Below are 72,089 nucleotides of genomic sequence, written 5' to 3' on the forward strand. Positions count from 1 at the left end.
AATTACAAGTTCTGGAAAAAAAAAAAAAAGAAAAAAAGAAGAAGAAGAAGAAGAAGAAGAAGCTATTACTCTAAACTACTTATTCTTTATTACAAATTTCTCTTTTGGTGGACCCTTGGTAGTTTGGGAGAATGCTGCCTTTGAAGATCCTGAGTCTTTGCTTTTGAGGTTACCTTGGGCAGGCAATGGGAGAGTTGCTAGAACTATCTTCATTGTAGAGGGCACCTCTTTCTCTTTAGGTGGATCTTGAGGAACAATTGGGGGCTTGGTGGCATTAGGGGCCATTCCTTTATTAGCATCAGCTTCTTTTTCAGCAACCCCATGCTGTTGAGCCTCCTCAGACGGGTTGCTAGAGGAAGGAAGGGCCTTGGTCGGGCTGCCTTTCCCAAGTTTTGCCACCTCGAAGGAGGTGTCAGCCTTAGAACTGGCTGAGCTTGGTGCACGGATAGCAGGAGGTTAGTATACACTCTCTGCTTTCTTAAGTGCAGAAGAGGCCTCAACCTCAGCTTGGTTGAGGGCCTCATTCCACACCTGGAGGCAATAGTTTCTACATACCCCCGAGACCTTAGCCCTAAGGGCCTCATCGATCTCTGCCACCCCCACATTGTATCCTTCTTGCTCAGTTCATTCCCTTGCCTTCTCGGCCTCCTCAAGTTTCTTTTTTAGGGCGGCGATCTGTCCTTTGGAGGTGGCTAGCTGATCCTCGGCTTGATGAAGGAGCACCTGCTGACCTTTAACCTGCCTCTCAGCATTGTCCAAGGCGGCCTCTGCACTCTTTTTGTCCCTCTCTACCTCGGACAGTTTATTCTTCATATCATTTATTTTTTTCTCTTCCAAATTGAAGGCCTCCACGATCATGGTGGGCCTTCCTTCTTCTTCTTTCGTTTGCTAGTGGTAGAAGTTTATTATCTCCTCTGCTCGAAATGTGGCTTGAACGGCCTGTCGAGGAAAGAAACATAGATAAAATAAAAAAGAGAAGCAACAAAGGGAAGAAAAAGGAGGAAAGTCGTAGCATTTAAAAAAAAGAAAAGGCTAATTGAAAGACTTACCATTGCGAGGTCCCTCTTCAGATTAAGGAAGACCTCGTGCCTCCTCAGGGACCTTAAATCGGCCATGTCTTTAGGAAGCAGCAGTGCCTGCTCCACTGCATCGGCAACACGGCTGGCCTTTCCTCCTTGAAAGTCCCTAATAAAGGCATTTGCTGGCAGAGGAGCTCTATCTAGTATTGGAATGGGGGTCCAGGACAGAGGTGTGACCTGAGAATCACTCTTCTGGTTAGCGCCCGTTTCCCCTACTCTAACTTGTTTGACCCCTCTTTGGTACTCACCCTCTTGGGAGGAGTGGGTCTTTCCTTCTTCCACCACCTCCTTACCCTTTTGCTCCCTTTTTCTTTTAAGGTCGGCTAGTTCAAGTCGGAGGGGCTGGGTGGGTGGGTGGAGGGGTTGGGTGGGTGGAGGGGTGGGAAGCCTAGTCTAGGGTGCCTTCCCAAGTGCATTCCCCCCTGGTTGGGACTCCAGTAGTTCTTGCAAGGTGGACCTCGGCTTGCGTTGGAACCCTATATCGTCAGGTATGGAAGTAACTCCTCGGTGGAGACTGGATTGAGCTGGGAAAGAATGACTGAGGTCACCGGTTGAGACTTCAGGGGACAAAGGCTGATTAAAGACTTTGAAATTGCCTTCCGAGTCAGAATATTCAACAACCTCTTCCCCTTCCTTGATTGTGAGCTGGGACGAGGTTGCCTCATCTTCGGTAATGCGTTGGAAGGGCAGTGTTACCTTTGGTATGCCTTTCAGGATAGGATCAGTGGTGAGAGTGCCTTCTAGGATAGGACCGGTGGTGAGAAAGCCCAGAGCGGCAACACTGATCCGATTTAGGCGAGGGTCCTTTGCTTTGATGACGCACTTCGGCACCTGGTAGCTTTTGGAGATGGGGGTGTAGCCAAGGATTAGATGTGTTGCTCTGAGTTGATCATCACTATGGACGAACACCTCAGCCTTTAGTGTTTTATCTAGACTCGACTGGTTGACAAGGCTAAAGTTGGGTACAACAGCATTCTTATCTGCAAAACCATTGGGAAAAAAAAGGAAAACATCGTTAGCAAAAAACAGAGCGAGTTAAAGGAAAACTCATGTACAAATACAAACAAAAGAAAAGGAGAAGGAGATGACTTTGAAATAATTAACCTAGACCTAAAGCCCCACCTAGTGTCCTCTTTCTTGTTGGGTAAGGGAGGCCATTGTGCCACTCCCCTAAAACGATCAAGAAGTCCTTGTTTAGTCCTTTGTTGGAATCAGGGAGGCATTGGATGATCCTAACTTCAGGGTACCTAGACTTTAGGTAACACCCCTGCCCCTCTAGGTGGTGGAGGTTGTAAACCTAATTAACATCATGGTGGGTAAGCCCTAAACCCATTTTCTCATTAAAGGCGTCTATACTCCCCAAAATCCTAAACATGTTCGGAGCACATTAGGTGGGAGCTAACCTGTAAGCCTTAAGGTAATCCCTATTGACGGTGCCCATAGGGATTCTCATCCCTCCCTCTATAAAGACAATCATCGGGATTACCACCTCTCCCTTTTGCCTTCTCTTGTACCATTCCCCCTCCTTATAATACCTAATAGAGACTCCTGGTGGGATTCTATATAGAGCTTTAAAGCTTTCTATATTCTCTGCGAAGTCTACCAGGTGAGCAAATCTACCCATTCCTGAGAGAGGGTGGAAGGTACTAAGAGGGTACTAAGAAGACGAAGAGAAAATAGAAGGGTTGAGGAGGAGAAAGGGACACAGAGAAGAAAAGTAGATGGGAAAATAAACGAAAAGGTTTATAAAGACTTATGTGAAGAATAAAACTCTCCTTGGACTGGCTCTTGCTATTTGTGAAGGCACGAGTGAGATGAATAAGTGCACAAGTACAATGTATGAGTGCTAAAATGAAGTGAATGAAGTGTTTGGACAGTATTTATATCAAAAAGAGAGTTATAAGCGTGAAAATTTCTGCTCGGGTTCTAGCAAAATCCATAGCCGTTGGATCCACATCACGCTGTAGAACGTTGGGAGCATGGAGTCATAAAAATTTAATGGAGGCGCGTCTCATATGTCGAAGCGTCAGGAGCATGCCTTGGGCAGTTAAAAAGGCATTTGCACAATCAAGAGTGATGTGTGATAAGGGAAGAATGGTTGTGGTGATATCGAAATCCTCCTTTTTATCCGATGAGCAAAAGAAGGGAATTTCGAGGGGATATTGTAGGGATGTTAGGCCCAGTAGAATATATTGGGCCGAAGGCCCAGCTTGAGAACACCCAGTAGTTCGAGGACGAGTAAATGTATTATAGAGATTAGTACTAATAAATAAAGGAAGGGATCTATGCTTGCTGTTCCAGAGGGGTGATCCGAGGAAGAATGCTTCCTTGGCTGAGCAAAGCCAAGGTCGGAAGGTGCGATCTGACATCATGAGCAACGTTCCAAACAATTCCATGTTGAGGATAAGTATTAGGAAGGAACAGGACAGAAGGGGGCTGTGAAATATCTAAGAGAAAGTTGCTACCACCGCATTAAATTCTTTGCAGCTAACTCTCTAGCTGCATTTATGTGAAGAAGACCCCTAAACAGTGCTACCTTAGCTACCCCAACTCACAGAGGGCCTGAGAGGGTGTCCAATGGGATAAAAACTCAAGTGGTGGCTTGGACAATCAACAAATGGAGAGTCAAGATCATCTAAAAGGAGATATATAATGTAAGAGAACCTCTCTAGAGAGGGGATAGAGAAATTAAGAGAAAAACACTGTAGCAATCAAGAGTTGAACTTGCAATCAAACTTGAGAAAAATACATAAGAACTGATTTCCTTGGATTGTGCTGAGGACGATTTGCTTTAAATTAAACCATTCTCTTTTCATTTTCTTGGGATCTGAATCCATTTTACTTGTTGTCCAACTCATTAAAGCCCAGTTTTCTAACCTACTCTCTACAAATTCATTGCATTGGGCTTTTTGGGCCTAAGTTCATCCATCCTTTAGGCTAGGGACCCGAATTGTGTCCTTACAGTGAGAATGTGATTTTTTTTTTTTTTGGGCAAAGGGAATTCTGTGAGACTATTTATTACTGCAGTTGATGTAATTCATAGGTTATTACTATAGGATTTGAATTTCATGATATTTTAATTATTAATTATTGTTAGTTGAAGACACTAGTACTTGCTTCTAGCAAAAACAAAGACAACTATTATCTCTCTTGGACCACCCTGAATTTATTTAGTTTATCTTTTTGGAACTTTGGAACATGCTTTAAATAATTAACTCTTTTTCTTTTAGAAACAAAATAATTAACTCTTGGAGTCAAAAGAAAGAAAGAAAACAAATCACTTTCTTTCATTTGCTTGAGTGCATGTGCGATGAAGGACAAAATTTTTTTTGGTCTATTTCAAATTTTGTTGAATGAGCAACAAATTTCAAGATTACATTTTATTGTCTCTATGTAAGACTCCTTGAATTTAGGTTTCTTTCTTGCAATTTTTAATTTTTTTTTGTATTAACTGATTATGAAAATTTTAAATTTTCACCTATAGTTTGTCTTTTGTAATAAATAAAAGCATCCCGCACATTGTGCAGGTTATAAGCTAGTTTATATGACATAAATTAAATGAAGTTTATTTATTTATTTTTTTTAATACAAAATAGAATTTTTACCCTAACCTAATTTAAATGTATATATATGTGAAGTTCTCTTCTGCAAACTTGAACCCTAACTCTTACCCTATACACCTCACAAGCATTCATACTTGTACATTTTTGTTAAACTAATGCATTTGAAAATATCAATAAATCTGTTACAATTAAATGTTTCAATGGTTATCACTTATCTCCACATCAGGGGATATAGCACACCTAAAAATTGACACTTTCAAATTACAATCCACTTAAATTGCTAGAATCGAAATGAGAAATATTGAAAGTTCCAATATTTGGCAACTGATTGGCTAAATGAGGAGGACCATGACATGAAATTTAGAGAGCGCACTGCACCCACTTCTCCATATAATATTGCTCACTACATAATAATAGCAATATCTGTGAGCCACAGGATGAACCATGAAGTTTGGAAACTCCTATTTTTGCTTCACATGACATCAAAAAGAACCAATTAAGTGACGTCCATGCTTAGGTAAAGTCACATTTTTGGTTTATTTTTATTTTTATTTTAATGAGGTTAATTAGGTGGGAACTGGGAAGTTAATGACCGGTGAGATAGAAAAGTACTTAACTTGCTTCATGATTATCCTTTTGAGTATCAGAAAAGAATAAGCACTTACGTCCCATAACTTACGAGTCATGACGTAGCACCATCCAAAAATTATGCATTGGTCCCGGCCGGTTGTTTGCCATTGCTTTTTTCATAATTGCAAAAATTTGTTCACCCATCTTCATTATTGGTAAAACTCAAACTTTCATGTTCTTTATTAACAATTAAGGAAATCATTAAAGAAAGATCATCATTTAAATCCCTCATATTTTCCCAAATTGGTTAGTAACAGTAAACAATAAAACAACTCCTTCCTAACATTATTTTAGGACAATCAATGTACAGCTTGTTCCTGAAATTTTGGGGAGAGCCAAGTTGATATCACTTGCCATGCTGAATATAGTAGTGAATGACTTTGGAGTTGGATAGGATCCGAGTAAGCATGGGAATATAAAATTGTTAAAATATCAACGAAAGGATTAGTCATGAAATTTAAAAGGTATATTCTAAGTCAAGTTTTGTTTTTCTTGATAGAAAAGAGAAAATTATTCTCTCATATGACCTACTAACCGCTATTGTTAGTTCATTAGATAACAAATTTCCAAAGATTATCTTTCCTGGATGTTTCATCGATAACAACTCCTCAAACTTATATATATAATCAAGGAATTATACCAGTAGGTCCAATACACACTACCTTTAGGACTATACATTTCCAAATGAGTAGGTAATACTCATGAAGAAGTTAAGTCTGATAATGGCTTTTCTTATATCCTGTTGGTTCATTATTGAATCTGTAATCATCCCAGATGGATTTCGAAAATGGTTTTGCTTGAGCTTTTTTATCAATCCCTTTGTTCTTTTTATTTGCCAGATCTTCCTGTGGTTCAAATTGCTAAGGGAATGGCTTTTATTTATTCTTCCTCTTATAACTTCTTTTCTTGGTTTGTGTAATTTTATACTTTTTAGAAGTGGTCTCTCTGACTTTTTCTCATTCACTAGATTGAACACTGCAGAAGTAGTAGAAGAGGATGAGTATTTTGAAACTCTACAGGGTTTCAATCAAAATCAAAATTTTGATTCATATATGTGTTCCAGCCTTGCAACTATACCGTGCAAGCTGACAATATATAACATTGAGATGTACAAATTAGAAGAGAAGAATGACTATGAAGATTCAATTCTTCATGAGGATGAAAGATCAGAAGAAACAATGTTTGATCTCGATGAAGATACAAGTATCAATGAGTATTTGTCATCCATTTGTAGCTTCGATTCATCAGTGGAAGAAGTAAATTCTAGAGACTGTATGAGTTCCTCTTCTAGCTCTGATTTACCAGCCACATATTTAGACATGGATGAGCATTGGTCATCGAATTGTGACTCCAATTCCCCAGTCATAGCAAGAGAAGTAACTAATGGACGTGACAAGGAAGAATCTGATACATTTTACAAGAATTACGCTGAAAGAATGAGATGGTTTGACATACTGAATTACGATAGAACATGTGGAATAAGTAGGTATTCATTCATCATATTATATGTCATGTCACAGCAAAATTTTTCATGTTCATTCATCAAATTAACATGCAACATCTTCTATGCCATGTCATTTGCACATCATAACCTACCAATGGTATAGTCAAGTACAATTTGTACACTAGAACCCTAGAGCACATGAAACAATTTAAGCAGTTCATGTATAAACAGGGGGAGGGTTGTGGGATTAGGTGTTTATTCAATTGTTAATTTAGAAGTAAAAAAGATGTTCATGTTTACAAACTGCATCTTAACTAAATAAATATTTTAGTACTATATATATGTTGCTAGAAGTGACTATTTTCTTGACTTTGTATACATGTTTATGTTAGATACAGTCTTGAACAAGCAATTGGAATCACCTAACTCATTAGAAAGAATTGAACAAGTGGATTTCTCAGTCTCACATATCCCATGTAGCACAAAGGTCAGAAAAAAGCTGTTAAGAAGCCTAGAAAGTGACTTTGAACTGGTTTATGTGGCTCAGTCATGCTTGTCCTGGGAAGCTCTCCATCACCAATACAAAAAAGTGAAGTCTCTTGCAAGTTCTAGCTCTCAAAATTGCAACTTGCACTCCAATGTGGCAGGAGCATTCCAAAAGTTTTTAGTACTGCTAGAGAGATTCATGGAAGATGAAAGGTGTGGAGGGAAAAGAGTTTGGAATTATGTTCAAGGGAGATTTTCTCTCAAAAGTCTTCTCCAAGTTCCAGAGGTTTTAGGTATCTTTTGATTTTCTCTGTCTTTCCATCCTAAACTAGATGTGCATCATGATTAACGAGCAAATAGGCCTATTTTAAGTATGTAGACTATAATTTAAGAACTTCATGTGATCAAGTATTAAACTTACTGGTGTTTATCCACCATACGAACGACAAAAATCTATCATTTTGTTTTGAAAACTAAATAAATGAGTTCTTTAATCACTGATTTGTTCTTTTGCTATGAAACTTTAATCACAAAAGTTTTGTTCCTTTGCTAAGAAGGGTATCTACAATATATGTCCCAATAGACCAAGATCTTAAAAGGTTACTTTCTTTTTGAATAAACTTGATGTGAACATGGAACTCGAATATTGTTTGAGAGCAAATCAAGTCTATGTTATTGTTTAGAACCTCGTCATCTTGCCCAGTGTGCATTCAATTTTTTTTAAAATATATTTTTTGTTGAAAAACAGAACAATGCATTCAATAATTTTAATGGATTACATTTTAAAATTGCTCTTTCTAAATTGTTAATTATATATTTATCTGCACATTTAAAAAATAAAAAGAACTAATCATTAACTTTCACAAGACATCAATGGATATATTTGTTAGTCTCTCTCTCTCTCTCTCTCTCTCTCTCTCTCTCTCTTTCATTTTGTCTTATATGAATATCATTATGGTTCTTCAAGGCTTTTTAGATGTGGAAAAGGAAGAAGTGAAGGCAGAAACCTTGAATATAAAAGAAGTGTTGAAGGTCATAGAGCAATGCATACAGGCTTTTTGGGAGTTTTTGGAAACAGACAATAGGAAGTCTTGGTCGAAATTCAGCAGATTATTAGGGATTAATCCACCAGTGGAAGACCCAAGAAGTTTGCATCTATTAGCTGATCTCACTAAGAGACTTCAAAAGGTACATTTCAAGTAATGTCTATTCATATAGCTTTAATGCATTCATGTCAGAATAAGAGATTTTGTTCTCTAAAAAGTCTGGGAGGATTTAAATTCAGGTTCTCCACATAAGGGAGACTAGCAATGTTATTGGGCAACAAGACTCTTTACGATATTTCTTCTCTAAGTACTGATACAAATTTAGTGGAACTAACCAAAATTGTTAATTTTTTCAAAGAAGGAACTATGGCTAAAACATTTACAAGGAGAGAAGAGATGCTGCTTAAAGAAAGTAGTGAACCCTCCCAAAGAGTCACAAAAAATGGAGATTTTATGTACAATGATAGATATGAAGCTTGTGTCAAGGGTGCTCCAAATGCCTCTGGTTACCACTTCCCAACTCCAGTGGTGCAAACAGAAGATTGACAACATAGAGTTCAAAGAAGGGATAATTATAAGGGCTTGCACTGGTCCCTTGTTTCCACCTTGATTATTTGCTGTAAATGAAATCCAAATTAGTTTAAGGAGTTCTTTAATTTGCTGCAAACTATCGTTCAGTAATTTTTTTTTTAATCATATAAAAATCTCGAATATAACGTGAAATCAAAGACAAAGAAAGTATATAATGGGCAACCAAGAGCAGACTCATGGAATTTCACATTTATGGCTTTTGAAATTATTTTGAGATGTATTATGATGACATTTGTTCTCCTAATGTAATCTAATGTAAAGAAACAATCTTCTCAAAGTAATAATAATAATAATAATATTATAAAGAAACAAGATGATTCCCATGAAAAGTGTTAGGTAATGCCATTGAACTACAAGTTTCTTAACGATAAACTTCTTTCATTATGCCTTCTATAAATTGGTACACAAAATATATTGTTTGAGGAAGAAAAGATTGACTTTAATTACTACAACGCAAAGTTCCACTATTATAGGAGTTCAAGTAATAACCTAGTGGTAATGACATTATTTATTGTGCTCTATGTTTGGGGTTCAAACCCCCGCCTTCCTCCTCCACTATCTACCTATCTAGAAAATTGTATTTTAAGAAAAAAAATTTTCACTTTTGTAAAGTTATTAGTGATGTTAGCTCACAAAAGGATTCTGAGTATTTCAATTTCTGCTTGAATGAATTCTATTTGTTATCAATTAAGAATTCTGTGCTACTAGAACTTAGTGAAATGAACAACTTAAAACTTGTGCTGAATAAAAGAGAATTTCTCATGTTGAAGAAAGTTTCAGCTGAGAGGTCATTAAAGGCTGGGCTAAAGTTTATGAAATATGTGATCCTATGCTAGCTGAAGCAGCTGCAATTCTATGGGCATTACAAATTGCAAAGGCAGAAAATATGGAGAGAATTGAAGTGGATAGCGATGCTAAAAGTTGTTTTGATGCTATTGAAGGAGGCTGCTCCACTGTTGCATAGCCTATCCAATCTATAATTTGTGATGTTGTAGACTATAGCAATTTTTTTGTTAATTGTAACTTAAACTGGGTTAGGAGAAGCTTAATACTGCAGTCTGCAGTTCATTGTCTAGATAAATTTGCAGTTGTGCATAGGTCTACTGTTTGTTGTAATTCGCATATTCTTTCTACTGCAATTTTGGATGCTTGCAGGAAGGATTCTGCTTCTGCTTTGTTTTAATAATATGGTCGGTTATTAGCAAAAAAAAGTTCTAGCTGAGAGTAAACATGGTGTTGATTTTTTCTTTCACAAGTAACCTATAATTTTACAATTTTAGTTTTAGCCTTTGGTTTTATATATTGGATGTTTTAAACCTTTCATAAAGACATGCTGTTACTAATATCAAATCAATTCCATCATTTTAATTTTTCTACAAATATAAATTGTGTATTTAATAAAATTTTTCGTCCAAACATAAGGTTTGAGTTAAGAAAGTACTATTTTCACTATCATTTTTTTTTTTTCATTGTAAACAATATGACTAACATGATTTATAAGCCACTAAAACACCTCATAGAACCCCACGAGAGTATTCAGGTGACAGGCTCATTAGACATTAGTCTAGGTATGATGTAAAATTGGAGGTCCCAACCTTGATCCATTATATTATCGATTTATGGAGATTTTTGGGATGTGTCATGGGTATAAAGGAAAAAAAAGATTAAACTACTCATCGTATTTTTACTTTATATATATATATATATTTTATATTTGAATTTGATAATTACAATAAGAGAAGAGATATTATAATTACAACTTTTTGATGCATCTTAAATAATAACACAGAGAAGGAGAAAAGAATATCAAAAGGGTTTATCATACACAATAAAAAAAGTTTTGAAGGGAAAATGCTCTTGAGAAATACAAATCGGGCTATTTGGTAAGGTAACTCAAAACTAACAACTGTGGACCAAAAAAAAAAAAAAAACGTTTAGTAAGAAATTTTTTTTAAGAGTGTTTTAGTTGCGTTTTTCATTTTATAAAGTTTAAACACTAAATTTAGAAAACTAAATGTGGGAGGAATTTCATCTCAGCCCTCAAGGAGAGGTGCCTCTCACTCATGCCTTATAAGGCTTTGGCCTAAGGATGAGTGTACCACTACAACACCACTTACTATAGGTGTGTTGTAGTGGTACACTCATCCTTAGGCCAAAAGCAACACATGTGTAACAGTGGTACACTCATCCTTAGACTAAAGGCTTATAAGGTATGAGTGAGAGGCGTCTCTCTCTTATGTGAGATTGAGCAAACTCTTTTTCAAATAATGTTGCTTATTGGCACTTTTGTAAATAAGTAAAAAAACTGTAGATCCTATCGATTAGACTACATGTCATTACTTTTAAAAAAAAAACACACATATATTAAACACACAATTATGTTTTTTTTTTACTTTTGAAAAGACGTTATTAAAAATATAGTATAAAACACATTTTTTACATTATGAGTACTTTAAATATATGTTTTCACGACACTTTTTAAATTACAATTTTTATATCATTTTAAACAATAATACTTAAACACCTTTACCAAATAACCCCTGTCGAATCTTTGTGAAAAAGGATTTTTCTTTTTTTATCCTTCGGAGCCTACACGTTTTAAATTCATGGAAAATGACTTTGTGGAAAAGTATTTTTATTTTAAAAGTAATAACACTATTTCAATAACACCAATAGTAGTGGCAGGAAAATTTTTCCAAATGATTTTTTTTTTTTTGGGATAAAAGACTCAATAAATTTAGGGAAAAAATATTTTTTTATCAAATTTTTTCTTTTTCTGAATTGAAGTTCCTTTTTGTTTAATCTTTTTGTTTTTTAATTTTTTTATGGGCCTTTTGTTTAATCGATGTACAATAAAAATATTCGGATAATGGATTCAAATATAAGTACATGTATGATGTATTTCAATTTACAAGTTATAACAGATTATATTAAAATTTATATAAAAAAATATTATGTAAAGATTTAGCTCAATCATAGAAAGGCTGTCAAAATCAGTGACCTGGCCGGAGAGGTTTCCACGTTTTAAATCAAGTGAAAGAAGAATTCTACCAAGAAAAAAAGAAAGAAAGAAGAAACAAAGAAGTCATTATTACAATTCAATTAAACAATTTTGGTGGTTTCTCAAGGCCTCGAAGCTTCAAAATAGCTGGCCCCACAAATCCACGTTCTGGGCAGAGACAGTGTCCTATTCTAGAAACGATATGTGGCAGAATTGATAGCATCACGGGCTTTGTCCTCCATCATTCTCATCAGCCCACTAGCTTTCTCTTCTATTGCATGTAGATTTCGATCATTGTCCACTTGAGGGAAACTTGTACTACTCTCAGTTCCAAAATCCGCAACTGGGTTTTGTTCCCCTCTCATTTCCTCAACTGGGTCTGCATCGTTTTCCACTAAATCATCACTAGCTCGTTGCTGATCGCATGAACTTTAGCTAGTTTTCTCAGAGGCAAAACGTCAAACAGTTGAATGGCATCTGCTGGGTCACTTCCTTTCACCATTGAGATGAAGTCTGAGGGCCCTGTGCTTCTTCACAGTGTAAATCATCGCCGACCCAGGTTCTCTTTCTCTGTGTACCGTCCCAGAAAGCCGCTTGCTTATGCTGGTTTCTCTTTGAGCTGTGATAGACTGATATGTGGAAGCGGTAGAGGACAGCAATGGAGAGTTACGCTTCCGAAGGTGAAAGCCAAGGGCTCTACGGAAAGTGAGGATGATAGCAATGAAGTGGACGATGCTCTTCAGGCCACAATCGAAAAGAGCAAAAAGGTTCTTGCCATGCAAAGGGACCTACTTCAACAGGTATTGAGATTGATTGTTTATCTTGCTTTAAGTTTTTGATTCTGGGATTTTAGTCTCTTTTGGTATTGAGGTTGATTTTGTATTTACAAAATGGGTTATATAGTATGCTCAATAAAAGGGCTTTTAGCCTTTTAGGGTCTTACTGTGCCGCATGACATTTGGTTCAGATTTTGCATACACTGTTCTTGTTTTGGGAAAGTAAAAAAGCAATATTTGCTTTTAAAAGCTTTTCTGCTAATCTATGGGTCTATAAATAATTAAAATGAGTTCCAAAAAGATTATAAAAGTTAGTCACTAGTCAAGTAAGTTACCGGATCACTCTTCTGGCATCGGATCCAATTATCTGCACATGCATTATTGCAGACTTGAAGCATTCATTTCATGAAGTTGTTGTCTTGGGGGGTTGTGGTATTGCCTCAACTGTTCAGACAAAATCTGCCCCTCATTTTATTTTTTGAACTTCTGAGAATTATAGTTGTTTAACTCGTGTCTGTAGTTGCCTTTTCAAAGCCAATTCATTCGTCCTTTTGCTGCTAGAAGAAACCTTTGGCTTATGATTACGTGAGCTTGGAGAATTTGGGAGAACTTTAAACTTATCAAAAAAATAATTTGTGAGAACTTTAAATCACGAATACCAATGCATTTTGAAAATCATTTAGAGAAAGCATGTTGTTAGAAACATGTTCTTACATTGTATAATAAATTGTTGAAACTCTAAATACTCTTCTTAGTCTTCTAAGAGTTTTATTTTTATTTATTTTTTTTATTTTGGGATCAATACGAAATAAGTTCTTTGATGAAAAAGAAAGAGGCCAGGGCCCAAGTATACATGGATTATACTAAGGACACTCAAAGGAAAAGAGAGTAAAAAGAAATTCAGAAAAATACAAACTCTGCAGAAATGCTAGTATGTCTAAGTCTACACCAGCAGCAGAGGAATAAACATGCTGCCACTCAAAAAGAGATTGCACAGCTGGATTTGAGTTGAATAATCAATCATTCTTGTCCTTCAAAATTAGGCAGATTCCTTTCCCTTCAAACAGTCCACATCAAGCATGAGGGAGCAGTCCCCCCAAATACTAGAATACATCATCTTACCACACAGCCAATTCCAACTAGAAATGATATCTGGTACTCTCCTAGGCATCACAACTGATTCCCATCATAGTCCAAATTCCGTAACATTTTAATTTATAATTTATTCACACACACACACACACAAAGGCAATTGTTGGAATGTCTTACAATAACAAAATGTACGTGTATACATTCAAAGGTATGAAATACTTTAGAAAAACTTGCTCTTATTTACGTCTGAAGTTTCCTAATGCAAGGAGGCTAGTCAAAATGGTATTGGTTTCAACTTTTAAGTTGCATGTATGTAAAGTTATATGTATTGGCTGATATTCATCACATTTTGCATTATTTGAACCCATTACAACAACTGTAGGAGTTGTAACTTTTAGCTACATATGAGATTTGTACACGTGATCTTACCTGAATTTATATTATCTGTTTCAAATGGTGCTTCCTCTAGTCCCTGCTAATTATTACAATTTTTAGTATCTAAAAAATTGAATGCTCCAATGCAACTACTTTCAGATTGCTGAAAGAAGGAATCTGGTTTCATCTATAAAAGATAGTATTATAAATCAAGAGGATGATGAAGTTTCTTATGAAGGAAGGGGAAACTCTTCTCCAAATCCAGATCTTGCTTCAGCTAGTGATAAATCTGTTGATGACCATAATAGTGGCATTCCTTCCAACAACTATGCCCGTTTGACTGTAGACGAGGAGCTGGAAACGCTACCTTCAGATTTTAGTAGAGATTTAAATGAAGTAAAGAAGGAATCTGAAGAAGTGGCACCTCTAAGAAAAGCATCCTCTGATGTTGACTCCGCCAGTCATTTAAAAGAAACTAATCCAGAAAAAGTTTGGTTGGATGGGCTGCCTTCCTTTCTTTCTAGTCCCTCTGAAAGTTCCAGCATAACAGATAAAAAGCATGAAATTTTCAACAAAACAAGTTTAGCAGAGGTGGATGGTGAAGCAAATGATCCAGCAATTGAAGAAGTCAGCCCCCCTCCTTTAGCTGGGGCCAATGTTATGAATGTTATATTGGTAGCAGCAGAATGTGCTCCATGGTCTAAAACAGGTATTGTGTAAAGATCTTCCTAGCCAGATTGTTTATTGAGAAAAGTTTCTCTGGGTATTTCTGTTGAACATTACAAATAATCTTTTGAAATGGTTATCCAAAGAACAAATGATTGAAAAAAAGAAAAAAGAAAAATCTAATTGGATATTTTTCCAGAAACCCTTTTGCACAATTCTTAACTTATGTATTGTTCATATCTATATCTTAATAGGCAGACAAAGTGTCATTTTTGTATTCATGAAGTTTTCTTGTAATTGTATATTATAATTGTATTTCTTGTTTCAAAAAATTGAAATAGATGTGGATTAGATATTAGAAATATACAAGCATAGTTAACAACCATAGATCAGCCTGTCGATGGAATTAATTAATGAGTAGCTTGATTAATCTGTCATTGAGCGTCTCTTACTGGGAAATTTATTTCCGTCATTAAGTGTCTCTTACTGGGAAATTTATCATGCTGATTACTCAGGGCTAACTTGGTAGTCTTTGAATTCATTTTAGTAGTTAATGCAGCCTAAATTTTGAATGTGTTAACATATATTACCACTGATTTTTGCTAATATGTTATTGTCATGCATTGTTATGCATGACATGTAATGTGTTATTTGATTATTTGTAATATAATTTATTGATCATTTCCTGGTTTAAGTGATCAAACAATCAGTCTATCTATTTTTACCTGGTCACCCAGCCTCGCTTCAGGTCGATCTGGGGCCAAATAACATTAATGTAATAGGTTTGGTTACTCAACAGGTGTCACATGCTGGAATTCAGCCATTTTATAAGTTGAAAACTTGAAATTGACTTGAATAGATTGTTTCTTACTGATGCAAGTCTCCTAGTTCTCTTGTCAACTTGTTAGATTATCAGCTTTGTAATGAGCCTCATTTAATTGCACATTTGTTTTTTGTTTTTTTTTCTTGGTGGGGGAGGGGGATGCGGCGTTTCCATAATGAAAACTTCTCTCTCACTGTATGTCTTTTTGTAAACCTTTAGTATGTGCCCCAAAGGCTGATTTATGAGTTCTCATAGGTGGGCTTGGAGATGTTGCTGGTGCTTTGCCAAAGGCTTTGGCTCGGCGTGGACATCGTGTTATGGTAAATTGGTTATTCCTTTTAAATAGTTAACTGAAAATGGGAGTACTGCATTGCAGTCAACTGAAGACTCTGAGTTGCAACTTGAAATAAATATCCGACTTTCTTTTTCCCTAATTTCCTCAATATTAAACAAGGCCATTAAAAACCCATGAGTTTATTGGTTTGATTGCAAATACATGAGTTGTACTATATATTTTTTTCTTTTGTTGTTTCTTTTTGCCTTAGGTAGTAGCACCTCTGTATGGCAATTATGTTGAACCCCAAAATACAGGAGTTCGGAAGAGGTATAAGGTGGATGGCCAGGTATGCACCAGCTGAAATGTTGAGCTGTAATTTATTTCCTATTAGAGTGACAAAATTATTTTTGTTATGGTGCAACAAATTTTTGAGCTTGCAGGATATGGAAGTATGTTACTTCCAGGCCTATATTGATGGTGTGGACTTTGTTTTCATTGAAAGTCCTCAGTTTCGCCATTTGCAACATAATATCTACGGAGGAAATCGTCCGGTATGATATTGTTCTTATAGTTTTGCTTCAATTATTCTTAGGGGGGATGGTGAATTGGTGATCATAGTTCAGTGATGGGCTAATTAGACTTCGAATAATCTATATCAGATGGTTTATACTTCCTCACTTCCATACTGTTATAGATTTGTCGTCCAACTCTACAACCAAACTTGTGTTTATGATCTCATAAAAAAGGTTCTTGTATTTCTTTCTTTAACACAACAGTGTGCGCCCTGGATTACTTGATACATGGTTCTAATGGGTGGGGTCATGTATCCACAATTTAATCCCCAGGGGTGGGTCCAAAAGGGCCCTGTCTGGTGACCATGCCAGGCCTAGTGCAATAGTTACCTTATTTGAAATTTACATTACATAATATGTATGCTATTTTAATGTGTCAATTGCAATCCGGTGCATACATAATTTACTCTCTCTCTCTCTCTCTCTCTGTGTGTGTATATATATATATATATTATATCATTTATAAAATTCTGAGTTCTATATGTGTTTGGTTTTCCCACTTTGCAGGATATTTTAAAACGCATGATACTATTTTGCAAGGCAGCTGTTGAGGTATAGTTTCGGTCCTTTCAGACAAACCCTCAAATGAATGATTTATGGAATTTTTTTAATTCCGCATTAAGTTGCGTGAATTCTAGCTTGTTGAACTCATTGCATAGCATATCTTAATTATGGACTTCCCCCCTCCCCCACTTGTAAGTTGTAATTACCAAAAAAAAAAAAAAAAAGGCTGCTCATTATGCACATAATAGAGATACCTATAAGCACCAAACGTTATTTCAGAAAATTAAATTATTCTATGTTCACACTACCATCCACATCACATTGGAAGCAAAAAGAACAAAATTTTCAACTTATCATAACTATAATATTTGTCTTGCGATGGGTCTATTATCTGCTTGGTTTTGCCATGTCAAACTGATTTGATATGGCAGTTAGACTCAATATCTGCATGTGTTGGGGATAATTGCTAGAAACTATGGTGCTACCCTGTTGCAGTCATTCACACTGTGGGTACTCTGTTGTAAGCCACATATATGCTCTTCATGACAGATTTCCTGCAATTTTCTATTTTACATCATAATTATGTAGAATGTTGTTTATAATGTTGGGTCAAAGATAAAAATATGGATAATTGACATAAACACAACCAAAAGTGAATGTAATGCATTGCTACAAAAGTGGCTTTAGTTATATGTCAATAGCCAGCCTGTTAGAGTTGCATTCTGGTAGAAAGCATCAGTTTGTATAAAGTAGAAATTTTGGTGATTATCAGGTCCCTTGGCTTGTTCCATGTGGTGGTGTCTGCTATGGAGATGGAAATTTGGTTTTCATTGCTAATGATTGGCATACAGCATTGTTGCCAGTGTATCTGAAGGCAGACTATCGGGACAATGGTTTAATGCGCTATACAAGGTCCGTCCTTGTAATTCATAACATAGCTCACCAGGTTTGTTCTCTGTTCGATTCAATATAATTTGTTTGGTGTAATTACCCGATACAATTTTTGTACTTTGAAGAAAGCTGAAAACTTTTTTTTTTTTTTTAATTTTTAATTTTTAATTTTTTATATATTTTTTTTATAGTATTTAGATTGAACGGTTTGACTTTATTGTCTCCCATACAACACATTTTAATTGTTAGTTGATGACTTGGAATGTCAAAAAGTTGCTTTCAGTGGTTTTCACAAATCCAAAATTTTTTTTTGAGATAATCACTGAGGCCACATTGCCTGAAATGGCACTTATTTATGCCAAAGTATTTGTAAGTTGTGGAAAAATGGCCAGCCCTTGAAAAATCTGCTTGACTAAATTCAATTTAACATTGAGTAGTGAAACTAACAAATTAACAAAAGAACCAAAAAAAGAAAAGAAAAGAAAAGGTTTTAGACAGCTAGTTGCTATTGGGTGGATATGGCATATGGTATGGACATCAGTTTTTATCAACTTACCTTGGTTTGTGCCTGCATATACAACATTTTAGTCTAGGAACTTGCATTTATCTGTTTCAAAATAGTTTTTAATGCTTGTATGTTCTACTTCAATAATGGTTATTGGAAATACTACCTTGATAAAAATGCATGACGTTTTTGGAGCAGACAGGCCAAATTATAAATTGTATTTCTTCAATATGGCTAATGATTAAGTTTCAAATGACTTCAATACCCTCCAAATTGTGTAAAAGCAGATCGTATTATTGTTGATTTATATATTAGACAATAGTTGTCTAGATTATTGTATACTTGAGCCAAGTACCACTACATGTTTCTGAAACCCTTGAAACATAGGCTGCAGAACAGTTGAATGCTTGGTTAATCTTGTTAGAGCTATTCAGAATCCCATTGAAAAAGAAATATCTCATGACATTTAGTGAAAGGGTAAAAACTTAAGTACAGTTTCCTAAGTGCAGTACATTAGGTTCTGCAATAAAATTCAAACACAGAATTTAATTGTCCTTGGAAAAGATAACATTGTTTTGTGCTTTATTGGTCAATGCAATCATGTGTAGGAATTTAATCAGGAAACCTAATGTATTGCTCATAGGGAATTGTACTTAAGGTTTACCCTTAGTGAAAAATTAAGGAAGTTTAGTCGTATCGTATAAGTTGAGCCATTATGTTCCATCTCCCACTAAATCAAGAGTCATAAGTTGATCCCATAGAGGGTAGATTGCAGACAATGGAGCCAAAATACTTATTGATTGATATAGAAAGGTGACTCAATATTTCTCGTCCTCAAGCTGCTTCCTCGCGATATTACTCATGAATGTGTACTGTTCTTATTCTCGTATTGTAAGCTTTGAACATATTTCTAATACCCATATTACGCTTTATAGTTGGTAAATTGGAACTAATTCCCAATTTGAATTGTATGTTTTATCTAGGGTCGGGGGCCTGTTGATGAATTCACCTTTCTCGGTCTTCCAGAACACTACTTGGACCTTTTTAGATTGTATGATCCTGTAGGAGGTGATCACTTAAATATCTTTGCAGCTGGTTTAAAGACAGCAGACCGTGTGATTACCGTTAGTCATGGATATGCCTGGGAGCTTAAAACTTCTGAAGGCGGTTGGGGTTTGCATGGGATCATAAACGAGAATGACTGGAAATTGAGGGGCATTGTGAATGGAATTGACATGAAAGATTGGAACCCACAATATGATGTTTTCTTGACATCAGATGGTTACACAAACTACTCCCTCGAAACACTTAAGACTGGAAAGCCTCAGTGCAAGGCAGCCTTACAGAAGGAGCTTGGTCTGCCCATTCGTGAGGATGTCCCTGTGATCGGTTTCATTGGGAGACTGGATCATCAGAAAGGTGTTGATCTAATAGCCGAGGCAATTCCATGGATGATGGGTCAGGACGTGCAACTAATCATGTTGGGCACTGGCAGACCTGACCTGGAGCAGATGCTCAAGCAGTTTGAAAACCAACACCAGGACAAAATCAGGGGCTGGGTTGGTTTTTCTGTTAAGACAGCACACCGTATAACTGCTGGCGCAGACATTTTGCTCATGCCGTCAAGATTTGAGCCTTGTGGACTGAACCAATTATATGCTATGAGCTATGGGACAGTTCCAGTTGTGCATGCTGTTGGTGGACTGAGAGATACTGTGCAACCTTTCAATCCATTTGATGAGTCAGGGCTTGGGTGGACATTTGATAGTGCCGAAGCAAATAAGCTAATACATGCATTAGGAAACTGCTTACTCACTTACCGAGAGTACAAGCAAAGTTGGGAAGGACTCCAGAGACGAGGGATGATGCAAGACCTAAGTTGGGACAATGCTGCTCAAAAGTATGAGGAGGTGCTTGTTGCTGCCAAGTACCAATGGTAAATCTTTGGTGTGTGATATGAACAAATTTTAACTTCTTGCAAGCTCAATCAAAGTAGGCTCATATATTTGGGGCTCATCAATGCTGGAGCAATTTCGTTGCCAAAGTTTCTAAGGGTTCGTTTGGTTGGAAGGATGGAAGATGGAAAAATTGGAGGATAGAAAAGTTTTTAGTTTTCCTCATTTGTGTTTGGTTGAGAGGGTGGAAAAGTGGAGAGATGTAAAACTTTTTGATTTGGTTGAAAATAAAGTTTGTATAAATTTATCATCATGTTCTTCTTAAATAAAACAAAAAGTAATACATTATACTTTAAAAAAAAATTGTGTATAGATGAAAGTGGACATTTCAAAAAGGAGTATAAAAAATCATCTAAAAGTGTGTTCTTAAAAAAATAATAAAAATAAAAATTAAGAAAAAAAGAAGAAGGAAAATGAGAACTCGCCACCTGACAAAACCAAAGAAAAAGAAAAGAAAAGAAAAAGCCAATGTTACAAAGAAAAAGTCAAAAGAAAAAAAAAAAAAAAAAAAGAGCCAATAACGTAAAAAAGAGATGGGGGAAGTTTTATCCAAATATTTTTCTCACTTTTCACTCCAAATTTTTCTTTAATTTGGAGAGATTGTATTTTGAAGGATAAGAAGAGAAAACTTGTGGGCTCCACTACTTTTTTTTCCCCCTTTCTCTCAACAAAACAAGGAAAAATGTCATTTTTCACCTTGTTTTTCTCTTCTTATTTTTCATCATCTCTGTTTTCACTCCAACCAAACATACCCTTAGGAAAAGAAACTGTAAAAGTTTGAGGGTAAATATTATTGGAAGATAGTACCAATTTTGAGAAGGATATTGAAACATTTATATGGGCCAATTAACTTTTTATTTTGTACTTTTGAGTACAATTATTGGTAACTAATGGAAGTCAGATTCAATGGTTATTTTTTCTTCTTGTTAATAGATTATATGAATAACAGTTAAATGCAGAGGCTAACATTTTGGCTCTTGTTTTCTTTAATTCAGGATTAGTAAACTTGTTCTTATTTTACTTTTACTATTGCCTTTGTCTAGCTTGTTGCAGTCAGATTTTGTTGAAAGCTAATATGGGGACTTGAGGCCCTGGCCAACAAGGGGAAGGAATGTGATTGTGAGATACATCATACATCCCAAAAAGTGGAATTTCACGGCCCATTCGGGAGGTTCATGAGCAGAGCCATTAAAATCCCTCTTGACGCACCTAAATTTAAACTCATATGTGAAAGGATTTCGCCAAAATTTTTATATCATCAAATCTCATGACGGTACTGCTTCTTTTTTCATTTTATTTTGGAGTATGTTATGGGGGTTTCCTTGTACCCTCGTTAAGGAGACTTCAAAGAGTAAAATAAAAAAGAAAAAGAAAAAGGAGGTTAAGGAGGTTTCAAACTTATCTACATATGCATTAGGAACTAGTAAAAGTTCATAAATAAATTCCCTTTAAACCAAAAGCTGCTTGACTCCCTATAAGTAGCAAATTGATTGCAATATGCACTAGGAACTAGTAAAACTTAATAGACAATTTCCCTTTGAACCAAGGTGGCTTGACTTCCTATAAATAACAAATTGACTGGACTAAAAAAAAAAAGGAAAAAGAAAATATTTTATATTATTTACTAAGATTTGACTAAATTAATTCCAGGGATTATAGGGAAAAGAAGTGATACATTGTTTAGTTACGTGAGTAATGAGATATTTCAAGAGACATCTTTGAGTCTACAAGGCCACAACTCATCCTTAGTGTACTAAAGAAACTGATGTTATCAAGGATTGTTTCATTGTTGATAGATTATTCAGTACTTACTATATGTTATATATGTTATTTGAGTGATTGATGAATGAGTCTGATGTTGGAAGGATTTGGACTAAGAAATTAAGGGTCGGACTCTATCAAGACTATGCTCAATTCTTAAAATTTTGGGGGGATGAGTTAGCTCTTATAGAAAATCACGAGTTAAGACGTATGGTTGGTCTTGTATGACCCTCGGACACAAGAACTAAGAAATCATCGTAAATATGGACGGTACAACTACATTCAAGTTATCAGTTACACAAAGACACTAGTTTTTCTAAATGAAAGGCATGTGCTTGAGGGACAAGACAACTCAACATTATGCTAACTAATTTCTTTGCGCTAAGTTTTTGTTATTGTACATAGCCTACAAATCAAATAAATGGCTTATTAGTATTGGGTTGGATGATTTTTCTGAAATTACTGTGAAGTTGAGGGGATTTTTTTGTTATATTTCAAGTTATTACTTAGTTTTTCTTCAATTTACTATATAACTAATTAGTAACTCGTGTAATGTACGAGGTGTTATTACATGTATCCGATACATGTATCCATCATCTCACATGAAAATAAATCTCACACTTGTGAGGTCGATCCTTATGTGAGAGAGTGGATGCATGTATCAGATACATTATAAATTTTCTTGCAATGTTCAAGAAAATTTAGTATAATATGATTTTTTTTCCCTTTTCCTTTTTTTTTTGTCTAAATATTAAGTTTAATAATTATGGTAACTAAGTTTTTAAAAAAAAAAAAATTTTGGTAACTATCAATGGATATTTATTTATTTATTTTTAAGTCTATGGATATTTATTTCAATTGTGTTTGCATATAAAACTATACGAGTAATTCTTACATTATAGTATTGTAGTCAACCCATTTTACAATCTTGGATATTATAAACTCAATTTAACTTCAATCCGACTATTTGATCAAAAGGTATTATAAAATCATTTTTTGACAACTAATATGCATCCCGGTAATTAAGGTTGGATCAAGTAGGATCATAAGAAATTAATTTTAATTAGACCATCAAAAGGTTAATTTAGAATTAATTGTGTGTCACAATCTCATTGGATAAGGCTAAAATAGTTATGTGGATACATACACAAAATCAAATTGCGGATTAAAGTATTAATATTTTAAAATAATTTTTAATCTAAAGAATAGTTTGGAATTAATTAATATTGAAAATAGGCATTTTCTAGCTGGAATTAACCAAAATCCAAATGATCTTAATGTTCAAAAAACTGGAATCCAATTAATTAGCCTTTAAAAATTCAAAATGAGAAAAAAAAAAAGTTAAAAAGAAATCAAAATTTTATTAAAGCAAATTCGGTTGCACAAGACTAGAGTTCAGCAATGGGCCCTTAAGGCCTCGCTTAAGAGGAGGGAATAGAATGGAATGGAAATGAATGAAAAGAATCATTTTAGAATATTCTTTCATTCACTTGTTTGAGAGTTTTAATAGAGGGAATGGAAAATCCATTCTCTTGTTTGAGAGTTTAAGTGGGAGGGAATAAAATGGGTAGGGGGGAGCATTTATTCCTCTCTACTCTCTTAAAACCTCAAATTTTCATTCTTCCTAAAATTGAGAGGAATGGGAGAGAATAGAATTAAATTTAATGATTTTTTTACTAAAACTCCCAAAATACTCCTATATATTTAACTCTTTATTTTAAAATAGGAGTCTAATAGTAATATTGTCATTAAATGATTCCATTATATTTCCTTCATGCTGCTTCCAAATAAGATTACTTACATTCCATTTATTTTCATTCATTTCCCTTCCTTTATTTTAAAACATCCAATTAAGGTTACTTAATTCCATTCCATTCTATTCTTTTCCATTCCATTACATTCCATTTCTTAATGAACTCCCAAGTGGAACCTAAGAAAATTTATTTTTGGCTTATGCATCCCTTATTTTGGCTTATGCGAAGAAAAATTAATTTCTTAGCCTAAAGAGTTTGTCTTAAATTGATCTTTCTAATGATGGTTGTATTGCCTAGTTTAGTTGGCCTTATGATCATTCCATTCCATTACATTCCATTCCCTAATGAACTCCAAGCGGAACCTAAGAAAATTTATTTTTGGCTTATGCATCCCTTATTTTGGCTTATGCGAAGAAAAATTAATTTCTTAGCATAAAGAGTTTGTCTTAAATTGATCTTTCTAATGATGGTTGTATTACCTAGTTTAGCTGGCCTTAATGAAGAAATCTTTTGGACAGTTTATGAAGTTCTGGGCCGATTAATCAACGCAGATACTCATTGCCAGAAGTGATTTCCCTTTGCACCAAAGGTGTGGTACATCTTTGATTTGCTTCTCAATGGCCCACTTGATTTTATTCGTATTATAGCGAGTAGGGTGGATTTGTAGTGGCGATGGGTGGATATCCGATTTAGTGAAAATATTTAATAAATTCACTTTATTCTTCAGGTTCAACGCATGTTTGAAATACTGGAATGTATTGAACTGGTTCCTAGAACACCTTCCATGCATTGCTTCCACCATTCATCCTTCCAGAACAACGTATTTGACCCACGCAGATCGGGTTCGGGCCATTCCTTTGCCCAGATTGGGGTCAGCATGAAAATTTGCAAGACTTGCGGGAGGTTAGGGGGCAATTGGCCCTCCCTCGACTTTGCTCGTGTCTCTTTCAATGTACACAATCAAGTTATTTGATTGCAATTTTTTTATTTTACAGTTCAACTCAACGTATTGATTCTTGTAATTGTATTAATTAAGAAGATTTTTTATTTTCTTTTTGTCTAAACTATATTAAGAATTCAATTAAACAATTCAATAAAAAAATAAATACAATTAATTTATTTAACAATTCAACTCAACTTAGTGGTCTTTGTAATTGTATTAAAAAGAACATTTTGTTATGTCCATAACATTGGTCCATTGCTTAGCCTAAAGAGTTTGGCTCATTGCATCACTTACTTTTTGTTATTTTATTGTCTTTCAAAGTCCGCTGTGGACATTTTATCCTTTCTTGAGGAAGATGCTAATTGGTTGTATTTAACCAGGCTTTGCCCTGAGATCTCTGTTTCTTAGTTTAATGCTATTCCTCTGTTTACCAAAAAAAAAAAAAAGCATTGGTTTTTTTAATTTGAGCAAAGGAGTGAGGACTGAGCAAAAGAATTTTGCCAAATGGGTATCTTTGTTTTGTTTTGTTTTTTAGTTTTTTTTTCCCCCTGAAATTGTTGTTGTGCTTCCTAGATTTTATTTATTTATTTATTTATTTATTTTTATTTTAAATGACCAACGATATATTTAAGAGGACCAAGTATAGTTTTGTTGGGATTAAAATAAAATTCAGGGTATGTTCAAATTTTTTAAGGCAGTAAAAACAATATATATAAAATAATTTCACGTCGCCTTTAATGTGGAGCCGCTCTGATCATAAAAGAAAATAGAGTACAACTAAATTATGGAAGAATAGTGTCGTAATGCGTCTAAAATTTACCGATTTAAGGTTGCGTTTTTGTCCAGTGCACTTTGGATTGTGTTTAATGTTAAAGTTACTCGGCCAAAAACCATGTATAACTCCTGTGCAGTAGGTTCCTTACAAGGCATCTCCAAAGTAAGTAGTACAATTGATATTATTTTTGGAAAATGCTAACGAGTGTCTGGTTAATAATTTATTTTAAGAAAGTTTTGATACCACTTTTATAAGAAATGAAAAAAGCTGTCAATTTTTTTTTTTTTTTTCATTTCTCATAAAAACTTTCTTTAAATAAATTATTAATCAGTACCTTAAGGGTATTTGTTAGCATTTCCCTTTATTTTTTTAAGTTTGGATTTACTAAAAAATAATTTTGATTATAAGATCCAGTTCTGGGGATGGACAAACAACAATCTATACCAATTTCATTAATTCGACGAAACCCATCTCACAAACATCAGAGCCAACAACCCATTTTACCCACCAAATTTGAAAATTTCACAAAAACCCAAACTTTTCCCCAGAAAGTACAAAACCCACACATACAACGAACCTCATCCAAGATTGAACTTACAATGAAAAAACCATTACAAGCCTTCAAGGTGGCCAAAAGCATCATTGTTTGAATCTCAGATGTGGTTAGCATTCACATCCTCGAACTATTCTATTTTACTATCTCAAAAATTACTTTATCAATTATACCATCATATCATTTTACAATACATCCAACATCCCATATCTTATTTATCTCATCTATTCATTAAAATATTAATTTCACCAACTCTTTCTCTCTCCTCCTCTTTGTAATAAAATAATTAAAAATACCCACCCACCATCACTAGGGAAAAAATAAAATAAAAATGTATACAAGTTGCTATAGTGCCATCCTATTTTTAGGATGGCACTATAGTACAATTGCAAATTTTTTTGCAATTGCAAAACTTTGCAAGACCAATTAATGGCGGGTTTTGAGGTATTGATGCTAAATATTACCAACCTATGGCATATACAGTACCCAATGTGAATGCTACCATGGTTGAAGTTATGTTCTTGTTTTTAAATGATGCGGCATACTCCACACCCTCGATTTCAATATTTTAAACCACAACCTTTAAACGGACTCTCTCCAAATATTTTAAATCACAACCTTTAAACGGACTCTCTCCATTTCAAAGTGAAATGGAGACGATCCAAATCCGTGGGACAAGGCTACGAAAGTGTCAAGTATCGAGCAAACAAAAATTACATTTTTAATCGGGGTATGGTCTAGACATGGCCTCAAAACACTCCAAATCTCAGATCTGCCTCTCTGTCTCTCATCTGTTGCTTGCTCTTTTCTTATTTCATTTGTTTGCTCTTTTTTTTTTTTTTTTCAGCATGTCAGCTCACCTATCTTCAACCTTCATCCATGACTCATATAAGAATTGATGAGGTAGTATTTATATTATTTTAGACTTAGGACAGCAATGTACTATTATTTAGAGTCATGACAATAAAGGGGTCTTAATGGAGCAAGGGTTGGTAATACTGCGCAGCTCAAGGAGAAAAGTGCAAATATTCAAGAGCTCAATAAACAAATTGAAGCAACTAAGCATCTTATGGAAAATAAGAAGAAGAAAGCTCCAGGTCAGAAGCTTTCAACACATTGAGCCAAAAATATAACAGCATGAGTGGAACATAATGCATTGGTGGCTGACAAGTCAAGTAGAAAAGAGACGTAAACAATCCCATCCAGTCTCAAACTTGCAGCCATAGATGTGTCACAGAGCTAGATAAAACACTATGTATTAGTAATTGTCATGTACTTTTCTTCTGAAAATTGGTAGTTATTTTTCAGATTGGAAAAGAAAAGCCCTTCCCCTTTTGTCAGCATTTTTTTTCCTTTGTCTAGGTATTAAACAAAGAGTAAGGAATCATTAAATCCTGATACTGACATCTCTTGCTCGGGGGGCACTCAATGATCTTAGTTGCATTGTAGTCTAAGCACAGGAAAATCTGTGTGAGCAGAGGTATTTCCTTGTATAAGTTGCACTGTATTTGTGGACTGTGCCCCGTAGCTGTTTTAATGGCATCGGTAATGCTAACTTTGCTGTAGACGTTTCCACTTGCATAAATATCTGTAATGCTAAATATAGTTATGTTATGCCAAGTACAAAACATTTTAATTAACAACCATTTTCACAACTTAATAAGATGGCAAGTTGTGATTAGAGCAATATCGCATTCACAATGTGACTAGCACTAGGACAACTCTTGTTATCTACCAATGACAAGAAGTCACACTAACAATTGTGAAAAAGTCGTAAAAAAATATTAGTATCCTTAGACAAGAAAAAAAGTTTGACTTTAAAAGCAAGCAATCACAACTTGAATGCAAGTGAGTTATAAAGAATTTCAAACCTTTCTGTGATAGGATATCCACGAGGCTATATTTTTGCTTAAGTTTTAGTGCTGCATCAAAATAAGCATGCTGAGGGAGTACAGCTTCGGAGCATATTCCATGGCTATCCCACTCATTTTTCCAGTACTCGGTATTATCCTCGTGTATCATTGATGGCCATTCCACGTTCAACTTATCTACGAGGTCTGAAATCTGTCCTCACATGAAAAATTACAATGGAATTACTGAAATATAGAGCACATATTTCGAGCCCTTAAAGTAGTGTAAGTGTGTACGCATGAAGTACCTTTTTTGGAACAAACTCACTACCACAATTGCATTGAGTTTTCCTGGAATAACTAGCTGGCCAGAGACCGTGAATGCTGAAAACTTGCCTTGCTGGTTTTAGGCAAGACCTTAAGTTACACACAGACAATTGCCACTAATTTAAAGAAAAAAAGTCAACCATGCAACCCCATCAGGCTATATGAAGCACAAAAGAATTAATTCTTTGAATATATATAAGAACAAATTGTTTTCTTATATTATAAAACCTGTTGAACAAAGTATATGAAATCATATTGTCTTGCTGGTGGCTGCGGCTGCATATATATGTGTACAGAAACAGTGAGTAAAATATGTTACGCTAACAAAAGATATACATACTAAAATGTAAAGGAGAAGAAACTTTTGTTCAAGTTAGCCACCTTGGGAACAGAGTTACAGACATTATTGAACTCATTATCACATAATGCTGCTTGAAGATGAAGTTGGAATATGAGAATGAGAATGAGCCTCCAATATGTTCCTTTCATCTGTCTCTCGAATACAAGCACACGTTTTATTTAGAGCTTATGTGCTGAATTTATAAGCAGATGTGATAATTTGGGAATGTAGCAATTCGAAATCTAAGTAATAAGGAACCTACTAGTCAAAGAATCCAATCTGATAATTTTACGAGGTGAAATCTGACAACTGAATCAATTGAATGCGAGGAGACACTGGCAATTGAATTATCGATGTTGCTCAGTACAGAATTGAATGGACATGACAATTCTTCATAAACAATTTTGAAATTTGAATATTCTCATTAAAACTTTTTATATCTTTTTTCTTTTAATAGTAATTGCCCTTCACTGACTCCTCATTAAAATCTATTGAATAAAAAGCATCAGTTTGGCCAGCTATGGTTGTATACATATTTATAGTCTGGGCCCTTTTGTTGGAACAAATTACTGTCCATCTGTCAATTAATTTCACAAACTACTGAACAATGTTAAAAATTATGAATAATGTTAGAGGTATAAACTATTTTACAAATTATTGATGTGGTCTTTTGATTATTGGTAAATGAAAAAGTGATATTAATAGTGGGCTTAGATGAAAACCAATAAAAGGTTGGCCATATCGATATTTTGGCAAAATGTTATAAAATAGTTTGTGTCTGTAGCATTACTCATTAATTAAAGGAAAATGTTAAACAATGCCCTTAGGGCATTGGTTTAGAACCATTTTATTGAGAAAATAATAAAATAATAAATGTTGTCGATAGTTTCTTATGTTTTCCATGAAAGTAATATTAAAACTTTCTTATTATAGTTTATTAACAATTGCCCTAAGGATATCTATTAATATGACCCAAAATTAAAATCACACAAAACAATTAATTAAACAGACAAAGTACATTAACAAACAAACATGACAAGTTTATGTGAATAACTTTTTCGTGTAAAACCATGGGACAAATTTAATCCGTTCACTAGAGCTTACAACACTTTAACTTTATGCCAAAAACATGATTTATTAAAAAATTGGATAAATGCAAAAAAATTACTTGTGTATAAACAAATACAATATCATTAGAAAAAGTCAAAAACTCCACTAAAAAAGTACACAACACAACTTTTACCATAACTATTGTATGTGGTGAAAAAATATTGATAAATACATGTGAAATAATTGTCTAGCACTCATAATAAACCATTTCATCGTATTGTGGTTATATGAGAAATGAACCCCAAAACTTCTCTCTCCAAATAAAAGACAACTTTTTTATGTACTCTGAACATTTACTACTAAATTTACTATATCTGACTGTAGCTATATATCAACATTTACTATTAATTTTTTTGTTTTATATTTTAAGGTTTATATAGTAAAACTTATGATAATTTTTGCATCACTCTTAAAATTTTTTTGTTTACATTGGATTCCAAAACATAGAAATACTCTTGTTTGGTTATTATTGGTGGCAGGCTGATGATATTATTGCATCATCACTCTTAGGACACTGCTGGCAGGCTGATGATATTATTATTGGTGGTTGTTTTCAAAATATTAATAATGCCTTACTTATTAGTATACCTTCTTTCTTTGGGTTCTTTTTTTTATACCAAATTTGACGATTGCTTATCTGTATCTTCCCCTCATTTATTTCCTCAAAAAAAAAAAAAGGAAAAAAAAATTTCCCCTCATTTAGATCTTGACGTGTCCTCTACCTCTGCCCTCTACCCTCTAGGGGATAAGACTAGTTCCATTTCACTTTAAAATACAGAGCCTCTATTTTAAAGGTTGGAGTTGATTTAAAGGTCTTATTTTTTATTTTTTAACATAGATATGAAAGATCTTTAATTTATTATGTTCACTCAATAATGACTACTCTCTATTATTAAATTAAAATACAAATTAATTTTTTATATAATCAAAGTTTCAACTTAGATTTTTTATTTGACCACAAAAAATTTATCATATACAATAACAAGAACCCACAGTTTAAAGCTAAATTTATAGCTTAGAATGTGCCACATCATTCAAAAGAACACAAAGGCTGACATAAGACTTAACAGAGCATGACCTAAACTGACGTTACCTTAACCAGAAAAAACAATGGCCTTTGTCAAATGTACAACTGTTTGTTTGTCTTTGAGCGCCTAAAATGACCAGCGTTTTAGTCTTGTCCTTTTTTAAAAGTCATTTTAGTCTTGTCCTTGATAAGTCATTTTGCACCTCCTAAATCTGTTTAATGGTGTTCGCTCAATCGTTTTATAACTATTACTTTTTATTATCAAATCAGTACATAAATTAGTTTTTGGTATGAGTGAGGTTTGAATTCTAAATTTCTTACTTAATGACAAAAAACTCTATCAATTAAGCTAATTGAAACTTATCAGGCAAAATGGTTTATTGCTGATTTTGGAAAAAGTCTCAATGCACATTACCCTAGCTTACTGCAACCAACTGAATTTTTGGCAACCCCAATATGAAGCAAGCTTAGAAGTGTTTATACGACCTATTGAGTATTGACCACCCCCTCGGAAATTTTCACAAAGGTATCATATTTCGTACAACCTCAATAAGGGGCATGCATAAACCAATGTAAATATAGTATCTTTTCTTATCGATGTTCTAATGACTTTTGGTAAAATAAACTAGAGTCAATAGTCTCCCACTCTTTAAAGTCTAAACTATTAGCAGCATTGCTAATGCGACCCATATTGAGACCTGATGCGAACTATAATCCTCAACATCAAATGTCTGTTACAATATGTATCTGTTAGAGCACTTGCATTAGTAAGTCTGTAAGTGCAAAATAGAAAAAATTGTTGAGATATGTACATTTTGACCAAAAAAATACTCACATCAATAGGTGTAAAATTGTACATAAATGCACAATTGCTACAGTAACCGTGTATATATGCACGGTTACTGTAGCACTTGTGCATTTTTTTTTTGGTAGCATTGGGTAACCGTGCATATATATACTGTTACCGTAGCTTGTGCATATAAAATTTTAGTATTTTTTTGGTAGTATTGGGTATGTGAGAGAAAGGGGTAGTGAGTGAGGAAATAATAAAAAATTGTAAAAGAATGAATATTTTATTGAATAAATGTATAGAATAAATAGACTAACGTAAGTGTTTTGTAAAAATGAGTGTGTAAAATAGAAAAAGTATGTTTTTAGTATAAAATAGAAGGAAACTTTTACACTTACTGATGCGATTGCTCTTAGCATTTCTTCAATTCCCTAATTCAAGATTTTATGGTCTCAAACAAATTGATGATACATAAGGATGGCCCTCAAATAAAATAGTAAAGCCAGGGCAAAATGATTCTTAAACTTTAGCCCCCGAGTGATTTGGTTTAAAATAATTGCTTCTAGTTCCTAGCAAACCAAAAGTAATGGCTTTTGGTCCTTCTATCAATATCCATTAAATCTCTAATAAAATGATGACATGGCCTAACTAAAAAATGACATGTCATTTCACTCCATAATCTAGTAGCTAGATATGTTAAGGACAAGATTATTTTTAATTTGTTAAAGACTAAAGTAACTACATTAAACTTCAAGAACTAAATTGCTTATGGGTTAAAGTTAAGGACTAACTGCATATCTTGGTCGTCCAATCCATTTATGTATTTCTTATCCTAATTCCCCATGTAGGGTTGAGCATGGAACCCGCCCAACCAACAAACCAGCCCAACTCGAAGGGCTTTGGGCGTGTCAGGTGGACGTTTGGGTCGGGTTTAGGTCTTGCTCTCATAATTTTTTGGTTTTCGGGTTTAACCCAACCTGCATGATCCTGGTTTTTTTTTTTTTTACACCTTTGGTAGGCTTGATGGTATATTCTGTAATATAGTACCCTCAAACACAACACCCCCCCCCCCACCCCCCCCCCCCACCCCAAATTTTGTCTTTTCAAATTATATATTTGTATTTCCATTTTTTTTATACCATATTTCCAATTATAAATAAAAAATCAATTCTTATTATAAATTTCCCTCTTATTTTCTTTTTAAATTAAAAACCATAACTAATCTGTCCATTTTAGACTCTATCATCTTCTATACTTTCCATATTTTATTTTCAATTAGAATTTTAAATAACCCTAGAAGGAAATCTCTTGACATTAATTACCCAACTTATTTGAGAAAATATTAAATCACTTATTTTAAACTTTGCCAATAGAAATGTCAACTTAAATTTGAATTTAAAAGCTTAATTCTAATGGACATATTTTATCTATAGTCACCTCATTAAAGCCTCTGCAATTTCGAAATTGAATTTTAAGATAAATTCAAATTCAACATTGACTAACCCAATTATATTTGGAAATACAATATGAATTTACCAATTTAATTCCCATGAATTTTCACCGCATTGAATTTAGATTAAACAGGACATTAAATTTACCAATTTCCTTCCCATAAATTTTCACCCATGTCCCAGTACTAAAGTTTTGAATTTGCTAGTCATCCTCACAACTTAGAGCTAAAGTTGAAACTGATAACTTCAAATTTGTTTAGGACCAAAAATGATTACATTAAATTTAGGGACTAAAATCACTAATGGGCTATGTTTTATGTACTAATTTTATGTTTTTGCCTCATGAGTCATGACAAGTATAACATGCTCCAATCTGTTTCCTATCCCTATCTTTTGAATTCCAACTACAGCAGGAGAGGAAAAAAAAATCAAATCATACTCAGAACTTGGACATAAAGCTGATGCTATAAAGACTATAAACGTAGATGCATGATATACATATAACCCCCAACGATAGTTTATGTTTGGTCCAGTCCGATCCTATTTGCTCCTATTCTGTCTATTCGGTCTTATTCTATCCTTTTTGGTCTTTGGTCTTATTTAGTCTTGTTCCGTCTTCCTTGCTCTTATTCGGTCCATTCAGTCATGTTTAGTCTGCTACAGTATTTTTAAGTCCATTTGGTCATCTTTTGTCTTTACTCGGTTCTGTTGGTCCATACGGCAATGTTTTGTCTTACTTGGTCCATTCGGTCCTCTTTGGTCTTACTCTGTTTTGTTAGTTCCTGTTCGGTCCTCTTTGGTCTTTACTTGGTCCTGTTCAGCCCTTTTTGGTTTTTTTCAATCCATTAGATCCTCTCCTCTTCAGTCTTATTCGGTCCCATTCGGTCATGTTAGTTCCTATTTAGTCTAATTCAATCCTTTTCGGTCTTATTTGGTCCATTCGGTCATGTCCGCTCCTATTTAGTCAATTTGGTCCTGTTCGTCTTATTTGGTCCTAGTCATCCGGTCTGGTCCATTTTGTCTTTTTAATAGCCCTACCCCCCACTGATTTATGCTCACATTGGATTTGTCTTAGCTCTCAGTGGGTTTCTTTTAAGCACAAAGTTTAGATACAAAATTTATTGTAGCCTAAGACTACAATTTTACTCATTATCTTTTTATTGAAAATGAATTTTGACAAATCCACCATTGGATTACATCTTCTTCTTATATACTCCATGCTTGCAAAATTTCTATAAAATTGAAGATCAATAGCTATGTCATTAATAAATTTTTTAAATTGCAAGTATTTGTAGTTTAAAAGCATGCATAAAATATAAGTTTATAGATCATATTGTAAATAATATCCGATTGTTACAAAATTTGATATGCTTATTAAAAGCATAAAGAACATGCAAATCAACGGTTATAGTTTCAAAATATGTAATAATATTTATTTTATTGAGTAAAATTGTATTCTAAGGTTACAACCAATTTTGTACCTAAACTTTGTCTTTCTTTTAAACAGTGAGCTACAATTCTTAAGCCAGGTTGGTTGCTCAAATCTATATAATACTTGTTAGGGTACATTTTTTTACACCTAATATTATTTAAGTATCACCTATTTATTTTCAAATGCCATTAAGAAGTTGTTGGGCTTTCACAAAATATTTTTTGCCATATTATTATGTTACCACGAATATTTCATTATCTAAATTGGTTCATGATATAAACTATCACAAAAAACCCAAAAAACTCATATCTTATAAAATTTTATTATTATTATTTGGTTAAGCCCAAAACCAGCCCTATGAGCCTAATACACACGTCCCATTCTATTTAAAGCCTAATGAATTTTATGCTTAGCAATGTTTGAAAAAAAGCCCATGATTCAAATACATGGCAAAACAATTTTATCAATAGAATTCAAGTCCATAATTAAATCCCATGATTCAAATTCATGGCGATACTATTTTATCAATGGGATTCAACCCCATAATCAAAGCCCATGATTCAAACCCATGGCAAATTATTTATTAAAAGCCTAGTTCTCGTTAGCAACATCAAAAAGCCTAGTTCTCACTAACAATATCAAAACCCCTGTTCTCGCTAACAATATCAAAAAGCCTAAAAGCCCAATTCTCATTGGTAACATCAAAAACACAGTTCTTGCTGGCAATATTAAAGCCCAATTCTCATTGACAATATCAAAAGCCCAACCTATGTTGGCACTATGATTAAAAGTCCAAGCTAACTACTAGGCACTATTTTATCAAAAGTCCAAAGTTATTAATACTTGGCAAAATACTATATCATAATTATTTCACTTAAAAGTCCAATAATGAACAATACTTTAGATTCTTAAACCTATTACTATAATATTACAAGCTCATGAAATTTATGAATGATCTATTCTCAAAACCCATGGCAATCATCTTATAAAAATTCATGGAAAGTTATGATTATTTATCTTAGACCCATGACATTTATTTCATATCATATTATAAACTCATGTTTACTATCTATCTTGCATCACAACATTCATGATATTTATTTTCAAAACTCATGACAATTATTCACCTAACAAGCATGTTATGATAAAAAAACCATGAGAATATTACATTATTCCACTATAGTGGTTGTTACCATATTTTATTTGAAACCCATAGATATTGCCTCTATTTAAAACCCATGGTAAATATTATTCTCAAGAAAAATTGGAGGTCATTATTTAAAAGTCCCAAAGAAAATATCATTTACAAAAATAATCCATAGTAAAAATTATGAGAAACTATAAAAGTTGTTATTTAAAGCCCATAGAAATTAATACCCAAAACCTATCATTTATTAAAGCTCATGGATTCATTTTATTTCTATTAACGATTAAAGCCCATGCGGAATAAAAATCCATTGCAATATATGGTAACTTTGTCCATTTTGTAGGGATCACAATGAGAAAGTAAAAAGATAAGTCCCAGTGGAGAGAACCACCAAGTCAAAAGCTCACCAAAATACTTAGCCCTCATGGCCAAGCCCAACATGAAATGTCAGCCAAAATAGCCCATGTGTGCAAACTGACCCCACTAGAGAACTCCATTCAGTTCTACCTTCCGCTGGAGGTCACCTCAAAAAGCAATCAAGCTCCCAAACCAAATTAGGAGCTAGCCATCTGTTCCATTGCCAACTTTGACTTGAACAGTACCAGAGGCTGACACCTAAAGGCTAATGGGCAATAAATACCCTTCTTCCCCAAGTTTTTGTTACAACTCAAGGAAGTCATAACCAAGACCTCTAAGCTCATGAAATTCTTAACCAAATAGTTTATTTTATTACTAAAAATGTATGTAATTGGTTCATGAACCAAGCTCATGAATCTTAAAGGGGAAAATTTGAGAACATGTGGTTTGGAGGGTATAAAGGGATCTCTAGTGGAACCTCTAAAGTGGACTTAAGCTTTGACACTTGGCTTGGGGTGTTGAATCCTATTTCCTAGGGTCCAAATCTCAATTGCAGCATTAGGATTCCTCCTTAATACCTGACTTAATCCCATTGGCTAAATACAATCTCAGAATTCTTAGCATTTAATGCAAGATTATACAAATTTTTACCCATGTGTGACATTGCCCAAAGAAGCAAAACAGCCTCAAAAGCAAATCTCCCATTTTAGGCCAAATCCTAGGATAATTATATCAGCTATTCTGCCCCTGAATCAGTCCTACGTTTTGGGCTTTTGCTAATCCATGCTCGCTTAAACTCCCTTATAAAAGCCTAAGCATACCAACCCACAAGACACACCAACCCCTCTAAAATTTATGAATTTCTTGTCACTTTGCTTGCAGTTTAGCTTTCCCCAAGCTCATAAATCATTTCCCTTAGCCCACACTCACTTGGCCTCAAACATTCATTTTCTTTTTTTGCATATTCATAGTCCATAAATGCTTCCTAATTAGTCATAAACAACCCTTTACCCATTAAAGACATAGTTTCAACATTAACTCTATCACACCATCACAAGCTTATATACCCACTCACTCAGCCTATACTACCTTATTCATGCCCCACATATATATTCTTCAAGAATCTTAGTTCAATATTTGCTACACTGATCTGGAATCTCTCTTTCCCTTCATTCCATCCTATTTTTTCCTCTTTTACTTGTAATTAGGAAGCCTTTAATCCTTATTTATTGTTATTATGATGAAGGCCATAATGTTTTGGATACTATGGAAGTTTTCCCTTATGTTGGCTTAATAATAATAAGGAAAATATATAATTTTTACCATATAAACACACTTATTAATCTACCTGACGTCTATCGCTGGAGATCTATCATATTCACTATTGGACCATTTTTCCTCTTGTGTACTTGTTATAGTAGGCCCACTTTTATATTAACCAACTATAGAGGAAATTCATAATTTTTACTATGCAAATACATTTATTAGTTTTCTAAACATCTACCGTTAGACGTTTCTCTTACTTACCGTTAGACTATTATTTAAGCACTTGTTGTAGTGGGTCATCCTTTGTTATAGCTTATCTTTGCAAGAGATATTTTTGGGGCCTTATTATAATCTTTGTTGGATGCAACTTAGACCTTAGCAAAATGGGCCTTTCACACTTCACCAATAACCTTTGGGCCATGTTCTAAGTCTAAAGTCAAGTCTCGGTCTTGACTCCCCATAACATCATGTGGGCGATGAAAAACGGCCTCAACAATACTAAAAGTTGAAGTGTAACATTTAATGTTGCTGCGCTCATGTTAAGCCACATTAGCTGCCATGTCATTTCCATCATCTTTTCTGAATTTGTCCAACAATTTTAAAATAATTTTTCTCAATTTTAAACTACTAATAAATAAAAAATATTTCCTAGCCCTATCTCCGCCATAAAGCCACTTCTTATAAATTTACTTTATATCTAAATATATCTAAAAGTTTAAGTGTAGCATTTATTGTTGCTACGCTCCTATTGAGCCACATCAGTGGCCACATTGTCTACATATTTCTCATTTCTCTCCACTACTTCCAACCGTAACTTCTCTTTTACCTTTTTATTTCTCCACTACTCTCAAACTTAATGTCACTTTTCATTTATCTCTTCCTCTTCCTTTTATTTTGACTTTTCTTATCCCCATTCTATTACAATAAATATGACATTCTCTATCCAATTCTATACATATTTTCTTACATGAAAAAGGTTACTACTCTCTCTCTCTCTCATATGTTTTATTTTTGTGTGAATTTTTTATTTTTTGTATCTCTACTTTAGATTGATGTATTTATGTGTTCTTTAGAATTTTACTTTGGGTTGCAATTTGGTTTTGTGTTTTCAAGTTATTATCTTTTTTTTTTTTTTTTTTTTTTCTATAATTAGGATTCTCCTTGGGTCAAATTATAATCTTTAGACGTGGCGTTGATCTCGCCTCCAGCTCGAGGCCCCATCTTTTCATTTATGAAGTGCCCATTGTCCGTTCGTGTTCTGCGCTTGACGTTTCAGTGCGCGAAACACGCCTTCATTAATGTCCTCGTAAATTAACACGAGTCCAACGGTCTATGGCCTCCTTGGAAATTGGTAACTTCATTATTAGCCCAACTGATAATTCTCTTTTCGAACTCTGCATGAATTAATTCTCACCAACCCTCATCCCCTATATAAGGTGAGGAGATGCTTTCTCCACAATCCATGAACTTCCCAGCACAAACAGAAAAAACACATTCTTCCAGCTCTCCAAGCCCTTTTAACAACCCGCCGGAATTGTTACTAGAATTGGCAAAAACCGATATGGCCGCAGCCCCACTTGGCTTTCGGTGCGGCAGAATCTAGGCGTAACCCGATGGCACCATACAAGGTGGCCCGGAGGGATGTTGTTAGAGTACCTAACGTCTCTCCTCGGAGCGCACCCCCGACGAAGAAGACGTGCGAATTCACCTCATGGGCGGTGCTCGAGTGTTGCCGTCTCCAGCGGCCAACACTCGTGAGGATTGGAGAGAATCAAGGGAACATCATGGGGGAAGGTATCCCGGAGCCCCTGCATCTACTCCTCTCTTTGTTCCAGCTCCGCCTGGTCGAGAAGGGAGTTATCGGTGGCCTGGAAACATGATGGCCCTCCCCTTCCCTACCTTTTTTGTCAAACTCTCCATTCTCTTTATACCAATAAAGGGACGGCTTGACACTTCCCACCGGCTAGCTTTTTTAGGGCGGCTCTACCTAGGCCTCTGATTGTAGAAATAGCTGGTAGGATTAGCTTGTAAATTTGTTTGTGAAACACACTGCCTGAGCCTCTGATTGTAATTTGTACTCTTTCTATTTATGAAATAATAATATCAAAATTTCTCTTTTCGCTGTCAAATCTTCTATTTTTTCTTCTTCTCTTTTTTTTTGTTTTTTTTTTTTTCAACCTACTGTAAAACGACTACTTAGAACACTCGCTTGGTGCACCGGCCAGCACCTTAATCCTCCCCACAGACGGCGCCAATTGTAAGGACTCAGTTTGGATTGACCCTGAGTATGAATGGGTTTTCAGCCAACAAGCCCAAACAATAAATTTATAGAGAGTGGGTTAAAGGTTTAGGGCTGGCCGTCGTTCATCAAGCATGAACTCTCTTTTATAAAAAAAAACTTAGATTTCTCTACAACTGGGGGATGCTCCTCGGCCGTGGCCGAGGAGACCTTTTTTCTCCTTTTCTTCCCCCCCCCTTTTTTTACTTTACTTGCTTTTTTATATAGTCTTCATCTTCCTATCTCTTATTCCATCTGTTGATCATCCATTTGCCTCTCTTCTGGCCGTCCGTCCCATCAGAGGCCTTATCAGTATCAAGTGGTTCACTCTGATCACGTTGCCCTGCTAAGGGGTTATATCCCCATTAATGCGCGAGGGGGTTAGGTGAATGCATTAAATGCGAGGTGACAGCTTACTTTGGACCTGGTCTTTCCCAAAAATCATCCTTGTCAGGCCGAGGATGAGGAGGTCCTGGCGTGGATTGGGAAAAGAGGCTTTCCCCAATTTAGCCTTGAATAGTCAGTATTCCTGGCTGGGCTTGGCCTGCTACACGATGGGCCGAGGCTATCAGGCCCACGGCCCCACAAGAATATATATATATATATATATAAGAGAGAGAGAGAGAGAGAGAGAGAGAGAGAGAGAGAGAGAGAGAGAGTAATCACCTTTTCAGGAAAGAAATAGAAAATAAAATGAGAAAGAAAAGTATCAAATAAAAATATAGTCATAAGTCAAACACCAAATTATCCAAGTCATGATATATAATAGAATAACATTATATTCTTGTAAACTATATTTATATGCAATATAATAACATTTAACAATTATAGAAAAAAAAAAAAAANTATGGGGAAACTAGATACTTACAGAAAAATAGAAGTGGTAGACAGAACCAAGGTATTGCATGGTCCTCGGACCCAAGCCTATGGTAAAACTATTCACACCATTATACCTGGGTACTAGACAGAACCAAGGTATTGCATGGTCCTCGGACTCAAACCTATGGGGAAACTAGATACTTACAGAAAAATAGAAGTGGTAGACAGAACCAAGGTATTGCATGGTCCTCGGACCCAAGCCTATGGTAAAACTATTCACACCATTATACCTGGGTACTAGACAGAACCAAGGTATTGCATGGTCCTCGGACTCAAACCTATGGGGAAACTAGATACTTACAGAAAAATAGAAGTGGTAGACAGAACCAAGGTATTGCATGGTCCTCGGACCCAAGCCTATGGTAAAACTATTCACACCATTATACCTGGGTACTAGACAGAACCAAGGTATTGCATGGTCCTCGGACTCAAACCTATGGGGAAACTAGATACTTACAGAAAAATAGAAGTGGTAGACAGAACCAAGGTATTGCATGGTCCTCGGACCCAAGCCTATGGTAAAACTATTCACACCATTATACCTGGGTACTAGACAGAACCAAGGTATTGCATGGTCCTCGGACTCAAACCTATGGGGAAACTAGATACTTACAGAAAAATAGAAGTGGTAGACAGAACCAAGGTATTGTATGGTCCTCGGACCCAAGCCTATGGTAAAACTATTCACACCATTATACCTGGGTACTAGACAAAACCAAGGTATTGCATGGTCCTCGGACTCAAACCTATGGGGAAACTAGATACTTATAGAAAAATAGAAATACTAGGCATAACCAGGGTGTTGCATGGTCCTCGGACTTGAACCCATGGAGAAAATAACTATCTGGGGAAAAACCAAAGCGTTACCTATAGTCAAGCTATAATACGGTCTTTAGATTTATATTTGAAGGATAACGGATGGTTTCATGAGGCTAACTCCAGAATAGAATACGAATGTTGAGTAGAATATTATAGTAAAGCAAATAAAAGAAAATATCATTAGTTGGAAGCAAAGTACTAAGTATTCAATTCAAACGGAAAGTATACAACTTCCTTACAACGCCACTGAGGCAAGAAACAAAATAAGATGAAAAAGGAAGATAAAAGAGAAAATAGACAAAATTATCCTATGTTGTATACTAGTCTCCCCAACTCAGTAGGCAAATTAAGTCGATAAGCAAATCAAAAGGCTTTGTCCAAGGCTTAAGGGCTTGGTCTCGAAAGGTCCCCCGGAGGCCTTGCCACGTCTTGTGGTATTTCCTGACCCTCGGTTATAACTCCCCCCAATGTTCTCTAGGGCTCAACCTCCTCGGGTGGTTAGTCAGTTAATGATGTATCCTTGGCGGTCTTATCGTGACTCTCAACCGCTGGTAATGAGGACCCCTCCTCAGGAGCAGCATGTGCAACCTCGCGAATGGCAATAGGGTAATATACCCTATCCTCCCTCCTAAGATCAGATGAGGCATCAACCCCTGCTTGGTTGAGGGCTTCATGCCAGGTCTGAGAACAGTAATGCCTGCACACTGCAGGAACTTGAGCCCGAAGGGTGGCTTCAGTCTTAGCCACCCCATCTGCGAAAGCATCCTCCTCTGCTTGTTCTACAAAGCGCTCAGCGTCTATTTTTGCAAATACCGCCTCGACTTTGGCTCTCACAGCCTCGTCCCTGGCATACTCGGCAACACCTTTCTCATGGATTGCCACGGTCAACTTTTCTTTCATATAGGCAATGTTCTCTTTGGCAGTCTGTAGTTGACCCTCAACGTCTTGCAAGCGATTAGTTTGATCCTCAGCTTGCTTCCTGGCCACGGCTAGGTCGGAGACAGTAGTATCCCTGGCCTTCGTCATCTCTTCCAGATCCTCGGTCGCCTTTTTTAGGTCGGCCTCAGATCTCTTGAGGGTATTGGCAGCCTCCAAGAACTTGTCACGCTCTTGCGCTAAGGCATTGTTATGGCCATCGACCTCCTCGCCTAACCTGAAAAGGGCCTGGATAGCCTGCCAATAAAAACAAGTAACTCCGTAAAGAGAAAGGAAGGTACTAAGTGACAAACTTTGAATAAAGTAAACAGGTGCCAAAGGACCCACCATGCCTAGATACTTCTTAAGGTCGAGGACAACCTCTAACCCACTCATATTTCATAGCTTGGCCATGTCAGTGGGAAGAAGAAGAGATTTCTCCAGGGCTTCGGCTACAAGAGCCCTTTCGACTCCTTGAGATTCCCGCATCGACGCGTTATCTATCAGGGGCTGATCATGGAGCATGGCAGCGGGCAACTAGGCTTGAGCCTCGGACTGCTGAATGGCCTTCTTACCCTTCCGTTGACCACCGAGCTTCAGTTGCTTCGGAGGCCTGCGAAACCTACCCTCCTCGGGCGGGGAATGGGATTTGCCCCCATCCATTGGCTCCTTACCCTTGGAAAGTCTCTTCCTTTTCAGGTCATGAGGCTCGGTCTGAGGGTCTGATACTATGGGAGCAGAAGACGACCTAGTTTGCACAGTTAAAATCTGTGGCGGAGGTGCTAGGGGCTGGGGCTGCGACTCTTCTGGTACACCCTTCTTGGAACCGCCTTCGAGCAGGTCAAAAAGATTGGTTTGGGGCTGTCTTTTTAAACCCATCTCAGTCTGAGTACCAACTCTTAGGGATTGGAGATCGGCTTCGGACAAATGAGGGTCTCCTAGATCACCAGAGGGATCCTCAGACTGATCAACTAGGTTGAACACGCTATATTCGTCCTCAGAAGAACTCAGTTCAACCACCTCCCTTGCCTTCTTAGATAGTCCTTCCTCGGCCACCGTTACTTGCTGGGATGAGGAGGGACCTGCTAACGGAATGCCTTCAGGTATATAAAACCCCTCAGTAAATGCAAAACCGTCCTCCACCACAGTAATCTGCGTAAGCCGAGGGTCACGAGCTCTAATTACGTGCTTCGGGACTGGGAATGATTTCTAAGCTGGGTCGCATCCGAGGATGTGATGAGCAGCTCTAACCTGGTTATCAGTTTCGTTCAGGAAAAGGTCCGACCTAAGAACGGTTTCCAAATCCGCTTTGTTAACCAGATGGAAATGACGTGCAAAGGCGTGCGGATCTGCGAAAAGAAAAGTGAAACTCCTATGGTTAATCAACCAAATCGGATATACAGTTATAAAACTTGAAAATACTGAAACCTAGATTGTCTTTTACTTCGGATACCCTACCTGGCTCCCCCTCTACTGTTGGGCAATGAAAACCGTCGTGCCACTCTCCCGACACTATGAGGAAATCTTGGGTTAACCCCTTATTGGAATCAGGAAGACACTGGATAAGATGAACCCTATCGTCCCTTGTCTTCATATAGTACGTCTTACCCCTCAGGTGATGAAGGTTGTAACACTAGTTCACATCGTGGTGAGTCAGTCTCAGCCCCATTTTCTCATTCAGGGTATCTACACACCCTAATATCCTAAATACATTCATGGCACACTAAGTAGGAGCCAGGCGGAAATGCCTAAGGTAATTGAGAGTCACTGGCCTCAAAGGGATTCTCATCCCTCCCTCTACGAAGGCGACTATCGGGATCACGACTTCGCCCTCTCTCCTCCTAATGTACCACTCTCCTTCTTCACAGTACTTCAGACTCACATTATTGGGTATCCCATAGTCTACGATGAATTTGTTCATCATCTCGTCGGATTCAACCAACTTCTTAAACTTACCCATCCCCCCAAGGACAACTAAAAATTCCAGAAGAAGAGAAGAAGGGATAGAACCAAGGAAAAGTTGGGGTCACTGGAAGAAGAAGACTTACAGAAGTATGACGATGCTCTTCAGATAGTGTACAAGTCGAACCAGATTCAAATCCTACGCATCAATAATTGTAAGCGCGAAAATGATGAAATCAAGCGGTTCAAACAGGTACTTATACTCCCCCTTAGGTTCCCCAAATGTAACCGCTTGCCCATAAAAGCAAGAGATCATACCGTTGAAAGTGGGAAACGTGGTGCCGCCAAAATTTAATGCGGGCACCCATTAAGTCTTGAAACGCTAAAAACGCGCATCGGGCAATCAAAAAGTCGCCAGCATTAACACGAACCGAAGTGGGGCGACTCGTCTAGAGGGCCCACAGGTATCAAAACCCTCCTCCCCGTCCGAGGGAACGTGAAGCAGGGTTTTGAGGGGCTATTGTGGGGCCCGTGGGCCTGATAGCCTCGGCCCATCGTGTAGCAGGCCCAAAGCCCACGCCGAGGAATACTGACTATTCAAGGCTAAATTGGGGAAAGCCTCTTTTCCCAATCCACGCCAAGGACCTCCTCATCCTCGGCCTGACAAGGATGATTTTTGGGAAAGACCAGGCTCAAAGTAAGCTGTCACCCTCGCATTTAATGCATTCACCTAACTTCCCTGGTCGCATTAATGGGGATATAACCCCTTAGCAGGGCAACGTTGATCAGAGTGAACCACTTGAATACTGATAAGGCCTCTGATGGGACGGACGGCCAGAAGAGAGGCAAATGGATGATCAACAGATGGAATAAAGAGATAGGAAGATGATGACTATATAATAAAAGCAAGTAAAGTAAAAAGGGGGGGGGGGGAAGAAAAGGGAAGAAAAAGGTCTCCTCAGCCCATGGCCGAGGAGCATCCCCCCAGTTGTAGAGAAATTCTAAGTATCTTTTTTATAAAAGAGAGTTCATGCTTGATGAACGACGGCCAGCACCTAAACCTTTAACCCACTCTCTATAAATTTATTGTTTGGGCTTGTTGGGCTGAAAACCCATTCATACTCAGGGTCAATCCAAACTGAGTCGTTACAGTTTGAAATCTCATGATGCAAGTTCCGCTGGATTTTTATTTATTTATTTTTATCTTATTTGATCTTTTTTTTTTTTTTGTGTTTTTGGAGGAGAGAGACATAAAAGTGGAGCAAAATTATATATTTAGCCGAGTTTTTATTAGAGATAGATTATAAAATTCTAACTAAATTAACTTCAAGTGGGTAAAGTGTTAAATTTCAAACCATAGGTAGGTAACTTAAATTTCAACCAAACCATAGGTGTATAAGTTGTAAGTTGTAATTTACCAAACTTATTTTCTTGGATCCATCATACAAACTAATCCATTCTATAGAACCATGCATCAGCTTTAAAAAATTTCTAAAAAAAAAAAAAATAGAGGATAAATGTTCTCATTTCATACCCAATTGCAGAGGTTTCTGAAATTTTCTTGCAAAAGCCTACTCTACATTTTCGGGATTTTATTTTATTTTATTTTACCTAGAATAAAGGTAGATTTGATTGCTTGGTATAGTTTGTAGCCCAAAGTTTGATCCGTCTATTTCCCTCTCTAATCTTGCTGAGGCCTGGGGCATGTGCAGAATCGTTCTCTGTTCTGTGTGTATGGGAAAAGCAAGACCTGCTCAATAAGCTTGCATGCAGTTTTGAGTCCTCCACTAAATGACCTCTTCTATTTTTTTGTCAAAATCCTTGACTTCACGCTCAAACAAACGAAGCAACAAGCTAACAAGCAAGTTGAAATGAGGTAAGACAAGAGAAGATCTTTGGGTATGTAAGAGCATCTCTAGCAACCTCTTCAAATTTTTATACTATTTGAAGAGTAAACAGTTAATTTCGCCTTTTACCTACCTACTTTTTTAAATATACTTTTCAACAAAGGCTGTGTTTGTTTCGCGTAAAACGTTTTCCGGAAAATACATATTTTTCGGAAATGCTATTTTCCAGAAAAGGAAAATGTATTTAGGGCATTTGGTTGTTTCAGAATTCGTTTTACGGAAAATTAATTCTGGTGTTTGGTTCGTTCAAACATTTTACGGAAAATGCTTTTTGTTTTACGGAAAATCAATTCTTATGTTTGGTTCAGGTAAACATTTTACGGAAAATGAAATTCATTTTTTCTGGAAAATCAATTTTCATGTTTGGTTTGTGAATTAATTTTACGGAAAATATGAAATGCCTTATACATTTTTACTCCTGCATTATCTAGACAAACCTATAACAATACAAAACTAAGGCTGTGTTTGTTTCGCGTAAAACGTTTTCCAGAAAATACATATTTTCCGGAAATACTATTTTCCGGAAAAGGAAAATGTATTCAAGGCGTTTGGTTGTTTCGGAATTCATTTTACGGAAAATTAATTCTGGTGTTTGGTTCGTTCAAACATTTTACGGAAAATGCTTTTTGTTTTACGGAAAATCAATTCTCATGTTTGGTTCAGGTAAACATTTTACGAAAAATGAAATTCATTTTTTCCGGAAAATCAATTTCCATGTTTGGTTTGTGAATTAATTTTATGGAAAATATGAAATGCCTTACAAATTTCTACTCCTGCATTATCTAGACAAACCTGTAACAATACAAAACTAATCATCCACTTCAACATACACCTGCATTGCGTATACATATCTGTAACAGTACAAAAATAATCATCCACTTCAACATTAAAAATAATCATTTAAATATACCGATAATATTAATATAAAAATAGCCACATTCATCGTTCACCATTGTCATTACACCTCCATGGTGTACAAAAATGATACCTACTCGTGGTATCTGAATAGTACAAATACATAATTTGGGCAATTGTATCATCCCAATAATACAAAATACTACATATATAATACAATGGTAGATCAATACTAGTACTACAACAAAAGTGAATTCCTAAAGCTACCGTCACAGTCTACATGAAATAGGCAAGTCAAAGTAGAAAAAAAAACTATCCAACCACATCTTTCGCAACCTAGCATTCTTGGCTAGAAATCCCCGTGCTACCTTCTCATTTTCACATAGATGGTCAAACGCAATTGCGAGCATTTCTTCGCTATACCCATCCGCCATTATAGCCATAACCTCATTATAAAGAGATGTGTAATCCACCGGACCCCGATTGATTTCTTTGAGAGCCGTAGCTATTTCCTTCTACTGATCAGACAGATCAGTCAACACGCTATCATCAGCAGTAGAAGGTGCACGCACTCTTTTGCGGGACTTGGAAATTCCCGACCCAGTGGTGGATGACTCGACTGCATTCTTACCTTTTTCGACCACATCTTCCTCCACATTATCTGCAACAAATTCAACACTGTCGCCATTATCTGGCTCATTTTCAATATCTACATAGGACTTTGAGAAGCCACCCATGGCTGTGTCCTTCCCCACGACAATTGCTAACTCATCATACATCTCTATCTTTTCTCTATTCCATTTAAATATTATTTCTTCATTCTTTTTTTATTATATTTTTTTTTCAATCTTCCTTCATTCACTATAATTTTCAAATTTTCAAATACTATATTTTTTAAATCTCCCAACGGTAATTTTTTTAAATTTTCCAATGATGTTTTTTTAACAAATTTAGTGGAGCACTTGTAGCAATGATATAATAAGTCGTAGAATCATCTAATTTTAATAAGAAGTGTTTCGTTCTAAACATTTTTACAATATTTTCACAACAAGTCATATGTGATATGTTGTTACTGAATTTAATTTGAACACACAACTTAAATTATTTTTTTCTCATCAATATTAGCTAGTAACAACCCACTACTTAAGATATATTGTGAAAATATTGCGGAAGTATTTCTCAATTTTAATTTCTTATTCTTTATTTTATTTTCCCTTATCTCTTTATTTTATTTTTCATCCACACATTTTTTTTCCTCTTTTTTTCTCCTCCACACACGTAATTCTTTCCCTTCTCTCTATCTTCACTTTTCTTTTAACTTTTCTTCTCTACCACTCCAAAACAGACCAGATTCTCTCTCTCTCTCTCTCACACACACACACAAAGATCACCGGCGAATGACAAAGGCTAGGAAGATAACATTTTAAATTGACGTTCACACATGCTTGTTCTACTCTTGTCCACCTCCCCACCATAACTTGTCCCCCTCCCAACTGCTGCTCATTGAGTTTAGAGATGTTTGAGACAGAAAAGATATGGAATTTTTTTTTTGTTACGTTTGTGAATATTGAGTAAAAATTAAATATTTTAATTGGTGATTGAATTTTTTATTTAAATTAATCCTTTTGCTCATGAATAGTACGTCATCAGACCAAGAGAGTGACTATTCAATAACTAACATTTTTTTGCTAATGAACAGTAACTTAGAAAGTGAAAGCTCGAAAATGTGTTGAAAATACAAGAACTGTTTAGACCTCCAAATTAAAGTTACAGTTCGATTGATTTTACACTAACTTAATACTAAGTACGGAATAGTGTAAAAGTGGGCGAATAAACAAACAAGCTACTCTAATCCATAATTAAAGCAACACAGTTGTAAAATGGAATGTAAAAGAGTAGGGAAGAAAGATGCAAACACAAGATAACACGCCGATGTGTTATCGAAGAAGAAACTAAAGAACTCGGCGAAAAACCTCTTCACCGCCCTCTAAGTAGAAATCGATCCACTAGACATTCAGTTGAGATGCATGGGTTAGCAAGAGACCCTCCAAGCCTAATCTACCCGATGTACCTAAGCTCTCTAAGCTCCTATTCCAACAAGGTTTCTTAGAACCGTGTCTTGTCTTGTTCTCCGGATTCTGCAACAAGCTCCATGTTGCATCTGTCATCCTTGGCTTCTTCTAATGTTTTCTAACAGCACCAAAACCTCACTTGACACTCTAAAAAGGTGTAATAAGTGTTAGGGCTATTAACCTCTCAATGGTATGGAAATGGAGAGATAGGAGTTGAGGAAATTCCACAAGCAAATGTGTAGAGAATTGTGGATATAACAACCTCTAACTCTCAAGGTGTTTGGCTAGGGTTTTCTCTCAGAAGCACTCCTTAACATTTGTGGGTAATGTCGGTATATATAGTGTAGGCACAGAAAGTGTGTATCAAAATGGTATGGCATTGAGGATGCAGCATGAGATGCATGAGGTGTGCCTAGAGGGTGCCTAGTGTATGCATGGTTTGGCATTGAGGCACAATATGGGTAAAGTGTGTAAAATACACAACCATTGACCAAAGCATGGTAAACATGAACAAACAAAAGGGAACTCAAGAATTGGAATTCATTTGGGACCAATACAACACAAAAATGTCATTCGGACATTCTGTCAAACACCTAACATGCAACAAAGCAATCCAAGTATGAATAATGCATGAACATGGTGAAAACTTGCCTCAATACATGCTAAATTGCCCTAAAGGGCCAACACAGATACAGAAACAACAAATGGGACTCAGCCCAAACAAAGATTTTGGAAAAAATTTCATAAAATTGAGAACCCCATCCCATTTTTGAAAAATCCCCAAATTTTTAAAATCCTAAGCTAAAAACTGCAAAATTTAAGGAAAAACAAAAGCAATGTTTAGAAAAACATACCTTGAAGTGTTTTTGTAAAGAAATTTGCTTGAAAATGATGGGATTTGTGAGAAATAAGATTTTGGGTTGAGAAGGGTTCGAAGAGAGGCAATGCGAGGGAAAGTTTAAGTGTTTGAAAAACTGTCACATCTGCATTATAAAACTGAAAACACGCATTTTTCACGGGTTAGGCAGTAGCAAGACAGTCGCGAGAGAGTCACAAGAATGGCCACTGTCGCTTAAAAGCTTTCGTGAGAAGCTTTAAGTCGCAATCAGTCGCGATAGGTTCTATCTGAATTTGAAGAAATTCTAGTTTTTACCTAAAACTCATTTCATGATAAGTGTTTAGTCATGAAATGCTCACGAGACAATAGCAACAGTCTCAGTGTGAAATGACAAAAAAATTTATTTCCTTTAAGCACTTTTCGCGGGAAGCTCTAAGTTGCGAGCTTTTCGCGAAATATCCTCTGAACTAGTTTTTGAAGAAAAATACAAAATGCATTTTAAACAAAAACTAAAGACACGAAAGTATAAAATCACTTTCAAAAACATATAAAACACTCAAAAAATCTTTTTTGCTTTGATCATCAAGTACTTGAGCATACACATCACATTTAAATATGTACAATCACACAAATGAGATACGCATTAATTGAATCAAAGTCTTGTGTGTTGTGGGTGAGTATCAAGTGTGAAAAAGTCCTTAGAGTAGAGTGAAACTTCAATGATCAATTCAATCAAGTCATACACAACTGATACTAAATCAAGTGGTCTGTCTCAATTATATAAATGAACATATTTGACCTCCCACAAATTGATTACAAAACTTAGAAGCTTTTCATTTGATTTCTGCAGAAATCATAACATTTGATCCATTTTTGATAATACATCTCTTTTTGAGATCGGTGCTTGATATTTTTGATATATCAACATTTAGAATTAGCCTTTGGCTTTTTGAGCACCATACATTTCAAAACAAAAGTCGATTTTCCTTTTTTCTAATCAAATACTAGTATGTGCAACAAGTTTTTGCAACTCAATATCTCTTTTTCACTTTGAGATTTACATTTGGTGAGCGCTTTTGCAAAAACATAAAAATAAAGTGGGAAAAGATATAGGCACAAGTCTATGCAAATATCAAGACTATCAAGACCATCAAGACTATTGACCAATCATTCATGACAAGCTTGAAGATCTATTTATAACAATCACACATAGTTTTCAAGATTTCTTCCACACAAATAAATGTGTATACATAACAAGTTAAGCTCGTAAATGCATTACGCCATTAGTACGAAGGTACTGGGCCAAACTCACATGTGATATACACAACACAAGCGATCAAAATTTTTGAAGATTTTTCAATTTTTATGGGTTTTTGAATTTTTGAACACACTAAAATACAGAACAAAAACAAGAATAAAGCAAAAACTTGTAAAAGAAACATGCTATAAACCATAAACAAATGATACAAAGTAAATTATGCATGTTGTGATGCATGAACATATGTCCCTAAACATTGGAAGTATTAATGCATGGACATATTGTAATGCTTATGCATGAATACCCCATTTCACTCACACGGCATATGCGTTTGGGGTGATATCTCTATAGGATTGGGTACGAGAGTTAGGACTTTCAAACCTTCTGGAGAAGCTTGTCAAACAAGTGGTGAATGCATCAATCATTTTCATCACATCCGTTACACCGGAATCACCATCTCGACCTCTTGATTGCTCAACAGCCTAATTCCATTTGTCATTTCTTAGTCCTCTTGACCTCTCTGATCACTTGCATTCTTCAATACCCTCAGCTTATGACAATTTGGTCTAGTGTGTCCTTGAAGTCCACAGTGATGACAGAAATGTTGAATTCTCGAACCTCCTTGTGACTTTGGAAGTGATTTCCCTTTGGCTTCAAACCTAACCACCGATTGGTTACGAGCTTATTCAACACCCGTTGGTCAGCTACATTCTTCTTTTTCTTAGTCTCCACTTTCTTAGGAGTAGAGGCAGCCACTACTGGTTCTTTGGCTTGCACAAACTTCACTTCCTTGGTAATTTTGACAGCTGAACTACTTTCTTCAGTATATTCCAATCCGGTTTTGTCAGAGAAAGGTTTTTGATGAGAGTGGACTTCATCAAGCTTTTTGGAGGAGACTCGCTCTACTTTTGCATTGGCTTGAATCACCTTAAGCTCAAGGAATTTTATCTTTGAGTAGGCTTCGGTCAGCTCTCCATTCAGTGTCTCTATTTCACATTTGGCCACCTTATATCGCACTAAGAGACTTCTATAGTCCTTTTCTGCCTTCTTCATCTTTTTAATAGCTACCTTGGCCACCCTTGTTTATTCTCCTGACTTCTCAAGTAGGGAATTGTAGTTTTCTTGAAGACCATCTAATTCTTTATCTTCTTTAGCATCTGATTCTTTTACAATTCCCTTGGATTCCTCATCACTATGCTCCCCAAGTTCTTGCACTAACAAACTCAAGTCCTCTGAGGACTCAACATAAGCAATAGTCATAAAAGTTGAGTAATTCCCTTCTCCATTACAACTCTCTTCCGAATCATAATTGGAAGAATCTGAATCACAAAGTGTTGTGACATACACCTTGCCCTTCCCTCTTAGATAGTTAGGAAACTCCTTGAGATGTCCATGGCCATTGTATCCATAACACACAATGCCTTGAGGAGATTGAGTATCATTCCCATCTTTCTTTTTAAACTCCTTCCTATCACCTTTGGAGGATGAAAACTTCCCTCTGCTGAACGGTTTTTCCACTGTTCTTCATCTTCAAAAATTTTCGAAAGTTCTTTTCAAGAAATGCTACCTCCTTCTTCACTCCATCTTCTTCGGAGGAATCATCCATTCTTTCGGTGATGGTTTTAAGAGCAAGAGATTTGCTCGATTTATGAGAAGGCAGTCACAGCTCATACGTTTGGAGAGATATAATGAGCTCTTGGATTTTAATCTCATCCAAATCTTTACTTTCCTTTATAGCTGTGAGTTTTGCTCGAAAGCTCTTCGGTAAGGACCTCAAAATTTTTCTTACCACCTTAGCATCCTCAATCTTCTCACCAAGATTGAGCTTCGCAATCACGATTTCATTAAGCTTCCTATAGAATGAATCAAAGGGCTCATCATCTCCTATCTTAAGCTCTTCAAATTTGGTGGTAATCATCTAAAGTTTTGTATCCTTCACTTTCTTTGTTCCTTCATAGGTGGTCTTCAATATCTCCCAAGCTTCCTTAGCTACTGTTATGTCCTGTGAAACTCATCTGGAAAAACACCACAAAAAATTGCATTCAAAACTTTATTGTTAGCGTTAGCTGCCGTAAGTGCTGCTTTATCCCAAGTGGATTTAGCGACCTCCAACCTAGTCCACCTTACTTCTACCACATCCCAAATAGTATCATCAATAGAATACAAGAATGCCCTCATTCGGACTTTTCAAAAGGCATAGTTACTACCATCAAAATATGGTGGAACATTTAAAGATTGAGACTGATCCATCTCAAACGGAGTCAAGGATCACACTCGGATATTTAAACCACAGCGAGTGTACCCGCTCTGATACCAATTGAAAGCTCAAAAATGTGTTGAAAACAAAAGAGCTGTTTAAATCCCCAAATTAAAGTTACGGCTCAATTGATTTTACACTAACTTAATAATAAGTGTGAAATAGTGTAAAAGCGAGCGGATAAACAAACAAGCTACTCTAATCCATAATAAAAGTAACACAGCAGTAAAATGGAATATAAAAGAGTAGGGAAAAAAGATGCGAATACAAGATAACACACCGATGTGTTATCGAAGAGGAAACCTCTCGGCAAAAAACCTCTTCGCCGCCCTCTAAGCGAAAATCGATCCACTAGACAATCAGTTAGAATACATGGGTTAGCAAGAGACCCTCCAAGCCTAATCTATCCAATGTACCTAAGCTCTCCAAGCTCCTACTCCAACAAGGCTTCTGGGAACCGTGTCTTGTCTAGTTCTCTGGAACCCGCAATAAGCTCCATGTTGCATCTATCATCTTTAACTTCTTCCAATACTTCCTAGCAGCACCAAAACCTCACTTGACACTCTGAAAGGGTGTGGTAAGTGTTTGGGTTATCAACCTCTCAATGGTATGGAAATGGAGAGGTAGGAGTTGAGGAAATTCCACAAGCAAATGTGTGGAGAATTGTGAGTATAACAATCTCTAACTCTCAAAGTGTTTGACTAGGATTTTCTCTCAGAAGCACTTCTTAATATTTGTGGGTAATATGGGTATATATAGTGTAGGCACAGAAAGTGTGTATCAGAATGGACAGGCTGGTAGAACAGAATGTCTCGCGAGTGTCTTGTGGGAAGGCCTTATCCACGAGATACTCGCGAAACACAGTTGTCTCCATCTTGGCCTGACTTTTCGCATTCCAGCATGTGCAAGTCACATGAGTCACTTCACAGGATGCTTAGTTGCAAGCTACCCGCGAAAACTCTTCAGTCTTCAATTGCTTGAGTCTTTACACACTCTCTCTATCACACAACCCTTACAATCAAATCCCACAATAAATACAGGGTACAAAAGATTGAATAAAATTACAATCAAATTTGGCACGAAATATAAGCCAACAAAACACATAGCTGTAAATAAAAACTTTACAAAAGGACTGTTGAAGCATCATTTTGCTGCTTTACTCTCCAAATTTTGGGTTTAGAGAGTTTGTTGGATATACTCTAAGATGTTAAATTGACAATCTGAATTTATTTTCAGCTTGCTTGCCACGTATCTTGTAAGAACCACCTCGTTACTAGTTTGGGCTATATATATTTTACCACAAAACCATTAATTGTCACTCGCCAGAAACATCAACCATGCTCTTCTCTTACCCATTCTTCATAAATTCTATGGCTAGCATATTTAACATTTTCATGTTCATATTCTTTCTAATATGGATGTCAAGAAGAGTTCAAAGAATTGCTAGTATAAATAAAGTTCTACCTGAAGCTGGTGGCACATGGCCTTTGATTGGCCACCTCCACCAAGTCGGAGGGTCACAACCGACTCATATACCCTCAGGTAACATGGCTAGACATGGCAAAACGGTTAGAATTTTTTGACCCAACCCGATTAACCTATTTAAAAATGACCCATTTTGACCCGCGACCCAATTAACTTGCAAACCCGATTGACCCGACCCGAACCCAACCCGACCTGCCCATTTTGCCACATCTACCAACATTGAGTAGATTGAGATTGAGGTGTAATTCTTATAAAATATTTACTTATTCTTCTTTACTTAATATGTTATGTACTCTATTATAGTTTGTCATTCTTTACTTGCCACCTTCATTTTCTTTTTTTACTTTAAACAGATCGAAAATTATACTAAGATTAGCTTCTAGAAAGCTGGAACAAGAGTTGTACCAAATTTAGGTATTAAGTGTTTAGTGGTAATTGGTAATTGGTAACAATATCACCAATAAGAATCTAATCACAGTTAAGGAACTCATAAACAATTGACAGATTGGTTAGGTGTGCATCGAACAATAGTAGTAAGCAATTGGGAGATAGCCAAAGAGTGTTTTACTACCAATGACAAAGCCTTTGCCAACCGTCTAAAAGGTCTAGCTCTAGAAGTCTTGGGCTACAGCTATGCCATGATTGGGTTCAGCCCTTATGGTCCCTTCTGGCGCCAAGTGAGAAAAATGGCCACGCTAGAGGTCCTCTCAAACCACTGCCTTGAAACGCTTAAACACATTCCGGATGTCGAGCTAAATGATTCTATAAAAGAGATATATAAGCTATTGGGCAAGAACAAGAAGGTGTAATTGGAGATGGAGAGATGGCTTGGGTACACAACCCTAAACGTTATATGTAGGATGGTTGTTGGACAACGATTTGGTAAGGCTACGACCAACGTTGAGAATGATAGAAATGATCAGTGCCGAAAGGCATTGAGAGAGTTTATAGATTTGAGTGGAGAGTTTGTGGTCTGAAATGCACTACCATATCTAAGGTGGTTTGACATAAGGGGGAGCAAGAAAGCCATGAAGAAAACCGTAAAAGAATTGGATGATGTGACTGAAGAATGGCTAAAGGAGCATAAGCAGAGGAAAATTTCTGGTGGGGTGAACGATTACCAAGATTTTATGGATGTAATGCTATCCATTGTCACTGATGATGATGAGACTTCCAGTTATGATGTTGATACAATCATCAAAGCTACATGCTTGGTAAGCTTTTGATAACCCTATTAATTCACACATTGTATTATATATTTCCAAAATCTCATTTGCTACATATTTTGAATCAGGTTAACTTGTTACAAACACGTTATTTAAGAAAATTTTTAACAGGTGAAAAAAAACTGAAATTATAACTTTTTTTTCCGTGTTTGTAAAATTGTATAAAATTATTTGTGTAATAAACACTGCTCTATTGAATTTGTGTTGACTTCCAAGAGTAACAATTAAATTTTTTAGGTAGATAAGCACACAGCTCATTGAAGAAATACAAATTCTTTATACCACTTTTTGTGTTCTACTTTATATTTTACAAATCACAACTTATCATATATTGTTTTTACATTTTTTTATTATAAAATAATTGAAGTTTAAAATGAAATATAATAAAATCAAGCACATAACATACCACAATTAATAGAGCATAAATACACCACAAAAAGTAGTGCTGAATATTTATATTCCCCATGTAAGAAGCATTTACCGCATCTCACATAAAATTCAACGTGAATTTGGAAGTTCATGTTACAAAATTAAAAGGTTCAAACAATTTCACGATAATTATCTTGTGCATAATGGTTTATTTAAATCCTAAACTTGAAGGCATGTCATTTTCTTGTTGAATATTAAGCCATATATAATCAAATAGCATAAATTTTGAATTCTTAAAGCAATCTGAATTCTTGCTGCTATTAAATTTGATTCTTGGACCATCGCTAGAAAGCTTAACAACAATGTTACTTTTGTAGGTCCTTATCTCAACGGCTTCAAACACATCAACAATAACATTGACATGGGCTCTCTCTTTGCTTCTCGGCAACCCTGAGACCTTAACAAAAGCTCAAGAAGAATTAGACATTTATATCGGTAGAGAAAGGCAAGTGAAGGAATCAGATATGAAAAATTTGGTATATCTCCAAGCTATCCTCAAAGAAACAATGCGTTTATACCCTGCTGCACCACTCCTAGTGCCACACGAGTCAATGGAAGACTGTACTTTGGTTGGTTACCACGTCCCAGCAAGCACACGACTTATTGTTAATCTTCCAAAACTCCATCGAGACCCAAATGTGTGGGTGGATCCTAGTGAATTTCGACCTGAAAGATTTCTTACAACTCACAAGGATGTTGATGTTAGAGGCCAAGGTAGTGGTAGAACTGTAGAAGAATGTGCCCTGGGATCTCATTTGCCTTGCAAGTTACGCAACTCACACTTGCTACTTTGTTTCATGCTTTTGAAATTTCAAGCCCATCAGATGAACCTGTGGACATGACAGAGAAAGGTGGACTTACAAACCAAAAAGCTACCCCACTTGAAGTCTATCTCACTCCTCGCCTTCATGCTCAAGTATATGCATAATTTGACTAGGTGTAATGTGATAAATTAAAATATGATATGGTGAAAAAAGCTACCCCACTTGAAGTCTATCTCACTCCTCGCCTTCATGCTCAAGTATATGCATAATTTGACTAGGTGTAATGTGATAAATTAAAATATGATATGGTGTGATATGCATAATTTGACTAGGTATCATTTGATAAATTAAAATATGGTGTGGTGCAATAAATTGGTGTTTGCCATTTCCATGTAACCATTCAAGAGGCAAACATTAGAAAAGTAAAAGTCATTAGAAAAAGTTATCATCTTAGTTAATTTAACTGTTTGAAAATAAGCTCTGTATTTGTCAAGTCATATTACGTGTGACTTGTAATTTGCATTTGTCTTGTGAGTTCTGTTTTTAAAGGTTGGATTTTTTTGTAAAAATAAGTTTTTTTTTTTGTCATTTTATGTGTCTTGTAATTTGGCATTTGACTTATATATGAGTTATGTTTCTTAACTGTTAAGAATTGTATTAACTATGGGGGAGGTTATGTTTTTAAAATTACATGTATATAGATGGAGGAGGTGCGGAACTTCAAATCAAGCCAAAAATCTTCAAGAAGTATGCCCAATACTGCGACACCCCTTCATCATCATTTCTGTTTGTGGTCATTGGTGGTGATTTTTTGATAAAAAATATATGTAGCCCAAACTTATAAATTTAAAATGACAACGATGTAAGGCAAGATAAAATAGATAGGAACAATAAAAGGAAAAAAAGGCTTTGACTTTAGTACTTATGTGCCGATTCAACCATTTTGAGGGCCAAAAATTATGAATCAGGTCTTTTTTTATAGCTTTAAATTTTTATTAAATTTTTTTTTTATTAAATTTTTTAAAATAGAAAATTTGGCTTTAGTACCTATGTATGGGGCAGTGGGCCATGTTGCTGCGTCTTAGTGGAGTTGGTGACAGTGTGTGGGGCCGTGCGCCATGTGTCTGTGGCGTGCTAAGATGCTATATGCTTATGCGTATACAGTGGGTGGGTTTGGTGGTTGGATAAATATTGCTTTTGTGGACGAAATGGGTGACTGAACATAAAATTTTAACTATATAATTAGTTGTTAATGTTTTCAAATTATATTTTTTATTAGCATTTTGAGTTTTAAAGACTCGATTTTGGCTCATAAATCGAGTCTTAAAAACTCAATTTTCATGACCTAATTATATCCGATGTGGCATATTTTTTCATGTGGCAACCACATGGAAATCGAGTTTCTAATACTCGATTTCCAACCCTTATAAATATAAATAAGAGAGGTACCAGAACAGAGAACAACCCAGAGGAAAAAAAAAAAAAAAAAAGGAGAAGATCAGATCGGACCACCACGCGCGACCCAGAGGCCTAGGCCGCGCGCTAGCTCCGGCCGTGCCTAGCTGGTGAGGTGAGCTCTTTCTCTCCCTCTGAGCTCTTTCTCTCCCTCTGATCTGAGTTTGGATTGAGATTGATGTGTTTGACATTTTTGAAATTTGTTTTTGGGTATTTCGGTACACAGACTTAGAACTTTAAATTTTTTTTTTTTTTTTTGTGTGTTAGAAATCGAGTATTAGAAACTCGATTTCCATGTGGTCACCACGTGAAAAAATATACCACATCAAATATAATTAGGTCATGAATATCGAGTCTTTGAGACTCGATTTATGGGCCAAAATCGAGTCTTTGAAACTCGAGATGCTAATAAAAAATATAGTTTGAAAACGTTGACAACTAATTATATAGTTAGAATTTTATGTTTAGTTACCCATTTCGTCCTTGTTTTTGTCCACTAATTTTATTATTTAATTTATTTTTACTATTATTTATAAATTTTAATGTATTTTTTAGTGCTATTAATGAGTTTCGTTATACTATTTCAATTAACTTTTATTTTTATTTACAATATTTAAAAAAAAATTCAATTTTATAAAAAATAAGCAGATTAAACTTTCGAGAAGTCGGTTAGATTGGGTGGCGCTGTGAGGGGGCCATGTGCCATGCGTGTAGTGTTAGTGCAGAGTGCAGATTAAAAATTTTTAAAATTTTTTTGAAGTATTGTATAAAATACTCACAGTTATGAGTTATCACAATCCAGTTCTCTCATTTTCATCATGAGAGAGAGAGAGAGAGAGAGAGAGAGTTGGGTTTACATCGGATTAGCATGAAGCTCAAGGTGCCATGCCCACCCACGACACATCATCCATCACTGTGAAGTTATTGCAAAGAATGAAAGAAAGCTGAGAGATATTTTCTATTGTTTTTTTCATTTGTTTTAGAAATTTATAATTTTTATTTTAGCATATTTCATGGTATTTACATTGTATTATTAATAAATTTTTTTGGTATTAATTTTAATTTTAGCAAATTTCAAGAATAAATTAATAATTTTTTATCTTATGATTTAATATTTTAGCCAAATTTTGACTATTTTTGCTTCTTTTTTTTTAATTTAATATATTTTAAGATACAATGGGATTTTTTTAATGTATTCTATTGACCAATAAAATAAGAGAGATGATACGTCTACAACAATTTTACAACAAATCACAGGTAGTTAGTTGTTATTGGTTCAAATTTGAAACTAACACTAAGATTACTTTTTTGCCCCAACTAGTAAAAATCTGCCACTTAGAATTTGTTGTAAAAATGTTGTAGATATATCATTTCTTATAAAATAATTTAATATATTTTTTCTTAAATTTAAAAAAAAAAAAAAAATATATATATATATATAGAAAGAGAGAGAGAGAGAGAATACACACATAAGTGGGGCTTTCTTTTTATTTGCTGCGATTGTATTGCATCACTTGCTTGTCTTCAACCGACCCTATTGGGTACTGAGATATAAAANAAGTTTGGGCTATAAATATATTTCACCACAAAACCACCATCACTAACCAAAAACCGAACACTTAAAAAAAAAAAAACAAAAACAAAAACCATGCTATTCTCCTACCTATTCTTCACTACTCCTATGGCCAGCATATTCACCATTTTCATGTTTATATTCTTTCTATTATGGATATCAAAAAGAATTCAAAGTACTACTAGTAAAAAGAGGGTTCCACCTGATGCTGGTGGAGCATGGCCTTTGATTGGTCACCTCCACCTGTTAGGAGGGTCACAACCGCCCCATATAATCTTGGGTAACATGGCTGATAAGTATGGACCAATCTTCACAATCTGGTTGGGGGTGCATAGAACCCTAGTAGTAAGTAGTTGGGAGATAGCTAAAGAGTGTTTTACCACCAATGACAAAGTCTTTGCAAACCGCCCAAAAGGTGTAGCTCTAGAAGTCTTGGGCTACAACTATGCCATGATTGGGTTTAGCCCTTATGGTCCCTTCTGGCGCCAAGTGAGAAAAATAGCCATGCAAGAGGTCCTCTCAAACCACCGCCTTGAGACACTCAAACACATTCCGGATGTCGAGGTAAATGATTCTATAAAAGAGATATATAAGCTATTGGGCAAGAACAAGAAGGTATTATTGGAGATGGAGAGATGGTTTGGGTACACAGTCTTAAACGTAATATGTAGGATGGTTGTAGGGAAGCGATTTGGTGGGGCTACGACCAAGGATGAGAATGAAGGGAATGATCAATGTCGAATGGCATTGAGAGAGTTTTTCAATTTGAGTGGAACATTTGTGGTATCAGATGCACTTCCTTATCTAAGGTGGTTGGACATAGGAGGGTATGAGAAAGCTATGAAGAAGACAGCAAAAGAATTGGATCATATGGCTAGAGGATGGCTAGAAGAACATAGGCAAAAGAAATTGTGTGGTGGGATGAAGGAACACCAAGATTTTATGGATGTATTGCTATCCATTGTCACTGACAATGATGAAACTTTTGGTTATGACGTAGATACAATAGTCAAGGCTACAAGCATGGTAAGTTTTTCATAATCCTATTAATTCAGCTACATATATACACTACCAAAATCTCATTTGCTACAAAGCTACATATATTGAATATTGCCATCATTACTATTTGTTATTGTTACTGTAAAAATTGTTACATGATTTTGAGTGATTATTAAATGATGAATATATGTATAAAAAAGAGAGTATACATGAAAGTTTATATGGCTCAGCCTAATGGCCTACGTCAGTATAAAAGCTCTTGACGCCTACATATTTAAGATTATTAATGTAATCTAAATCTTGCAACTACTAAATTTGATAATTGGTCCACGGTCAGAAAGCTTAAAACCTTAGCTGACCATCTAATCCTCCATTTTCTGTTATGTCACGTTTGCAGACCCTTATTGTAGCGGGTTCAGACACATCAACAATAACATTGACATGGGCTCTTGCTTTAGTTCTCAACAATCGTGAAGCCTTAAAGAAAGCCCAAGAAGAATTAGACATCCAGATTGGTAGAGAAAGGCAAGTGAAGGAATCAGACCTAAAAAATTTGGTTTATCTTCAGGCTATCCTCAAAGAAACAATGCGTTTACATCCTCCTGCACCATTTTTAGTGCCACACGAGTCTATGGAAGACTGTACTTTAGTAGGCTACCACATTCCAGCAAGCACAAGACTCCTCGTCAGTCTTCCGAAACTCCAACGAGACCCAAACGTGTGGGAAAATCCTAGTGAATTTCAGCCAGAAAGATTTCTTACAACCCACAAGCATGTTGACATTAGGGGCAATAGTTTTGAATTGATACCATTTGGTAGTGGTAGAAGAATGTGCCCTGGTATTTCATTTGCCCTACAAGTTACACAACTCACACTTGCTACCTTGTTGCATAATTTCGAAATTGCAAGCCCTTTGAATAAACCTGTGGATATGACAGAGAAAGTTGGGCTTACCAACCAGAAAGCCACCCCACTTGAAGTCCATCTCACTCCACGCCTGCATGCTCAAGTATATGCATAATTTAACTTGGTATCATTTGATAAATCAGTATTTGTTATGATGTAATAATAGGCTATTTAATTTTCAAGTGAGCATACGAGAGCCAGCCATTGGAAAATTAAAAGTTACTTGGAAAGTGGTTTTTGATAATTTATCGAATTATCAAATAATAAGCTGTATTTGTCCTGTGAGTTGTGTTTTCTTTTACTATCTTTGAAAATAAGCTTTGTATTCATTATGTCTTGTAATTTGTACGTGTCCTGCGAGTTAAGTTTTTAACCATTATAGTACTATCTCTTACTCAGTATACAAAAGTACGATCATGACATTTCTTATTGAATATATTGCTTTATCTTGACAAATTTGAAAATATCTACCAAATCAGAATGTACCTTGTAGGAGGCAAAACATTAATTAAGCTAATTATAATATGCCACGTCAAAATTTAGTGACAAATTCCAAATTTATGCATCATTAAATTAATTAAATCAAATCATTACATGTGTCATCTAAGATGATATCACATTAGAAATTAAAATTTGTCATATGTCATTTGATCCACAAAATAAAGATAAATTTTCTATCATAATTGATGGATAATTATCTTTATTAAAATAAATAAATAAGATAAAGATAATTATCTACAAGTAACAAATTATGGTGAGACTCTTTGTTGATTATTATCTTTATCAAAGTAGAAACTATATCAAAATAGATAAATAGAGATAATTATCTATAAGCAACAAGTTTTGGTGGGAATCTTTTAAATAAATCAGAGTCTACTACTTATCTCTAGGAGATCAATTCAAAATGAGACTTATCCTCTAAAACCACTATATATAAAGGACACCCCCTCTCATTCTCTACCAACTTTTCAAGACGTCAAAACTCTGGAGAAATTCTGCCAAGAACGCCCAATGATCATTCAAAGAAATTAATTTGAATCCTTCTTCCAGGATTTGAAGTTCTATTGGAATCAAGATCAAAAGCCTCCATAAACTTCAAAAAGCTCTCAATCATTGAAGTTCAATGAATCAAACCTCTAAAGCCCCGAGGGACTTCAACCCAAAATCCTTCAAATTCAAAAAAAAATCGAAGAACTTGAAGAACAACAAATCTGTAACAAGCTCAAAACTAGAAATTCATTGTAAAGATCGTTCGATCCATCTTCCAACCAAAGTGAAGAAGATTCCATGTTGGAGTCAAGATTACAAAGAAGATAGAATCAGAAGATTCTACCTTATTAAAAGGATCAAAAACAAAGAATTGTATTCACTATTCAATCAATACAAATTATATTTGTGTTTACACACCTATATAAAAACACAAAATCTTCTATATGCAACATTATAATTTTTTTTAAATAATTAATTAAAATACAATTGCAAAAACCAAAATATGTCACTTCTGATTATTTTTGTTTAACTAATTATTGTTTTTGTCTAATTAAGTGCCACTATAGAATACTTTAAAAACAACTACTCTGAATACTTTTCCCACCAAAACCACAAATTTCTTCATCCAAAAGGATCCACACAAAAAAGACCTCATCAAAACTGCATAGTTCAACATCTAAACAAATTACTATCAACAATATTAACAAAAATAAAATAAAATCACTCACTGACCAACAGCTTTTGAGTGTGACTCTACTCTATTAGTAGAAAAAAGAAATTCTCAAAGCCAAAATTTATCTAAAAATATAATCACCCAAATAATTGAACAAAACAAAAGATTCAGCCTTTTGAGAGAGATAGACTAACATTTAGATAACAAGGTCATAGGCAAAAAAAATTGTTGCCTTAAGGTATGACATAACATCTCACAAAAATAAACAAAAGCCAAGTCTTCAACTTATGGTAAAAAAAATTAAATTGGAAATGAAAGGAAAAAAAAAATGTAGATTACTCTATAGCATCTTTTTGTTAAGGACTTTTATAGTATGAAATTTTAGCTTTATAAACTTTATCTAACATCTTGGACTTAATAATGTATAGAGGCACTCTCTTCGACTCTAAGAGAGATATAAAAATGGATTGAATTGACCAAAGTAGACTAAAATGGATGGAATGGACCTAATGGGACTAAAATGAACCAAATGTGACCAAACTGGACTGAAGTGGACCAAGTAAACTGAATGGGACCAAAGTAAACTGAAATGCTACGCTCATGTGGCTCAATAAGAGTGTAGTAACAATAGATGTTAAATTTCAATTTTTAGATATTATATAGATTTAGATAGAAGATTTTTGAGAACTTGTAAACTTGTTAGGAATTGAATTAACTATAGGGGTGGTTATGTTTTTAAGATTATATGTATATATATGGAGGAGATGTGGAAATTCAAATCAAGACTATTTATTTGAGTATTATCATTTGGTTGAGCATAACTCTCAGTTATCGCTGTCTTTCTTTTTTTGTGCCTATATGGATTTCTTAATTATTTCTTCATGTCAAAGCTGAGTGTAACGCTCTTGGTGTAGCTTCTTTATGTATTTCTTTCCATGGCAGCAGGAAGGAAAATATATCTACTTCTACAACTGTATAAAAAGAGCCAATGCGCTTATCTACAATAATTTTGGATTATTTAAGCGTTGTGCCAAAACGGTGTATTTGGGAGAGAAAAAGGAAAAACTTCAAATGGTGCATTTTGCTGAGAATTTTTTTTTTCCACATAGAGGAGGTGAAGGAGAGTGAAACAAGCAGAGGACTCAATGAGAGAGAGATAATGGAAATCACTAGGCCTCTCTCCCTCACGTTGGATTACAAACTTTCTCTATTCAGGGAAAAACTAATTTCTTTCTCATATTCTTTGCTTAGTTGATTGAATTTTTGGATTTTTATGAGTTTTTCCTTGTTGGTTGCTGTAAGGTTGAAATTTATCAACCATCTTGTTGACTTTATTTCGTGCCAATTTGCTTGTAATTTAGCTCTTAGTAATCCTGTATTTAGATGGGATTCATGTAAGTATAGTGTGTGAAGAGAGTGTGAAGAAAAGCTCAAGTTTGTGCAAAGAAGCAGAGTTTTGCAGTTAGGACTCACGGCTGACTCACAACTGGCAAGCCGCCAACTGCAAGCACGTGAGAAGCACACAGGGGAGCTGAAGGGTCACGCCAGCTGTCGCACTACAGGACAAAAGTCCTAGGCTGGCCAGGCCATTACCTCGCAACTTGGACAAGCCGCGAGGTCAAGCCATCAACTTACTCTGTTTGGCAAAAACTGACTCTTCGTATTCCAAACACACACCACTATATATATACCCTTATACCCACGAAATCAAGAGAGCATCCAGAGAGAATTTTGTGAGAGAAAGTCTAGAGAAAAACAAGATTGCCTTATCCCCAATCTTCACTAAGAGACTCTACAAATTCCTCTACTCTCTTCCTCTCTATTGATACATCCTTGAGAGGCTATTAACTAAATCCTTTTCTCATCACACCCATGTCTATGAGAAGATACATTTGGTGCTAAGAGAAGCAGTTTGGAAGGGACCAATGACTATCGGTTGATGCTATGGTGTATAACGGAATCCAGTAAGCTAAAGAAGAAATAGGTTCGGAGCAACCTCGTTAGAGCAAGAAGCTTGAAGGGTTTAGGTACACTATGTAGATTAAGTTTGGAGGGTCTTTTGCTGTTCATGTATTCCAACTACATTCTTTAGTGGATTATTTACCGCTTGGAGAGCGACGGAGAGGTTTTACACTGAGGGTTTCAGTTTCCTCTTCGATAACACATAGTGTGTTGTCCTTGTGTTTGTATCTTTCTTCCTTTATCTTTTATTTTCTGTTGTGGATATGATTATATTTGGCTTAGATTGTTTATCAATTTTGTGTTTGGCTTATGTTCATGTTCTGCACATTAATTTTTTGATAATAAGCTTGAATTGATATTTTGTAATTTGGGGTCTAAACATTCAAAGGTGTTTTACACGTATTTTGAACTTTCACTTGGTATCAGAGTGGGTACACTTGTTGTGATTTAAATACCTAAATGTGATCCTTGACCTCTTGTGTTATTTACCATGGATGTTGCATTGTATGCCTCTTTGTATGATTTAGTTGATGATAAATGTAGCATGTCACATGTTTGTGAAAATACCTCCATGAGTGATAATCCTCATAATTGTGATGCTATGTTACATGAATCTTTGGATGTTGTTGATATTCCTAACATCAAACTCTTGAAGAAAAAGGCTAAGAAGTTTAATAAGGATTTGAACAAGTTATTTTGTGAAAATGATGATTTGATTGCTAAGTTCAATGAATCCAACAAATTGGTTGAAAATTATAAGAAACTTGCTGAAAATTCTGTTTAAAAGCTGAAAGAATTTGAATGTTTGAATATGGACTTGAATGCTAAACTTGTTTTATCTAAAAACTTGTTGATGAGCTAAAATGTGAAAATGAATCTCTTAAAATGCATGCCAAGTGTTTGATTGCTGAACCTATTGTTAAAAGGGATGAAATTATTTGTTGCAATCATGTCGTGGTACCCGATTTTGTGTCTATTATGTGTTCTACCCCAAAGGAAAAATCGGTGTACATTCCTCCACATAAAAGAAATCAAAAGGTAGAGAGAAAGGCTGTTAAGTCAAAGCCTCTGTTTAGGTCTCAACCTAAAACTTTGGATGGATCTAAGTTTGTTCCAACTTGCCACCATTATGGTGTGATTGGTCATATAAGACCTCAGTGTTATAAGTTAAAGAAAGAACAAAACCATGTTGCTAGATCCCTTCCCAAAAAGCCTAGTGGACGTAAACACATTGCTTGTTACCATTGTGGTGCCTTTGGTCATCTAAGACCTCAATGCTCTAAGTTTCATGCTTTTAAAAGAATCAAAAGAAAAGAAAAACTTAAGCTTCTTGGAAGTTATGCTAAAAAGAGTAAACCTGATTTAAGTGAAAATTGCATATTGTTAAAGAAAGTGTTCAATGCTCTTAACTCCTTGACTATGTGCATCTCCGGTTCTCATTATTCCAACCCTCGTCTCACTTCTCATGAGACACTCATTCCAAAAAATCATTCCGTTTGGATGAGGAAGGGTTCCTATGGTTGAGCTTTTGCTCTTTTAGTCCTCGATCTAATTCTTTCGATCTTTGTAGGACCTTTCATGCATTAGATGCTTTATTGTTATGCATTTGTGCATCATGCATCTCTTTATTTGCATTGGTTTGTTTTTTGTTTTTGATCTTACCTTTTTGTCTTTGTTTTGTGTGAGAAAAAATCAAAAACCACATAAGAAGTGAAAAATTCAAAAAGTTTGATCATATATGTTTGAGCACATATTACATGTGAGTTTTGCCTTGTACCTTTGTACTAATGGCTTTGTGCATTTACGAGATTAGCTTGTTCTTTATGCACTTATATCTTTATGGGAAAAATCTTGACATCTTTGTATGATTGTTGTAAATCGATCTTCAAGCTTGTCATGAATGATTAGTCAATAGTCATGTTAGTTTTGATACATGCGTAGACTTGTGTCTATATATCTTCCCACTCTTTTATTTTTTATTGCTTAAAGAGCTCACCTAATATAAATCTCCAAATAAAAAGAGATATTGAGTTGCAAAAACCTGTTGCACGTACTAGTATTTGACTAAGAAAAAGGGAAAGTGACCAAAATAAAATGTATGATGCCCTAAAAAGCCAAAGGCTAGTTCATCAAATTGAAATATCAAAAATTTCAAGCATCGATCTCTAAAATGAGATATATTGATTCAAAAAGATCAAATGATATGAATTGTTAAAAAGCCAAATGAAAAGCTTCAAAGATATGTAATCATTTTTTTGTGGGAGATCATATATGTTCATTTCTATAATTGAGATAGACCACTTGACTTAATACTAGTTGTGTATGACTTGATTGAATTGATCATTGAAACTTCACTCTAGACTATGGACTATTCCACACTTGATACACACACACAACACACATGCCTAATGTTCAATGAATGCCTTATTTATTTATTCGATTATACTTGTTTAAATGTGATGTGTGTGTGCTCAACTATATATGGATCAATCAAAAAAGATTTTTGATTATTTTATATGTTTTTGGAAGTGATTTTTATTACTTTTTGTGTTCATGTTTAGTGCTTACATTGTTTTTTAGTGTTTAAACATGTTCTGGGCTGAAAAACAAGTGTCAGAATTTTTGGCCACTCATTTTGGTGACTTGCAACCAACCAAACCAAGCTGCGAGTTTTGGCGACTCATTTTGGTGACTTGCACAGTCACGAGCCCATTCGCGAGTTCACACAGAATGGTTTCGCGGCTCACTGGCAACTCGTTCGTGACTCGCCCAGTCGCCAAATGCCCAGAATCATATTTTAAAAGAGTTTTTTCGTGGGAAACTTGTTTTAAACCTCTTCCATCCTCTCTTAAACCCCTTTTTTACTATTTTACATCAAAACCCAATCAATTTGAATGATTTTTCATTCTATTAAAATCTCTAAGGTAATTATATACTATTTTCATTATTTTTTATCCTTAGATTATATTTTGGAGAGTTTTGTGCTCTTGGTTGGAATTCTCATCATAGGGGTTAGGAAAACTTATTTTTTTGTCAAATCTTTTGCATGGGATTGGTTTCTTTTGATGATTTACTTTGGATGTTGGCCCCTTGTGGCAAAAAGAGCATGTATTTAGGGTGGATTTCATAATGTCCATGCATTATTTTATATTGTTGTTCATAGTGTACACGCTAGGTGTTTGATAAAATGCCTCTTAGGCATTTTCTCACTTATTTGGACTTTGATAAGTACCAAACTTTTAGGTTTCTCATGTTTCCTCATTAGGAACATGTTTGGTTCATTGGTTGTGTATTTAACACACCTTGCCCCACATGTGCGATTTCCATGCATTAGTCATGCATTGCACTTGCCACCTCTTGCACACACCTTTGCTACCCTTGTCATGCATTGATCTATACCTTGTTTCTTCTTCCTAACATGTCATGTTTATCTTATGCTTTGTAGCATTTCGTTTCATCTTCGGTTTAAGCTTCATTTTCTCATGCATCATTGCACCACTCATGCATCATTGTCATTGTTCATACCTTCATCTCTTGCCCTCATTTCTCCTTGACCCTTTGTCTATTCCTGACAAAAAAGGGGAGAGTATACTCTAGGGAATATACCGGAGAGTTGTTGTCATTTCTATATGACCTTTGTGCACATTCTTAGGGGGAGAAATTCTATTTCTCATGCACATTTGTAGGGGGGAGATATTCCATAGGGGAGATGCATGTACCATGGGGGAGAAGACATTGAGCTAATAAAAAAACTTTGTTTTGGTGTTTGGTGTTTGATCAAGTTGCTCACATGTTTCACATCATGATTACTTGATCGCAACTTACTTGTTACATTATACTTGTCCTTTTATTACTTGCTTTACCTTGAAGGTCTAAAGTGTTTTGTGCGAGTGTTTCAGGTTACAGGTATATATATTCCAAGTTCATAACAGCTCCTATGATTCATGATAAGGGGAGTGATATGATAGGAAAGTACTTTATTGTTTGTACCTGGTACCTTTGTAGGTTTTTAAGGTTTCTATTTATGTTTTGTACCCATGTTGCTTTTGTAAGCTTTTAGGATTGTTTCTAGGCACCTTGTGGGCCTTTGTGGTTTGTACCATACCTTATGTAGCCTTTGTGCAAGTGTTTTGTGCAAGTGTTTCAGGTTACATGTATACATGTTCCAAGTTCATCACAGCTTCTATGATTCATGACAAAGGGAGTGACATGATAGGGAAGTACCTTATTGTTTGTACCTAGTACCTTTGTAGGTTTTTAAGGTTTCCATTTATGTTTTGTACTCATGTTGCTTTTGTAAGCTTTTAGGGTTGTTTCTATGCACCTTGTGGGCCTTTGTGGTTTATACCATGCTTTATGCAACCTTTGTGTCTTGTTAAATCAGTACTTTCAACTAAATGTTATGCATTTCCTTCTAAGTACTGTCACTCTTGTGCCCTTGTAGGACTTTATTCCTAGATGCATATATTTCATGTAATATGCATTGGTTGAGTGTTGGTCATTCAAGTGATTTATCTTGTGTTTGTCAGCTTAAATGTCCGGATGTTCATTCCAAGTGTGAATGAGCATTGTGATCACTTGTTTATAGTGATTGCTTGTTTTGGTCTTGCCATGGTTTACTACTTTATTCCACTGTGCTTGATCGTATTGTGCTTGCTTCATATGCATTACAAGTTTTTTGTATACAATGAACTTATTGTGTTGTTGTGTTTCAGGAGTTCTTGTTCTTATGGTTCAAAAGCTTCACAAATTCTAGAGTTAGGTGTGAGTGAGTTTTCCAACTATTCTCAACTTACGTGTTAAGTCTAGATTTTGTTTTAGGGTTTTGTCACGGAATAGCCAAAGGGGGAGATTGTAAGGTTGAAATTTATCAACTATCTTGTTGGCTTTATTCAGTACCAATTTGCTTGTAATTTAGCACTTAGTAATCCTGTATTTAGGCGGGATTCATGTAAGGGTAGTGTATGAATAGAGTGTGAAGAAAAGCTCAAGTTTGTGCAAAGAAGCAGAGTTTCGTGACTAGGACTCGCGGCTGACTCACGACTGGCAAGCCGCCAACTGCAGGCACATGAGAAGCACACAGAGGAGCTGAAGGGTTGTGCTAGCTGTCGTACTACAGGACAAAAGTCCTAGGCTGGCCAGGCCGTTACCTCACGACTTGAACTCGCGACTTGGACAAGCCGCGAGGTCAAGCTGCCAACTTACCCTGTTTGGCAAAAACTGACTCTTCGTATTCCAAACACACACCAATATATATATATATATATATATATACCCTTATACCCACAAAATTAAGAGAGCTTCCAAAGAGAATTTTGTGAGAGAAACCCTACCATTTTAGGGTTTTGTCACGGAATAGCCAAAGGGGGAGATTGTAAAGTTGAAATTTATCAACCATCTTGGTGGCTTTATTCTGTGCCAATTTGCTTGTAATTTAGCACTTAGTAACCCTGTATTTAGGTGGGATTCATGTAAGGGTACTGTGTGAAGAGAGTGTGAAAAAAAGCTCAAGTTTGTGCAAAGAAGCAGAGTTTCGTGGCTAGGAGTCGCGGCTGACTCGCGACTGACAAGCCACCAACTGCAGGCACATGAGAAGCACACAGGGGAGGTAAAGGGTCGCACCAGCTGTCGCACTACAGGACAAAAGTCCTAGGCTGGCCAGGCCGTTACCTCACGACTTGAACTCGCGACTTGGACAAGCCACGAGGTCAAGCTGTCAACTTACCCTGTTTAGCAAAAACTAACTCTTCGTATTCCAAACACACACCACTATATATATATATATATATATAGTCTTATACCCACGAAATCAAGAGAGATTCTAGAGAGAATTTTGTGAGAGAAACCCTAGAGAAAAACAAGATTGCCTCATCCATAATCTTCACTAAGAGACTTTACAAATTCCTATACTCTCTTCCTTTCCATTGATACATCTTTCAGAGGTTATTGACCAAATCCTTTTCTCATCACACCCACATCTGTGAGAATGAACATTTGGTACTAAGGGAAGCAGTTTGGAAGAGACCAATGACTATTGGTTGATGCTATGGTGTATAGCGAAATTCGGTAAGCTAAAAAAGAAAATTTTATGCCTATGTTCATTTTTGCTTGATCATGCTTATTTTGCTCCATATGCATATTAAGTTTTCTGCGTACAATGATATTGCTATGTTATTGTGTTTCAGGAGTTACTTATTCATATATTCAAGAGCTTTTCAGAATCTAGAGTTAGGTGTGAGTGACTTTTCCAACTGTTCCCAACTCACGTTTAAGTCTAGAGTCTGTTGTAGGGTTTTGTCACGGAATAGCCAAAGGGGGAGATTGTAAGGTTGAATTTAATCAACCATCTAATTGGCTTTATTCCGTGACCAATTTGCTTGTAATTTAGCACTTAGTAACCCTGTATTTAGGTTTGAAAATTGTAAGGGTAGTGTGTGAGAAGATGTGAAGAAAAGCTCAAGAGTGTGCAAGAAAAACAGAGTCTCGCG

At 35.6% G+C, this 72,089-nt stretch overlaps 4 protein-coding genes and 1 pseudogene across 6 annotated transcripts; 4 read left to right on the plus strand and 1 right to left on the minus strand.

Annotated features, from left to right (window-relative positions):
• The first annotated feature begins 5,898 nt into the window (after window positions 1-5,898).
• Window positions 5,899-9,001, plus strand: LOC112024309 (uncharacterized). 3 transcript variants are annotated; one of them, XM_024056948.2, is made up of 4 exons: window positions 5,899-6,754; window positions 7,109-7,495; window positions 8,170-8,390; window positions 8,607-9,001. In XM_024056948.2, the coding sequence occupies exons 1-4, from the start codon at window positions 5,974-5,976 to the stop codon at window positions 8,856-8,858; spliced, it is 1,641 nt and encodes a 546-aa protein (XP_023912716.1). In that variant the 5' UTR covers window positions 5,899-5,973; the 3' UTR covers window positions 8,859-9,001. The 3 variants fall into 3 exon arrangements, with proteins under 3 accessions (XP_023912716.1, XP_023912717.1, XP_065634625.1); XM_024056949.2 differs by having other exon boundaries at window positions 8,610-9,001; XM_065778553.1 differs by having other exon boundaries at window positions 7,115-7,495.
• A 2,953-nt stretch (window positions 9,002-11,954) lies between these two features.
• LOC112024317 (granule-bound starch synthase 2, chloroplastic/amyloplastic) lies at window positions 11,955-20,529 on the plus strand. Its single transcript, XM_024056954.2, has 8 exons — window positions 11,955-12,640; window positions 14,243-14,792; window positions 15,828-15,892; window positions 16,118-16,195; window positions 16,290-16,400; window positions 16,929-16,973; window positions 17,698-17,871; window positions 19,305-20,529. The coding sequence occupies exons 1-8, from the start codon at window positions 12,311-12,313 to the stop codon at window positions 20,259-20,261; spliced, it is 2,310 nt and encodes a 769-aa protein (XP_023912722.1). The 5' UTR covers window positions 11,955-12,310; the 3' UTR covers window positions 20,262-20,529.
• A 6,382-nt stretch (window positions 20,530-26,911) lies between these two features.
• On the minus strand, window positions 26,912-28,745 carry LOC112024367 (extracellular ribonuclease LE). Its single transcript, XM_024057006.2, has 5 exons — window positions 28,621-28,745; window positions 28,468-28,515; window positions 28,221-28,355; window positions 27,934-28,126; window positions 26,912-27,650 (listed from the first exon to the last, which is right to left on the minus strand). Exons 1-5 carry the CDS (start codon window positions 28,726-28,728, stop codon window positions 27,421-27,423), a joined length of 714 nt encoding a protein of 237 aa, XP_023912774.1. The 5' UTR covers window positions 28,729-28,745; the 3' UTR covers window positions 26,912-27,420.
• Window positions 28,746-54,509: 25,764 nt separating this feature from the next.
• On the plus strand, window positions 54,510-57,223 carry LOC111998640 (cytochrome P450 CYP82D47-like; annotated as a pseudogene).
• A 2,863-nt stretch (window positions 57,224-60,086) lies between these two features.
• On the plus strand, window positions 60,087-62,313 carry LOC136069734 (cytochrome P450 CYP82D47-like). The gene is made up of 2 exons (XM_065778554.1): window positions 60,087-61,097; window positions 61,468-62,313. The coding sequence occupies exons 1-2, from the start codon at window positions 60,147-60,149 to the stop codon at window positions 62,089-62,091; spliced, it is 1,575 nt and encodes a 524-aa protein (XP_065634626.1). The 5' UTR covers window positions 60,087-60,146; the 3' UTR covers window positions 62,092-62,313.
• Window positions 62,314-72,089: the final 9,776 nt, after the last annotated feature.

Source organism: Quercus suber, unplaced genomic scaffold (assembly GCF_002906115.3).
Source record: "Quercus suber isolate HL8 unplaced genomic scaffold, Cork oak 2.0 scaffold_186, whole genome shotgun sequence".
NCBI lineage: Eukaryota > Viridiplantae > Streptophyta > Magnoliopsida > Fagales > Fagaceae > Quercus > Quercus suber.

What these genes read in the sequence shown, in the direction of transcription:
- LOC112024309 (XM_024056948.2), top strand. Translation starts at nt 5,974, where the DNA reads ATGAAGAAGTTAAGTCTGATAATGGCTTTTCTTATATCCTGTTGGTTC. An exon ending in CCAAGTTCCAGAGGTTTTAG is followed by an intron (nt 7,496 to 8,169) that starts GTATCTTTTGAT and finishes TGGTTCTTCAAG; the next exon opens with GCTTTTTAGATGTGGAAAAG. An exon ending in TCACTAAGAGACTTCAAAAG is followed by an intron (nt 8,391 to 8,606) that starts GTACATTTCAAG and finishes ATTTTTTCAAAG; the next exon opens with AAGGAACTATGGCTAAAACA.
- LOC112024317 (XM_024056954.2), top strand. Translation starts at nt 12,311, where the DNA reads ATGGCATCTGCTGGGTCACTTCCTTTCACCATTGAGATGAAGTCTGAG. An exon ending in AAAGGGACCTACTTCAACAG is followed by an intron (nt 12,641 to 14,242) that starts GTATTGAGATTG and finishes AACTACTTTCAG; the next exon opens with ATTGCTGAAAGAAGGAATCT. An exon ending in TTCATAACATAGCTCACCAG is followed by an intron (nt 17,872 to 19,304) that starts GTTTGTTCTCTG and finishes TGTTTTATCTAG; the next exon opens with GGTCGGGGGCCTGTTGATGA.
- LOC136069734 (XM_065778554.1), top strand. Translation starts at nt 60,147, where the DNA reads ATGCTATTCTCCTACCTATTCTTCACTACTCCTATGGCCAGCATATTC. An exon ending in TAGTCAAGGCTACAAGCATG is followed by an intron (nt 61,098 to 61,467) that starts GTAAGTTTTTCA and finishes TCACGTTTGCAG; the next exon opens with ACCCTTATTGTAGCGGGTTC.
- LOC112024367 (XM_024057006.2), bottom strand. Translation starts at nt 28,728, where the DNA reads ATGAAAGGAACATATTGGAGGCTCATTCTCATTCTCATATTCCAACTT. An exon ending in TCTGTAACTCTGTTCCCAAG is followed by an intron (nt 28,516 to 28,620) that starts GTGGCTAACTTG and finishes ATATATATGCAG; the next exon opens with CCGCAGCCACCAGCAAGACA. An exon ending in GTGAGTTTGTTCCAAAAAAG is followed by an intron (nt 28,127 to 28,220) that starts GTACTTCATGCG and finishes ATGTGAGGACAG; the next exon opens with ATTTCAGACCTCGTAGATAA.